General features: G+C 39.7%; 1 protein-coding gene, 1 non-coding gene and 1 pseudogene across 2 annotated transcripts; 1 reads left to right on the plus strand and 2 right to left on the minus strand.

The window, feature by feature from the left end:
- Positions 1-4,920: 4,920 nt before the first annotated feature.
- LOC132651551 (U2 spliceosomal RNA) lies at positions 4,921-5,113 on the minus strand. Its single transcript, XR_009589161.1, has one exon. It is a non-coding gene; the product is annotated as a U2 spliceosomal RNA (small nuclear RNA).
- A 17,229-nt stretch (positions 5,114-22,342) lies between these two features.
- On the minus strand, positions 22,343-23,576 carry LOC110566576 (kinetochore protein Spc25-like; annotated as a pseudogene).
- A 27,077-nt stretch (positions 23,577-50,653) lies between these two features.
- LOC110566574 (olfactory receptor 8B12-like) lies at positions 50,654-51,592 on the plus strand. The gene has a single exon (XM_021664429.1). The coding sequence runs from the start codon at positions 50,657-50,659 to the stop codon at positions 51,590-51,592; it is 936 nt and encodes a 311-aa protein (XP_021520104.1). The 5' UTR covers positions 50,654-50,656.
- The last annotated feature ends 20,497 nt before the right edge of the window (positions 51,593-72,089 follow it).

The raw sequence follows: 72,089 nt of genomic DNA on the forward strand, positions 1-72,089 counted from the left end.
ATAAATAGAAGGAAAAGAGCCCAAGAAAAGGCATCAGGTATAGACAGGTATAAACAGGTATAGACGTAGAGACACACTCATTCACATACTTTGAAATCCCATAAAAACAGTAAACTGTAAGCCATAATATATATATGTATATATATATATGAACTGAAGGGTAAAAAGAGAGAAAAATATGTAAATGAAATAAAATAAAAATAAAAAATTGAAAAATAAGATATAATTATAAAAAAAAAAGCCCTGACATGACATTATGAGATAAAGACCTCCAACGATGCTGTTGAGTTCCTTCTGTTGGCCATTTACTACTGGGCATGGGGCCTATCCTTAAGAGTAGTTTGTCTTCCCAGTGAGACTTCTTTGGAGAAAATGAAATTTTCATTTGTAAGTGGTTATCAATTGGAGGTAGCTTCTGGGTTCAGGACGGGGCTTCAGGACCCCCTCTGGTGCAGACCTGTGCAGGCGCTACGCCTGTTGCCCCAGTCTCTCTGAGTTCATGTGCGCACCAATCTTGTTAGTTTAGATGGCTTTGCTTTCTTGGTGTCCTCTATCCCCTCTGGATTTTATACTCTTTCTGCCTCCTCTTCTTTAGGTTCCCTGATCTCTGAAGGGAGGGATTTTATGGAGACAACCCACTTAAGGCTGAGTGTTCCAAGGTCTCTCACTGTCTTTCTGTATTTGGTTCCATCGGCAGACGGAAACCTTTCTGATGATGGCTGATCAAGGCACTGATCTAGAAAGCATTAGAATGTCGTCAGGAGTCATTTTATTGTAACCCTTTTCATTTTTGACCAGTAGCATTTGTTTTTCTCCTGGGTTTCTTGGTTATCTAGTCCCAGGTTCTTGCTCACCCCAAGCAGTGCTGGGTATGGGTTCCATCTCACGGAGCGGGCCTTAAGTTAAAACAGATTTTGGTTGTTTTCTCCCATAAGCTTTATGCTGCTATTGCTGTAGTATATATTGCAGGCTGGACACCATTGCAGATCAAAGCATTTGGGACTGGGTTAGTGTTTATGTTTCCACTTTGGTAGGGTGTAGAATACCTTTCTGTAGTAAATATACTAGAATGTAGGGGTAAAGGCTCTAGGAAGCCTGTACTTCTTTTTATGAAAGGCATAACCTTAGAGTGTTTAGTGGTTGGTTCCCAACTCTACTTGCAGTCCGTGGTCTTCCAGAAGCCTAAGAGCATGTATGCAAAACATGTTATATAATCCAATGTTGAAATAACATGTAGTTTAAGCTAAAACAAATAAAAGAAGGAAGTCAGTTTCCTTAGCCTCAAGCTCTGGAAGCTGGCAATATCGCAGAAAAGGAGAACATGTCAACCTAGTTGATTTTTGCTTGCTGCTTGTACTGGAGCAAGTCATTAGGTAACATGGCTTTAGAGAAGCCTGTCTGAAATTCTTTTGGAAATGAAGTTGTCATGGCAACTGTCTCTGAAGCAACAGACAAAATCCCCTCAGAGCTTCCAGAGAACCTCCAACGTCTTCTCTGCACTTGGATCGGAGGAGCCTGCCTTATGCGCTTATTTTAATTTTGTTTTAATGAATTACCTTTATCTTTCTTTTTTGGAGTGGGATTGGAATCTTTCATATTCACTCTGGGATGGGGGCAATTCTGATGAAGGATTGCCATTGTCACTATGAGCCAAGAGTGAGCAGGTTCTCACTGATATACACATATGGTCTCAAAACATACACAGACCAGTGTGCCGTGATTTTAGGAGAAGATGGACTTCTGTTTTTCTAAAGGTTTGTCAACTTCTCCAAGACCACTTCTGTCATTATTTTGGAACAAAACCATGCTTAATCTTGTTGCTGAAACTTACCTAAATTCAGAGATTTATTTCATGCCTATGTGATCAGTCATCTTTAAATATAATACAGTCTGAACAGCAGCAATGAGCCAACTCCCCACAGAAAGCTTTACTAGTCCCTATGTTTATATTATTTATGAAGTCACTTCTTGAAAACAGTTTGACAATATGTGCATCACCTGCTGGTGAGAGGCAAAGCTGGCTGTTGTCAATAATGTACCTTGAGTTTAAGGAGCTCAGTGGGATTAACTGAGGATTCTGTAGTGTATTATCTGGGTGCTCTGGCATTTTAAGCAGAGAGGGATAGGTCTTCCTTATGAAGGTGCTGCGAACAATAAGGATGACAGAATTATTGGTGCATTGCTGTTGGACACTTTGTCTCCACATGAGGTACCTGGTCCAGATGTGGTGTTTTGCGTATAGTAAGCACTTCAGGAAGGAATAGCAAAACCACATTTTCCCATAGTCCTTTGTTTTTAATTGTGCATATAAAGAGGCAACTTGAATGAACAAACATTATTAGAAGCCACATAATGTATTATCAAGGCTGTATGTGTATATGTGGAGGAGGGCAGACTTTTGACAGCGGATCTGTGAGCCCTCTGCAACTAGCTCCCTGAGATCTCTAATCCAGAGCCAAAGTCCTCAGACCCCTGCTCACAATGCCAGGAAAGTATGCTATTGTTTTGTGTAGAAGTCTCAGGGAAAAGGAAGGATCAGAGAGCATGTTCTGCAGTTCAGCCAGGGAAGCGAGAAAAGCTAGAGGTTTTGATCCTAAAAGCAAGGAGGTAGAACAGATGGGTAGGAACTCCACCTTATTCTTCTCTCAGAGTTATTTGTGTCCAGAAGCTGTAGAAAGAAGCCATTTGGCTATACACTGAAAGGGGAAGTGGATGCCTGACCCACAGTGTCTTGAAGAGACTAGTTAGAATGTGAAAGAAGGGCTCTGAAGGTCAGAGTTCACCCACTGCTCTATCTCACTAGCTTTGAGGCTTTTACAAGTTGCTTAGGCCCAGAGTCCTCACTGGTAAAATGAGCAGCATTGTAATGCCACAGAGCATTAGACACATTCAGTAGCTATTTCTCTTCTTTTATCTTAGCTTTTAATGAATAGTTTCACACATTTATGCAACTGCTATTATCATCTAATAATTACGGTACAGGACAAGACTTTGGGTTACACAACTTCATCCTCATGCTCTGCTTACTATGATCCCCAACATGGATGGAAGGCCTGGACAGGGTCAAATGGCTTCCATTTCTGTAGACTCACTCTAGAGAGGGGTCTCAGATTTTAACCAGTTTCATCATGTCTGCAGAGGGAAGGGATTGCATAAGAGGGGATTCTAATAAAAGTTTGTGTGTCTAAATTGTCTCTCCTCTCTCAGTTGCTACTCTGTCTAAATTGTGAGGACCCTCTCTGTTGTATCAACCTTTACTCTTCAAAACAAATTTCACTGAAACAGTTCCCAGGATAAAAGCATTTGGGAACCATGGAAACAGAAAGACAAGAACAGGGAAGGGCCATATTGTCGAAGCTCTGCAATCTCTGGATGCTGTTTTCAAGAATGAAGAGATTGGAGTTTTCTCTCTCCTTGTTTCTCTCCTTGAACCTTCTTGGGGAGAAGGCTATCCAGGAATGCCTCCTTCATGAAAGTTTCCTGCCCAGGTTTCACTGACCTACTGGTCAGTGATCTCATTGTCTCATTTCCTTTTAACATTGTCTTTCGGAGAATTTTAGGTTTTAATATTATTCCCTGAAAGCTAATGAATCTGCTTCAGATGATTTCCTTTGCAGGGTGTATGGTGTATGACTAAGCTTTTCTTTTATTGTCTGAGTCCTTCACACTGTCAGTAAGTAACTATCTGTAAAGTCCTGGTGTACTTGGGCTTCATCGCTTTTCAGATCTGTTTATGTCACTAGTTTCTTGGGTATATTGACAATGACCAGTTTTGGAGCTATGGCATGCATAGGAAACAGTGTTTTCTGACCCTTTTTCAGGTAGTCTCATCAGTCACTAAATGTGACATAATTTTTCTCTTTGAGCTGCCCTGTACTAGTTCTTTTTTTTTTTTTCCCCTTCAGATTACCTCACACTGTTTTAATTGGGAAGGGGGAACCATGTTCACTCCTTAATCATGGACTTCATGTATTTCTCATATGCTTCTTCACTCACTAATTCATCGAGAGCTGAAGGATCACAAAGGGTCATTTTGATCAGCTAATCATCTTCATAAGAGGATTTGTTGACAAGCCCAGGTGTTCAGACCCCACGCCAAACCAGGAAGGAAGGTGTACCATTCCTGGGCGTAATGCAATTTCAGGTCAATTCTTGAAGTGGATGGTGTAGGCTTAGATTTTTCAAAAACCTACTTTATTTAGGGTTCTTAAATGACTCTACCTCCCTTCAAACTCACTGACCAAATGTAGAGGAGAAAGAAGGTTATTAGGAAAAGGGGGTTGTGGATCTTTTCTCATAGTTCCTTGGGGAGTTCAGCTCTTCCTTGCCTAGATACCAGCAGTCCAGTCAAATAACAAACACCCAACAGTAACAGGAATGAATAACAGAGGCATGATTCAGCAGAAACAGTAAGACTCTTTTTTTTTCTTTTAAATTTAAATTTACTTTTTATAACTTACTCACTTTGCATCCCAACTGTAGCCCCCTCCCTCATCTCCTCCCGGTTGGTTCCACACCCTTTCTCTTCCCCTTTCTTCTGCTCCCCTATTTCTCAGAAAGAGGCCTGCTGAATCACCACAAGTCAGTGAAAGTGCCAAGGCTCAGCCAGAGTGCCATGAGAAGTTCTCTGGAGCCTTTCTCTCTGAGAAGCGAAGTGTAGAAAAATGAAGACTGGCGACTGGATATGAACTATTGTACAGCACAGCGATGCGAAAGCGACTCTGTCTGTGGGCTTCGGTGCATATTCTCTGAGTCCTCACAAGGCTGTTTGTTCCAGCTGGGGAAAAACAGTGCCCCTCGCAGGAGAGGGTCCAGCAAAATACCGTGCACCCTCTCACATGCCTGTTTTCAGTTGACCAAGATCATGTGGCCAGTTTGTTTTCAACTGAGGATGAACTGAAACATTTACACATCCCACATTTGGAACCAAACCAAACCAAAACACATAAAATATACCAAAACTGTCACTATAGGATGCAGCAAGCCCCTTACTCCAACATTCCAACTCCAACAATGTATTTAATATAGTGTTCTTGGATAGAGGATATAATAGATGTTCAGCTGATGAGAGCAGATACCACATTTGCTTTTAGCCGAAAGGCCAAGAAGCAAGCTGCAATAGCTCTTACACCAAGAACAGATTTTTTTAAATTTTTTTTTTCATTCTGCAGCCACCGGCATTGAGGTTTTTATTGCTGCCTGCTTGATTTCTTTCTTTCCCTGTTCTGTCCTCTCCTGTTTCCACCATCCCCCAATCCTTGTTCTTTTCTTTTCTTCTCTCCCTTTGCAGCCCCCACTTCATTTTTTCTAAAGACTGTCTGTGTAACTTCAGGTAGCCTGGAGCTTGCTATGCAGAACAGGCTTACTTCAAACTTGTGATGACCCTTCTGCCTCTGCCTCCTGTTCCAGGGTTGTAGGACTATGCCACCACAAATGGTTTTGTGGGTTTTTTTTTTTTTTATTTCTTATATTCTGCTCCTCTCCCAAATTATTTCACATCAGCTCCCCAAAGAGTCAGTTTAAAAATATAGTCTAGTCAGTCCCAGATAATTAGTTTTCCCTCTTCTTTGGGTGAGGAAGTTTTATGTACCTCAAACTTCATTAAACACCTGGGATGGGGGAAATTGTTTTCTCTATTCTTCACCACTGCTGTGTCCACATTTAACTTATTAATCTGAGGAATAAAAGTGTCAAAGTCCCTGAACTCCCTTTAACAGAGTATCTACTCTTAAAAAGGGGTTATTTTATTGAGAGAGAGAGACAGAGACGGAGACAGAGACAGAGACAGAGACACACAGAGAGAGAATGTGTGTGTGTTTGTGTGTGTGTAGTTCAGCAATCTGCTGAGGCCAGAAACCCCCTGAAACTGGCCTTTACAGATGGTTGTAAATCACCTGATGTGGATATGGGAACTGAATTGTAGTCTTTTGGATGAGTTGCACTTGCTTTTAATGGCTGAGCTATCTTTCCAGCTAGAATATACATTATTATGGCCTTTTTTTTTTTGGTTTGTTTTTGAAACCAACTAAGGGATCTAAAAAGAATTTTTTCCATTACTGTGGATTTTATTATAGTCATAATTTTTTTCAACAAGTAATCAAGCTCCAGTGCCTTTTATCTTATATGCAGAGAGAATTTTTAAACTTTTTCTGTTAATGGATTTATTCCTTTTTATCTTTATATTTTTTTTCTTATTTTTAAGATACAATTTTTATAATTACAGAATAATTGATGTTAAATGTGTTTAGGAATCATTTTAATTCACCTCTTTATGTGACAGGGTAGACATACTTTGGAGATTAAGATTTTTGCCTGTTAACTAAAAATACCTGGTGCTGGCATTGGAAGTCTGAGTTGAATCCCAATTTATTATGGTTTTTATTACAAAGTTTTTTTTTTTTTTTTGCTTTCTTTTTTCCTTGGAAGATTTCATCTCACATTCCAGTTGACCTAACACATTTAAGTAATTTCATGTTATTTTTCACAGGATAATTTTAATATATCACACTTTGCAGGAGCGTAGGAGGTGAAATATTTTGTTGAGTTGGCCTTGGTAAAGTGACAAGATTGATATTGGATGAATTTGTAATGTGTGTGAGGGAGGAATGTTTGGTTTTATATAGGAGTAAACATGGTGTCCTTTGACTTGGTGGGTGGAGTTCTAGTGAGACAGTTTAGTAGAATACACCTTCTAAAAGAGAGGCATATGATAAGGAATGTGTATTAAAATATATGAAGAGATCAATATATAAAGAGGTCCTTCGAACAAAATAGGGTATTGTTACTGCTCTTGCCCATCATAACTTGATGGTAAGACCCTATTGCTGAAGACATCACACAGTTGGGACACAGGACATGCCAAAAGCAAACTGGTTCTGACTGAGAAGCTTTCTTCCTGCTGCTTTCATAGAAGGTGCTATTCAGACTGCTGGGGCAGAAGAATCATCAATAGTCTTACCCAACTCTAAATCCCGGGAGCTGTAGTAATGACAACTGGGCAAGATACAACCACGAGTGTGATCATGAAATGAATGTTATGGAGCAACAAACCACTCTTTGATGGCTTACTCCATAGGAGAAAATGGATGCTTGGTACCGTATTTGGCCAAGAACCTATGGCTGGAACGTTCATAGACTCCCAGGGTGAACCTGTTACAGGTATTCTGGCAAATGGACATAGCATTGAACCAAACTTTAAATACACAGCCGCATATGTAGATTATTGTAGCTCATCAGAGAAACTTTCTGTGAAATAGACAGTAATTAATGCAGAAACTCACAACTTGTCCAATATATGTGATGACTGTGGAATTCTCAGCTCCAAATGACACATCTATATCACACACTTCCCTCTAAGGCTCGGGAAACATTGTAGAAGAGGGGGCAGAATATCTGGGAGGACCTGCATAAAACAGTGTCTTCTGGGACAGGACTGTTGCAGTCATGAATTTACAGCATCTGTTGTTGTCTGCACAAGACCTTCACAACATCAAGCCAGTCAACATTTCATCATGGAAGGGAGAGAGGCTGATGAGCCCTTATGCCTACCTGAGGAACTATTGACAGTTAATGGCTGTAAAGTCAATTTTCTTTAAGGCTGTGGCCAATTGTAGATTAATCACCAGTCAATGGAGGGTCCTATACCCATACACATATAGACAGCACAACCTGAACTCAATGAGTTATTAAAAAAAGAAGTGAATGAAGCTTTGGTGGGGGAAGTGGAAGGTAGAATTGGGAAGAGTTAAGGAGAGGAGTAAATATGATCAAAATAATACTAGTAGGGTAATATATGATCAAACACATTGTATTCATAAATGAAATTCCTAAAGAATTAATAAAACATGTTAAACAATAAAGAATTACTAAAACACATTAAACACATAAAGAAAACTTATATCTTGAAAGAAATAAAAATATACAGTTAAGTCCTCCATAATGGTTTGAGTAGTTTTTCTTTATCATGGTAGTATCTTTGACAGAAAGCAATTAATGGAATAAGAAGGTTTAGTTTGTGTGGTGGACGAGAGAGCAAGGTAGAGGAAGGAATATGGGGAGGGATAACTAAAACTAAAGACATTTTCTTTTTTTTGTCATTTTATTTTTTTTACGTTCTTTTTTTATTAATTACACTTTATTCACTTTGTATTCCCCCCTAAGTCCCTCCCTCCTGCCCTCCCAGTCCCACCTTCCCTCCCTCTTCTTCACGAATGTTCCTCCCCAAGTCCACTGATAGGGGATGTCCTCCTCTCCTTCCTTCTGATCTTAGTCTATCAGATCTCATCAGGAGTGGCTGCATTGTCATCTTCTGTGGCCTGGTAAGGCTGCTCCCCCCTCAGGGCGAGGTGATCAAAGAAAAGGCCAATCAGTTCAGAGGCAGTCCCTCTTCCCATTACTATGGAAACCACTTGGACACTGAACTGCCATGAGCTACATCTGTGCAGGAGTTCTAGGTTATCTCTATGCCTGGAACTTGGTTGGAGTATGAGACTCTGGAAAGAACCCTGTGTTCAAATTTTCTGGTTCTGTTGCTCTCCTTGTGGAGTTCCTGTCCTCTCCAGATCTTACTATTTCCCACTTCTTTCATAAGATTTCCATGCACTCTGCCCAACAGTTGGCCATAAGTCTCAGCATCTGCATTGATAGTCTGCAGGGCAGAGCCTTTCAGAGACCTTTGTGGCAGGTTCCTAACTTGTTTCCTGTTTTCTTCTTCTGATATCCATCCTCTTTGCCTTTAGGGATGGGGATTTAGCATTTTAGTCAGGGTCCTCCCTCCTGATTAGTTTCTTTAGATGTACAGATTTTAGTGGGTTTATCCTATATTACATGTCTATATGAGTGAGTATATACTGTGTGTGTCTTTCTGCTTCTAGGACAGCTCACTCAGGATGATCCTTTCCATGTCAGACCATTTACCTGCAAATTTCATGATTTCCTTATTTTTTATTGCTGAGTAATATTCCATTGTGTAGATGTACCACAACTTCTGCATCCATTCTTCACTTGAGGAGCATCTGGGCTGTTTCTGGCTTCTGGCTATTACAAATAAGGCTGCTACAAACATGGTTGAGCAAATGTCCTTTTTGTGTACTTGATCCTTTTTTGGATATATGCCTAGGAGTGGTATGGCTGGATCTTGAGGAAGTGCTATTCCTAGTTGTCTGAGAAAGTGGCAGATTGATTTCCAGAGTGGTTGTACCAGTTTACTTTCCCACCAGTAGTGGAGAAGGGTTCCCCTTTCTCCACAACCTCTCCAGCATGTGTTGTCACTTGAGTTTTTCATCTTGGCCATTCTTATGGGTGTAAGGTGAAATCTTAGGGTTGTTTTGATTTGCATTTCCCTAATGGTTAATGACGTTGAACATTTCTTTAAGTGTTTCTCTGCCATTTGATATTCCTCTATAGAGAATTCTCTGTTTAGCTCTGTTCCCCATTTTTTAATTGGATTCCTTGGTTTGCTGCTTTTCAGCTTCTTTAGTTCTTTATATATACTGGATATTAGTCCTCTGTCACATAAAGGGTTGGTGAAGATTCTTTCCCAATCTGTAGGCAGTCATTTTGTTTTGATGATGGTGTCCTTTGCTTTGCAGAAGCTTTTCAGTTTCATGAAGTCCCATTTATTGATTGTTGCTCTTAGAGCCTGTGCTGTTGGTGTTCTGTTCAGGAATAAAGACATTTTCACAATGAGCAAAACTGACATCAAGATAGACGAATAGAAGCAAAAGTATAGATAGAGATGAACACACATAAGTTGGGATATTTATTTTTTTTATTAATTTTTGAAGAATTTTGTTTTAATGTTATTCAGCTCCTCCCTCACTCCTCTCAGCAGTATTTTTTCCCTTGCTCACCCAACTTTGTGTGCTTCCCCCTGCCAATTAAGTGCTGCTCATATAGTCTTCAGTGTGTGGTCTTCTACAGGAACATGGTTGATCTAATAGGGAAAATGCTCTTGAAGAACACTAACTCTTTTTCCTGGCAACTATCGGTTGCCAACAGCTCCTTGGATAGGGGTTGGGCTTTGTGCCTACCTCCTTTTCCATGATAGGATTTGGTCTGGTTTGAACTTGCAGAAGGCTGTGCATGCTGTCATATTGCTGTGAGTTCACATGTGCAGCAGCCCTACCGGGTACAGGGGACAACCTTTTTTTAAATTAAATTTTTATTTTTTTATATTACAGTTTATTTACTTTGTATCCCAGTTATAGCCCTCTCCCAATCCCATCCTCCTCCCTTATCTCCTCCCTGTCCCTCTCTAAGTCCACTGAGAGGGGAGGTATGCCTCTCCTATCATCTGACTACAGGGGACAGTATTTTTTCTTTTTAAATTTTTTTTAAATTAATTAATTCAATTTATATATCACTCATAGGCTGCTCCCTCCTCTCTGCCCAGTCCCACCTCCCTCCTGCATCCCCTCTCTCCTATTCCTCAGAACAAGGAGCCTCCCTACCCAGACAACCCAGTTCATCTATTCACATGAGCACTGAGTTCCTCTTCCTCTCCTGTGGCCTGGTAGGAAAGTCCCATCAGAGGGAAGTGATCAAAAAACTGGCAACATAGTCCGTGTCAGAGATATTCCCCAATCCCCTAACTAGTGGGCTGACATGAAGCTTAAGATGCCCACCGGGCTTATGTTCTTGGGGTCTGTGCATTATAGTTGTCTATCCTGTAGCCTCGTAAGGAAGTCCCATCAGGGGAAGTGATCAAAAAGCAGACAACAAAGTCTGTATCAGAGATATTCCCACTCCCATAACTAGAACATTGTAGTATGTCTATCCTGTATTATATGACTAACATCTGCTTATAAACAAGTATATACCATCTGTGTCTTTCTGGGTCTGTGTTACCTCACTCAGGTTGCTCTTTTCCAGTTTCATCCATTTGCCTGCAAAATTCATGATTTCCTTGTTTTTAATGGCTGAGAAGTATTGTATGCATTCACCAGATCTGCTGGGAAGGTGGGGTATGATATAATGTCCCATTTAGGACCGAGCATGCTACAGTCTCTTATTCTCTGCACCTTGCAGTTGTGGTTCTGGGTGTTAATCACTGCCTATTGTCATTGAAGTTTCTCTGATGAGGGCTGAAGCGTTTACTTAATCTATTGACATAACAATGAGTCATTAGAAGTCAGTTTAGTACTGTGTCCATCTAGCATCATAATCACAGTAAGTTCACTCCTAGGGCCTGTGATCTGTTTAGCCACATGTTCTTGGACCAACAGTCATCCAAGCCATGTGAGTTCATGTCAGAGGCAGTCTCTGTTCCCCTTACTAGAGAACCCACTTGGATACTGAGCTGCCATGGGCTACATCTGTGCAGGGGTTCTAGGTTATCTCCATGCATGGTCCTTGGGTGGAGTATCAGTCTCAGAAAAGACCCCTGAGCCCAGATTTCCTGGTTTTGTTGCTCTCAGGTATGAGTTGCATCTTTTGGAGCAAACCTTAAATCCAAACAGAAAGTGGATGGTTACGCTCATGATAATTATGCCATTATTGCATCTGTGGGCATATCTTGCCCAGCCAATCCGCTAAATGTAAAACCCTCCACCTTTATTCCCCTTTATCAAGTTGTTTTGGTTATGTTACATTAGATCCTTAACATTTTAATAATTTTTAGTTAGCCCATAAATTTCTAAACCTCCCCTGCTCATATTTTGACAAAAACTGCCTTAAATATATGAAGAGTAGGCATTTTATAATCTCCTTATAAATAAATGGGAGTGACTACTTTAATTTGTTTAATGTAGCAACTCTTAAGATATTTCAAGTTTCCAAATGACAACCAAAGAACAAATTTTTGTGCTCTTTTGTTTTACATTTCTCTTACTATGAGAAAGATAGAGATTTTTTTGAGTGTTCATGGCTACTGAATTCTTACATGTATTTTTTTTTTAATCATTTGCTCTTTTACTTCTTAGATTTCTATTCTTTTGTCTTCATTTATACGTTAGGGATGTTAACTTTTAACTTGAGGTATAAGTTACATGTATTTTCTTTTATTTTGTGGTTGGCTTTTGACTTGTCTTTTATTGCTTAAAAACTTGATTTTGATTAAATTTATTAATATTTTATAATTCTGATATTTTAACCACAGTTAGAAATGCCTTATAGCTTCTTAGCTTATGAAGAGATTGATTCACTTAGATTTCTATTCTGTTTGTATCATTTCGTGTTTTTAACAGAGAGATGTCTGATTTATTTATAAGTTTTACTGATGTGCAGTATGACTGGATCCAGCTTTATCTTTTTCATATGTTATTCACTTACTCCATTGCCATTTACAAAAATGTCCATCTTTTTCTAATTTTGAACTCCTACTTTTATCACATAGTAATGTCAAGGAAATTGGGCTGTTTCTGAGTTTTCCATCCTGATTCATTGTTCCATCAGTCTACCAGTAAGCCAATCTCACCACACTGCTTTGACTGTAGAAACTTCATTAGGTTCTCATATTGTTAGGGTAACTTCCCACATTTTCTTCTTTGGGGGGTTTGCTGAGTGTTCCTGTGTACCTGTAACTTCTGTAATTAATTTAATTTAACTCCAACAAAATGTCTGATAGATTCATTAAAGATCTTTTCTTAAGTTGATGAGTATACTAGGGGTAGGGCTTCCACACCTCTGTATTTTGAAGCTTCTCTGTATTTTGAAGTGTGATACAGCTTCCTATTTTTTTCACACTTGTACCAGAATCATTGACAATGTTTAATAATTCACTTTATTTCTCTTTTGCATACGTTTTATTGGCGTTATGTTCTGGAATGCTATTATCGTGACTGTAATGAGCGTCTTAGTTTTCATTAGGTTTTCTGTTTGTTATTTGGTTATATGAACTATACTAATAGATATATTTTAGTTTTATACTTTGTAATATAATTTGTCATTTATGGGGATTTTTATTTTTAATTTTTTGGTTGACATAATAACTGTGTTTATGAAGTTCAATGTGATGTATCAATTCATGTGTTCATTGTATAATGATCAAATCAGGGTAATTAGCTTAATTGTCACCTTAAACGTCCTTATGTCTTTATGGTAAGTACATTTAAAACATGGTAGACCAGGCTGGCCTCAGACTTACAGAGATCCACCTGCCTCTGCTTCCCGAGTACTAGGAATAAAGGAATGCACCATGGTGTTCAGCTTTTATTTTTGTCTTCTAATTAGGAATGAATTTCAAATTAAGTTGCAACTTTTTGATCTAAGATTTCTTTTTTGGTTAGTTTGGATCAGAAATGTCCCCTACAGACACATATGCTAAGGTCTTGGTTCCCAAAGCATGAAGCTTCTGGGATGCAATGGAATACTTAGGATGTGGGGCCTAGTTGGAGAGAGTTTGGGCCATAAATGTGTGGCCTTGAAAGGGATGTCAGGACCCTAGCTCCTCTTCCTTTTAATTTGATTCCTCGTTGCTGGGAGGTACATAGGCTACCTCTGTGCTTCTTCCATGGTGTTCTCAGCAGCTCATCCCTTTATCCCCCCTGCCAAAAAACAAAACAAAACAAAACAAAAACCAAACAAACAAAAAATAAAAAAACAACAAAAAACCAACCAATCAACCAACCACAATCACATATTCCCAGTGACCATGGACTTAAACTTCTGAAACCATGAATAAAAATTAATCTTCCCTCTTTCAGCCATGGGGTGGAAGTAATCACACTGTTTGAATTCAATTAATCATTTAATTACTTGTTAGTGAGTCTTCCACTTTTGTATAACTGCAAGATCCCAGCTGGCTGTAAGAAGCAAAGTTCCCATGCACCCTCCACTCCCTTTCTCCCACTGGTATGGTTTAGCAACACTTCAGTACAATATAACAACCAAAATATTGCTGTTGGTACAGCCAACATACATAACAATTCATTGCCGCAGGATCCCTTGTTTCCATTGCCTTTTTATATCACACCTTCCTCCTCCAAGAAGGAGCACATTATTCATGCACATGGCAACTTGGGTGAATTTCAATAGAAGTATGCCGTGTGGAAAAAAAAAGCCAATCTCACAGATTAAATACTGTATGATCCCATTATATAACTTGGTTGAGAAGAGGAGAAGATAGAAATGAGAAGCATGTTAGTGGTTGTCTGAACTGAAATTATACCTACTCTGCCCACTCACCTTTTAAACACTGCTTTCCTTCTAATTTTTATGGGAAAAATATGTAGCATTATTTAAGAAAGTAAATCTATATAAACAGCATCATCGTTTAGTTAATACCATGTTTTGGAGGAAAACATTTTTAGCAATTGAGTATAATTTGATATTTATGTGCACTTAAAATGCAAAAATTATGGAAATATGAAATAATTACTGAATAGAAGTATGAATCATTCATATAGTGAACTTATGCCTTAGCCAAAATAATGGAGAACATGTACTGAATCTTGCCTTCCAAAGTGAGGTATATTTAGAAAAATGTCACTGTGGTTACGTGTGATCCTTTCCTGCTGTCTCTGTGCAGAACATCACTGCTTACATAGAGCCAATGGTAAGATGACATTTACTCCTCTCTCTTTTCATGCAATGGTTTTGAGTCTTCTTTTGGGGTAAATTTCCATTGTTATTTGATAACATAGAATCTGGAAGCTTTAAAGGTTGTAGTCATTTTTACTGAAAAAGCCATCACTATGAAGCATTTTGCTCTGGAGAGGGTATAGATACTTTAACTGAGTGATTGCCATGTACCTAGACTGTGGCAGGGAGCCTAAATAGGGATTCCAGCTTCAACTCAGCCTTGCTCTCTAGGCTGGGTCTAAAGAGGTTTGTGCTTCATCTTGGGATGTGCAGTCTTTTTGGGAAATAAAATTCCACACAGAAGTAAAAACATGCTATTACAGAGATGTTTAGGTGAGTGTTTGAAGGAGATGTATCTGGGTTTACTTTCAGGGTTCTGATATATACAAATATAAAAGAAACCCTCCTTTATTTATCACTCTGTGGCCCAGGCATCATAGATGGATGGTACTTTCTTCAGTTGTAGATGATTTTCCAGGCTCAGACTTGTCTTGAGATCATGGTCCCCATCAAATTCTGTTGTCCAAATACCTGTTTGATAAGCTGGTGTTCTTTTATGGTCCTGTGCTTATGACTGACCATCTTTATCTCAGACAAACTATTTTTTTTTATCTGTTCTGGTACCTAAATGCAAAGTTTATCTTTTTATTTAAATTAGGTAAATGCACTTATCCCATTTCACTTCTTGGGTTCCAGCACTATATCAGCAATTTTCAAATTTTAGTGCACATAGTAGCCACCTCCTTATCCATGGGGATGCATTTCAAAGCTTATCCTATGTACAAATATCTTTTATAAAGTTCAGTTTATAGATTAAGCACATTGAAAGATTGACAACAATGACAAAATATTGAACAATGAAAACAATATACAATTGCTTCTTGGAATCCATGAAGAGTAGTTCCACAACCTGTCATGGTTATCAGAACCCAGCCTTGCCTTGAGCTCTGGAGTTAAGTCTCTTGTACAAATGGTACAGCATTTTGGATATAATACATGCAAAACTATGTGCAAAATATCCTGTTTAATTTAAACCATCTCTAAATCATTTATGATACTACACAGCATATAAATGATATATTAAGTGTAGATGTTCAAGGTCCTTTTAAGGATATTTTTTTTATTTCATGGACGACTGACTTTACATACATAATCCACATAAGAAGTAGGAGACTGAGTGCACAACAATAAAACTTACTTTAAATTTATAAGTTGATTAGTCATGGACCTTCATAGCTGGTATTTTTGAACAATTGTTGACCACTGGTAACTGAACCTATGAATACAGGTGTACTTCTGTAATGGGATATCTGGCAGAACATCTGAAATGCAGATTATGGATTCCCCCTCCGGAACTCCCCCCTCCAGTTTGGTAGGATTTGAGCGGTACTTTGGAACAAGGTAAAAAATTATCATTTTGTGTGTAATTATGTACATGTGTAGGTGCGCATTCTGTGGCACACATACAGAGGCCAGAGGACAAGTGTTCCTTCTCGATGTGGGTTCGAGGTATTGAACCTAAGCTGCCAGGTTTGCATGGCAAACATCTTTACCAGCTGAGCCATTTTGCTGGTGTGGACGTAAGAATCTTTATTCCTAGAAAGTTCCTGGGTAACGCTTCTGCTCTGGAAGCAGGGTCAGAACCCAGTTACCAGTCTCCTTCAGTCACATGGCAGCCATTCCCCGTTACCCACTCACCTGCTACTTTCTATAACAATTCCTGTGGGTTAGAGGTATACTGACTAAACAGTGTTTTTGTGTTTAAAGAAATTATGGTATGTTCTGAATTTTAAGCATTTTCCTACTGAAAAGTGTTTAAAATATTCTGAGTGGTTTCATCTTTCCTGTGACCCTGGGGGCAATCTGCTCTTAGCCCTTTCTATTTGATTTCCTTCCTCTTGTCTGTAAGGATCATAGACAGGGTTTATGAGTCACGGTGAAGATTCGTGTCACAGGGATTTCTTTGGGAGCTGTGATGGCTAATTCTGGTTGTCAGTTTCACTACATCTGGAATCATAAAAACCCAAGCTGCTGGCCGATGATTTAGGAGATTTTATTATTTGGGTTGTTTGAGGTGTGAAGACCCACCCTAAATCTGGTCTGTATCTTCTAATGGCAGCCCATGTAACAGAACATAGAAGAAGGAGGCTTTTTGCTTTTTGCCTACTTATGTTCAATCTCACTTGAAAGTTCACCCTATTGCTGCAACTGGTACAAATCTGACGTCTTCAGGATTCCAATGTAGAACGAAACCAGCAGCTCTTCAGGCATCCTCCAGGACTCCAGGAGCAGGCTAGGACTGCAGAGACAGCCAGTCTCAAGGATTTAGCAACTACTGGATTCTCTGCCTTTCCTTTGTGAGACATCCATGTTGGACTACCAGGACTATATCCTGTAAGTTAGTCTAATAAATTTCCCTTTAGTATCAGGTCTGTCTATTTTATTCCCTTAGAGAACTTTGACTAATACAGGAGCATTACAGACCAATCCTCTAGAAGAATGCAGAATTGATACAGGTTGAAGAATACTAAGAAAGCCACAATAACAAGAAAAATTCTTGGATCAGTTGACTGTGGTTCTCACCTGCATGGGGTCTTTGAAGACTGACATATATCAGAATTGTCCTGAGCGAGGTTCAGGCATCTGTAGTATTTATGGCTTGCACATGTCAATCATGTTCATGGTCAATACATCAGAAAATACAGAGTTTCAAGCTCTCTGCTCTCTTCTGACCAGAAATTAGAACTTAGGCACCTTGAGTGGAACTCTCTGGGAAAGGAACATGGTGGAATGTTACCGCGAACTGGCGTGCATCAAAAGGAGAATGGTATCTGGGAGTGGGTGGTTGGGACACTGTCCAGGGATTGGCACGTTTCTTACCTGGCACTAAGCAGAGGAGCATTACATCCGAATTGGTCATTTATCATTCTTGCAATAAGCTTCTCTCCATTCTGGATGTATTTTTTGCTCTTTATGCATCATCATGAACAAAATTCATAAGAGCATATGTTTCTTTATCCTGATGCTTCATCTGTTGAGGAAGATTTTGGTTTTGATATTGCCTGTGGAAAGAAAGACGACAGAGCAGTTTGCTCTTGGTGGTAATTTGCCTTCCTCTGCCTATGCGCAGATACTTTGAGCTGGAATCACTAACTGTGGGGACTTAGGTTGGCCCACTTACATTTCTGACCAGACTTGGTAATTTTCAACAGATTCAACTCTCCTGAGGGTCTTGGATGTATTTTTTCTTCTCATGGCCCTTTTGTCTGTCATCTGTGATATTTGATATTTGCCTGTGACTCACCTCTTTCTCATTTTACTTCGGTTATCCAGTTTGGTTGCAGGGTTGTGTTTGTGGTTGAGTGTTTTCAGCTCATCTCATGTGAGTGTTTGTGTGTGCTGACTCCACCCATATAGGAGTATTCTTGTTAGTTTTCTGTTTGTTCTTGTTAGCATGCACACAGTAATGATGTCTCCTTTCTTGACCTGGGATCCTTTATGATTTTTGTATCTTACACATAGTTCTGCCATAGTTTAAATTATTTCCATCTAACCAGACCACATGAGTTGTTTATTTTCTAGGAGTCTCTTACAAAAGAGGGTCCAATTCATCAACAGTGGTTATTGTCAACAGTGCACCCATAAAAATGCATGTGCAACACAGAATGGGTCTTTCAATCTTCTCTGAGCATCCCACATCTCATTACACAAATAGTCCTCTTTTGAGGATGTAAAATTTGGGAGGCAGACTCTCAGTCTTTTGCAACCTCAACAACCTCTTTCCTCTTCCACACACTCAGCAATTCACCTTGGACTTAAGTATGAGTATGAGCTTTTGTTTTCTTTTTTAAAAATTTTGGTTCCTCTGCTGCAATGCCATCCTCTGTCCACTGTGTTGGACCCACTTACTGGTCATGACTTATAGCAATATGTTCCTAGTATGTCATAAACCTCATACAATATCAGAATATATGACAATAGCTATAATATAGTTTTATTAATAACAATATAATACCAATATACAATTGTATATAATTTCTGGGTGGAAATTAAAATAAAACAAATGAAATACACGATTCACCAGAGCTCTGGCCCGATTGGTGAGTTTTGCCTGCGCCTTGCTGAACCTTCAGATTTGGGCTGGGAGGCACATCCTGTTTACCAGCCAAGCTTGCTCTTTTCACATCACACTCAGAGTCCATAAGTAAGTCCACATTTCCAGTTCTCAATGGAAAAACACAAACAACATGAAAGGTCAAGAAACGATCTGGTTTCCCTAAAATCCACCAATCTTATAAAAAATGTTTTCCAATGAGAATTACCTAGGTGGACCATGGACACAGACCTTAAAATAAGAAACATACATTTCAACAAAGAATGCGAGGATTTTTTTTTTAAACGATATGAACTTTATTTAAAGTTGAAAAATGCAATGCATTTAAATCTATTGGACATTTACATTTTAGGTAATCTTATATCTAAATTGGAAAAGCATTAGTAAATTAATAAGTCTATCAGAATATTTGAAAAATTCTAATTATCTGTTTCGTTAGTAAGGTGGAACTACAATACGTTTTTCCTAAATTGTCCTGTAACTAAATCAGCAATAAAACAAAAGGTGTTATAACTCAGACTAAGTATTTAAGTAGATGGAAAGACTGTTTTGCCAGTACTTAAGAATTGCCATTGTTGAATAGATTGTTACGTACATCATCCATACTGAACATATCACTTCCTTTTCTTTCTTTTTTTTTCACATTTTTTAAAATTTTTCTTTATTAATTACATTTTACTCACTTTGTATCTCCCCTAGTGGTTCCCGCCATCCTCCCGTCCCAATCCCTCCCTTCCTCCACCCTCTGCCTGCATGCCCTTCCCCAAGTCCACTGATAGGGGAGGACTTCTTTTCCTTCCTTCTGATCCTAGTCAATTGGGTCTCATCAGGAGTGGCTGCCTTGTCTTCTTCTGTGGCCTGGTAGAATGCGAGGATTTTAAGGAAGACACAAAGAAATGGGTTAATAAACTTAAAGGGAATAAATGCCTGAGTGATGCCCAATAAAACAAACAAAATGGCTGAATGAAATGAAATGGGGGAGAGCCAACCCCTGTCACTGTTAATGAATGATCCTCTGCTATGATTGCAGACAGGATTGTAACTGTCTTCTGAGAGGCTTCATCCAGCAGCTGATGGAAACAGACGAAGAGACCCACAGTCAAACAATAGGCAGAGCTCAGGGAGTCTTGGGGAAGAGTGGGAGGAAGGATTGAGGGAGCCGGAGGGGTCAAGGACACCACAAGAAAACCTACAGAATAAATTATCCCGGGCTCACAGAGACTGAACCACCAACCAGAGAGCATGTACCAGCTGGATCTAGACCCCCTATGCATATGTAGCAGACTTGCAGCCTGGTCATTATGTGGGTCACCTAAAAATGGGAGTTGGGACTGTTTCTGACATGAACTCTGTTGCCTGTCTTTAGATCCCTTTCCCTTAGTTGGGCTGTCTTATCAGGCCTCAGTTGGAGAGGATATGTTTGATCTTACTTTGACTTGAGATGCCAGGGTAAGTTGGTATCCATGGGGGGCATCCCCTTCCCTGGGAAAAAGGAGATAGGGGCCAAAGCGGGAAGGGAGTAAAACTGAGAGGAGAGAGAAGAGGGGGCTGGGATCAGGCTGTAAAGTGAATAAATAAATAAACAAAGAAAAAATAAGCACATACAGCGACAGCTATAATTCTTGTCTGTGCTTGCCGGCAAGCGAAGGTCGTTGAGCTTAGTGAAATGATAAACCACAGACCAATTATTCATAGAATGTTTTACTAATGTGTGCAAATCACATTTCTTAAATATTAGAGAACTTCTAGATGTTAAAGTTGTCTGTGGTAATAGGTATTTAGTAAAAGGTTTTTTTTTTTTTAATAAAAAACAGTAGGGAATGGTGGTCCAGGTCTGTAACCCCCAATGCTGGGAGATAGAGACAAGCAGAACCCCAAAGTTTTCTGCCTAGGTAGTCTTGCTGAACTGGTGAGCCTTAGGATCGGTGTGAGACTCTGTCTCAAAAATGAGTTGGAACACAATTGAACAAGACATTTGTTGTTGACCACTGGCACCCAGATGCATCTGCACACATACCAGCATATACACATGAATTTGCAGAAACACACACACCCCTCCTCAAATAACGTGTACACCAAGAAACAAAACAACACCAAATATAGTACAATTTGTGAGAATAAATAAGGAGAGTGAACTCTGTCCTGGAGATAGACCACATGCTTGAGTTGTAACTCTGGCCAAGCCAAATCTTCAATCTCAACTCAGACGCCAAAATGAAAGCTTTAGAGCATTTAAGCAAATTTAAAGTAAATTGAGCATAAGTGAAATGGGTGGCCTGGGCTCATATACCCAGTCTCTCCTCTGTACCTCATTAATGAGAGGGCAAGATAAAGCCACTGGGATCCACCTTGTTCACGAGAGCCTTCTGACACCACCACCAGCTGAAGCCCAAGCCTTCCCCTGTAATTACCTTGTCTTGGCCCAAAGCCTGGCAACTCAGGGTTCTGTTCTTAGCATTGACAGCTCCAGGACTGAAACTATAGCTGTCAGGCTCTTGTTCTGCCTGTCCTGGGATTCCATCCAAATGGCCCTGCTTGCAGCAATATTGTGATTCTTGTACATACTGTCAGGTGCCATCCTGCCTTGCCATACAGGCTTGTCCTCAAAATGGCTGAGCCTGGAGTGGCTCTGGCATCACATGCTCTAATTCTCTTTGCCACTGAGACACAAAGTTCTACTCCAGGCATTTGCTGGCATTGCATAGATGACCAAGACTTCAGCACCCCACATAACTACCCCCTACACTCTGACATCTAGCCATCAAGGAGGAGGCTTTCCAGCTCTGTCCCAGCTACATGACCTTTAAGAAAAATATCTGGTGTTTTCAGCAGTAGGGTCTTACAACCCAGTTCTAGTGTGCAATCATTAACAGTGTCGACAGCCTGATTGGTGGGCCTCAAAGGCCACCCTGACCAACAGCTCATTGAGTACTTCTGTTAAAACTTAATTTATTATTATATTTAAGAAATTAGGTTACCAAGTATTATTAGGTTTTCTTATTTCTTTTGACATGTCCTTAGTTTAAACTTACCTTGTCTATTTCTGTCAGCTAAAATTTCCTGATATGATAGGACCCTGAATGTGCTTTGACCACACACATAGACAACTTCATGATTGTAGGGTTTGGAGAGATTGTTGTTGGTGAAGTGCTTGCCCCACAAGCATTAAATTTATGTACTTCAGTCACATCATTACAAGTCTTCTCTCTCTTTTTTCTTTTGTTTGTTTCATAAGAGAAAACCAGGCAAGTTTATTAACACATTCAGTGCAAACTGTACAGGAGATCCCCAACAGAAAAGAACTCGAAATAGCAGCTTAAAACTCAGTTTTACTTTTAAAAACTCAGAAACAAGACAGACAGCATGTTTGCCTTTCACAAATGGGAATTATGGAAATCAACTAATAAGCAAGGCTTGTCAGTTACTCTGGAGCCATGTCTGAAGTAGTTAGAGATCTCTTTAGTGATTAACTTCTTTCTATATTTCTTTGCAGGTGTGGGACGAGACAGCTTTATAATTTTAGTTTGGGGTTTAGGCAAATTGGGGAAGGCTCAGTTTTTCTAACTCTGCTTCTGCTTAACTGTTTTCAGCTCAAAAATGTTATGTCATAGAGGAATGTTTTGGTATGATGTATTCTAGTTTCCATCATATCATACAAAAACAATGAAGAATTACAGGCAAGAGAAAAGAATTCCTACTCTTTCTACATCAAGTATAAACCGCATCTATAAAAGCCTTCTGAACATTGGCAAGAAATGGGAAAATGTTGACTTTCTCCTGAAATTCTGCTAGGCACTCAAGAGCAGGTGACTTCATATTCCCTCGCTTCCTTTAGGCTCAGGGAAAACACATACGGGCTTTCAGGGTTCTTAGGGAATATATTTTTATATTCTTAGTGAATGCAATTTATGAACTGCAATTTACCAGTACGAATCTTTCTAATTTCTAGTTCAAGGTAATCTCTATACAAGTCCGCTGATTTCTGCAGCTGTTTCAATCTCTCTTTATTAGCTTTGTCAGCAGTGGAAATATTCCAGGATATTTGCTGTCAGCACTTCCAATTCTTGATTTTTGCCTTTTACTTCTGCAAACATCTTTAACAGGTTATCTTTCTTTTCTTGAATGAGCTTATTCTGGTTACTGAGCTGATTTTGATATTCCAGAAACATCTCAACCATTCTTTCTTCTTCCTTTAATTTCACAGAGAGCTTTTCTGAAAGGGTTCTAAGTGAGTCCTGGAAGGCACCTCTGACACCTGACTCTGATGATCACTGAACTTATCCCCAAATTCGTTTATGCTTTGATTGAAGAGTGCCAGTTCATCTTCAACTACCGTGTAAGACACTTGGTGGCCAGGAACGCTGCCATCTTCATCAGACCAGATGTGTCCACAGAAACTGGCCCCACCAGTCCTCAGTCTGCTGCTCCTCAGCCACGCTGACTTTCTATCTGCAAGTCTTCTTGATGGCCCCAAATGCTCTAGAAAGAATATTCATAAGTCACAGAAACAGAATGATGAACTATAAAATTGGGAGGAAGGAGATCTCTATAAGAGACATTAATGTGCTAATGTTTGCTAGGTAGATATGAATATAATTATGAGTTTCCTGATATTATTATTTGGAAAATGGGAAAAAAATGAAACATCTTTGAGGCTTTTTGACTCTAATTGTTTAACTATTTGACTCTAATTATTAAATTATTGCTCAGGAAGGAGGTGAAGATCTCTTTGTAAGCTACCAGAGAAGCATTCAGATTCCAAGACTTTTTCCTTTATTAATGGCTAATGGTGATGGTGAATCATTTTTCATCTTTTGTTTCATAGGGAAGCCAGAACTAGCCAGTCAGTTCTTTTGTTTCTAGAATTATTATTTTCAGAAGTAAGAATCACTGTACCTTCAACAATATTTGCCTCTACAGAGACATAATTCCTGGTTGTCATCTTCACTGAACATGCTGTAGAGTGCCAGATACTGTCCTCATCCAGCTTATCAGCCTGTCTTACAGCCTCTTCACCCAACTGAGAATGGTTCAATCTCTCTAGTCATTGTTTTACTGTTTTTCATTGGGCCACAGTTGATACGATTGCTTTGGTCCAGGTGCTCTGAGAGGTGGGTGCCAAGAAAAGAGAGGTTATTTCATCTGTCAGAGGAAATAAGGGAACTAAAAGAAGCTTGGGGAACCATCTGACTGGCAAGGCTAATGATACAGCTGTCAGAGGATCCTTAAATAGCTTAAGTCTCACATCTGGCTTTAGTACCCTGTCTACTTTACTGTCAGTCTGTCTTAAGGAGAAGCTACATTGTTTGGAAATGTGACTGATACCCAAAACCCTTTAAATAAGGAACTGGGTAACCTCATCCATACTTCCTAAAGTAGCCTGAGTGGTACAGTTTTATGATTACTCTAAAGAACTTAAATACAAAAGATGCTCCACCATACAACAAGGACACTTGTTCATAGCGGCTTTATTTGTAATAGTTAGAAACTAGAAACAACACGTATGTCCCTTAACTGGGGAATGGATAAAGAAACTGTGCTACATCTACACAATGGAATACTATTCAGCTATCAAAAACAAGGACATCATGAAATTTTCAGGGAAATGAATGTATCTGGAAAAGATCATCCTGAGTCAGGCAATCCAGATCCAGAAAGACAAGCATGGTATATACTCACTTATAAGCAGATTTTAGCCATACAATACAGGATAACGATACTACAATCCCCAGACCTAAAGCAGCTAAGTAACAAGGAGCACCCTAGGAGGATGCATAATTCTCTCTTAGAAGCAAATAAAATAGACACTAGAAACAGTTGAAGAGAGGGAACAGGATGGGAGCCCATCATAGATGTCCTCTGAAAGACCACACTGAGCAGGGGACTGAAGCAGATGCTGAGACCCACAGCCAAACTTTGGATAGGGCACAGGGAGTCTTATGAAAAAAGCAGGGATAGAAGGACCTGGAGGTAACAGATGCTCCAGAAAGAGACCAACAAAGCCAACAAATCTGGGCCCAGGGGGCCTGTGGAGACTGAGGTATGACCCACAGAGCATACATGGAGAGGACCTAGGCTCCCTGTACAGCTGTAGCTGATTGGCAGCTCAGTCTCCATGTGGGATCCCTAGTAAGGGCAACAGGGGCTGTCTCTGACATGGACTCTATTGTCTGCTCTTTAATCACTTCCCTCTGGTGGAATGTTCTTACCAGGCCACAGAGGAAGAGGATGAAGTTATTCCTGATGAGACTTAATAGGCTGGGGTCAGTTGGTAGGGAAGGAGGGCTCCCTCTTTCTGAGGACTAAGGGAGGAGGATGAGAGGGAGGGAGGATAAGACTGGGGGGAGATGAGGGAGGGGGCTACAATGAGGATGTAAAGTGAATAAATAACAATAAATAAATAAATTTAAGGGGTAGCAGCCTTACCAGGCCACAGAGGAAAACAATGCTTTCAGTCCTGATGAGATTTGATAGGCTATGGTCAGAGGGAAGGGGAGGAGGACCTCCCCTATCAGTGGACTTGGGGAGGAGCATGAAAGAAGATGAGGGAGGGGGCTACAGAGGGGATACAAAGTGAATAAACTGTAATTTATAAAAATATAAATCAAATTTAAAAAGTGAAAAAATAAATACATTTAAGTAAAAAAAATCAAAGAACTAAAACTTAAAATACTAACTTATGTAGATTTCATTTAGAACATTCTTTACTTTTTTTCTGTTTTAGGAGAGATGGATAGAGAGAAAGCACATCTCAATATGGCTTGACCTGCTCTGTGTCTCTCACAGGCTTTATTTATGCATATAATCTTTTCCTCAGAGACTTAAGCACTGATTACATAGCCTTTTAGGATACATTTTTCCCTAAAACCTTCCTTGATTAGATTATATAAGCACATTAAAGTAAAAGAAACAAAGTGAGCAAACAGCAAATCTCATGAGAACTAAAAATTAACCTTATGATAAAATGCGTTTTTTACTTTTTAAAGTTTTTTTAATAAATGTATTCATTTATTCACTTTACATCTTGATCATAATTCCCTCCCCCCTCTCTTCCAGGTCCTACCCTCCCTCCTTCTTTCTCCATTTCCCCCCTCTCCTCCTCAGAAAAGGGGAGCCCACCCCTTCAAAGACTCACCTCTGCCCATCAAGTCACATCAGGACTTAGTACAATCTATTCTATTGAGGTCAGACAAGGCAGCCCAGCTAGGGGAAAGTAATCCAAAAGCAGGCAATCCAGTCCATCTCAGGTACTATGCCCACTCTCCTTGTTGCTAGGGGACCCACATGAAGACCAAGCTGCCCATCAGTTACATATATGTTGTGGGCCTAGTCTATGTATGCTCTTTGGTTGGTGCTCTGTAAGCCCTTATGGGCTTAGGTTAGTTGACACTGTTGGTCTTCTTGAGGGGTTCTTGTTCCCTCTGGGCCCTTCTATCCTTCACCACAATCCTCTACCTACTCTAGTTCTACCTAACATTTGGCTGTGGTCTCAGCATCTGTTTCATTCTGCTGCTAGGTGGAGCCTCTCAGGACAGTTATGCTAGGCTCTTGTCTGCAAGCTTAGCAGGGTATCATTAATAGTGTCAAGAGTTGGCTTTCTCCTATGGGGTGGGTCTCAGGTGGGGCCAGACATTAGTTGGCCATTTTTCCTTTCTCTGTTCCACATTTAAAATTTTCTCAAAGAGAAAACTCAGTCCAAAGCAAAATTTAGAGCCACTCATCAATGTTTATAATGTGATGGAGTAAAATTCTTAAGAATAATTGCACAAAAGATAGAAGAGGAAATTGAAGTAACATCACATTAATGCATAATTGGTGCAATACAATTTCAAAATAAAGCTGGTTAAAATATAATTGTATGTTTCTAAAACTATTAGCAACAACTAATAAGATGAGATTATAAATGAAAGTATATAAGAAAGACTAAAAAACATCTAAAAGAAGGGAGAAAAGATCAGACCAGATGGGATGAAAATAGAAAATAAATAGCAAGACTGTAGGCCTCACTCAATTATTACATTAAATATAAATAATTTAAACATGCCAATTAAGAAACAGGAACATCAACCTAGGTGATGAAAAAAATCAACTATATGTTCTTTTTTTTTTTTATCTTTTTTTTTTTTTTTCAATGCAGTTTATTCAGGAACATTGAACAATCCTCGGACCCCGGGGAAGGCCAGCCCACAGCTTAAATAGCCTCTGGGTAGCCAACCCAGGCGTGCCACGGGGGCAATGCAGATAGGTCCACATACATGGAAGCAAGCCAGATCCTCGGCCTTAGCCAAATGTGGAGTTGTTCGTGACAGAGAGCACTCACCATCAGGAAGGTGGAAGGCGGAAACCAGCTCCATCTTTAAGGCATAGCATTCCGCAGCTCTCTACAGTTCCCCCTTTTTGTTTTAGACGCATCAGGCAAGAGTAGAGGTCTGATCTCTGATATTAGAAATAAATTGGGACTTTGTACAGATGTTCATTTAGGTGTCATCCACCCAAAGAGCATCAGACCCGTCTGATACCTTTTTCTCAGAGGCGGGACCTGGGGCATCAACCCGCATGCAATCAGACATGCTCTTCTCTGGGTCCAAAGCGGCTGACCCTGAGTGCAGTGCTTAGCCTCGCATCCTGAGTGTATCATTTTAGCTTTTTATGGTATCCAACCATGCTTGGGGAGAATGTCCTGCTTCAATGGCTGTAAAGGCCTGAATGATCAAGGCTGCATCACACTGTTGTGAGACTCTAATCTTGCATATATACCACAGGCAAACCAAGGAGACCAACACCAGAAGGCCTGCTAACACTCCCATGCCCGCCCATTCCTTCAGATGATTCATGGCTGCAGCAATCCATGTTGATAATCCTGTGGCTAGTCCTGCGTCCACTCCGGTAGAATTTACTGTGACAATGGCCACTCTCAGCTGCTCCATCGTAGTATCGAATTCTCCAGTCCAATTACCTAAAATATAGCTCGACAATTGTTTAGACAGATTTGCAGCGCAGGAAAAATTCTCATGTTGTATGCTAGTGACACAAAGTCCAGCATACTTTCATTGACAGCCAGGTTGAGCGATTTGCCATAGGGTATCAATTTGCTCCTGCAAGAGGGCAATCCTCTGATCGAACACCATCAAGCTTCCTTTTAGTTGAGCATTAATTCCTTTATGTACAACTAAGGCATGAGCTACATTGGCTAAATGATTATTCAGGGTCTGAGCAGTCTGCCCAGTATGACTCATGGCTAATGCCCTGGTGGTAGCTCCAACAGCCGTCAATGAGATGGTAGTAACAATGGTGGCTGTAGTTCCAAGATTCCTTTTCTGTCTGAAGAGAGTCATAGCGTGAGGGGCATCAATGGGCACAGGCACCCAGTGAGGCATGCGAGTAACCAGGGCATACCTAAATTTACTAGCATTCCAGCATTGGGCAAAAAAGCAAGTATCATTACCACAATTACTTGGCTCTATCTGGCTAATAATGAATAAAAATGGGGGATATAGACAAACCGGTGTGGGCTTATAGGAAATATTATGAGAAGCCTTAACCCCTCGTTGGAACATCCTGCGTCAGTTCTAGAACTAGCAGTGGTGGTGTCCGAGGTCTGAGTAGGTTCAGGAGACCATTGCCCCCAGGGGCGAGACGTGCTCCATGCCAATTGACTAACTCCATGTTTTCCTCCAATTTTGAAAGTCATTTAAGGTTCTTAAATTATTTTTTTCCCTTTTTTTCTTAAATTTTTCATCAATTACACTTTATTCATTCTGCATCTCCCTGTAAGCCCCTCCCTCCTCTCCTCCCAATCCCACCCTCCCTCCTCCCTCTGCTTGCATGCCACTCCCCAAGTCCACTAATAGGGGAGGTTCTCCTCTCCTTTCTGATCTTAGTCTGTCAGTTCACATCAAAAGTGGCTGTATTGTCCTCTACTGTGGCCTGGTAAGGCTGCTCCCCCCCCCCAGAGGGAGGTGATCAAAGAGCAGGCCAATCAGATTATGTCAGAGGCAGTCCCTCTTCACATTACTATGTAACCCAATTGGACTCTGAACTGCCCTGGGCTACATCTGTGCAGGGGTTCTAGGTTATCTCCATGAATAGTCCTTGGTTGGAGTATGAGTCTCTGGGAAGTTCCCTATGTTCAAATTTTCTTGTTCTGTTGCTCTCCTTGTGGAGACCCTGTCCTCTCCAGCTCTTACTATTTCCCAGTTCTTACCTAAAATTCCGTTCTCCTGCGCAACAGTTGCCCATCAGGCTCAGCATCTGCTTTGATAGTCTGAAGGGCAGAGGCTTTCAGAGGCCCTCTGTGGTAGGTTCCTAGGTTGTTTCCTGTTTTCTTCTTCTTCTGATGTCCATCCTCTTTGCCTTTCTGGATGGGGATTGGATGTTTTAGTTAGGGTCCTCTCTCTTGCTTAGTTTCTTTAGATGCACAGGTTTTAGTGGGTTTGTCCTATGTTGTATGTCTATATGAGTGAGTACATACCATGTATGTCTTTTTGCTTCTGGGACAACTCACTCAGGATGATCCTTTCCAGATCCCACCATTTACCTGCAAATTTCATGATTTCCTTATTTTTCATTGCTGAGTAATATTCCATTGTGTAGATGTACCACAATTTCTGCATCCATTCTTCAGTTGAGGGGCATCTGGGTTGTTTCCAGCTTCTGGCTATTACAAATAAAGCTGCTACAAACATGGTTGAGCAAATGTCCTTTTTGTGTACTTGAGCCTCTTTTGGATATATGCCCAGTAGTGGTATGGCTGGATCTTGAGGAAGCGCTATTCCTAGTTGTCTGAGAAAGCGCCAGATTGATTTCCAGAGTGGTTGTACAAGTTTACATTCCCACCAGCAGTGGAGAAGGGTTCCCCTTTCTCCACAACCTCTCCAGCATGTGTTGTCACTTGAGTTTTTGATCTTGGCCATTCTCATGGGTGTAAGGTGAAATCTCAGGGTTGTTTTGATTTGCATTTCCCTAATGGCTAGTGAGGTTGAGCATTTCTTTAAGTGCTTCTCTGCCATTCGGTATTCCTCTACAGAGAATTCTCTGTTTAGCTCTGTTCCCATTTTTTAAGTGGATTACTTGGTTTGCTGCTTTTCAGCTTCTTTAGTTCTTTATATATACTGGATATGAGTCCTCTGTCAGATAAAGGGTTGGTGAAGATTCTTTCCCAATCTGTAGGTGGTCGCTTTGTTTTGATGACGGTGTCCTTTGCTTTACAGAAACTTTTCAGTTTCATGAGGTCCCATTTATTGGTTGTTGCTCTTAGAGCCTGTGCTGTTGGTGTTCTGTTCAGGAAGTTTCCCCCTGTACCAATGAGTTCTAGGGTATTTCCCACTTTTTTTTCAAGCCGATTTAATGTGTCTGGTTTTATGTTGAGGTCTTTGATCCACTTGGACTTCAGTTTTGTGCAGGGTGACAAGTATGGATCTATTTTCATTTTTCTACATGTAGACATCCAGTTAGACCAGCACCATTTGTTGAAGATGCTATCTTTTTTCCATTGTATGGTTTTGGCGTCTTTGTCAAAGATCAGGTGTCCATAAGTGTGTGGGTTTATTTCTGGGTCCTCTGTTCAGTTCCATTGATCCACCATTCTGTTTCTATGCCAGTACCATGCAGTTTTTAAAACTGTTGCTCTATAGTACAACTTAAGATCAGGGATGGAGATACCTCCAGAAGATCTTTTATTGTAGAGGATTGTTTTAGCAATTCTGGGTTTCTTGTTATTCCATATGAAGTTGAGAATTTTCCTTTCCAGGTCTGTAAAGAATTGTGTTGGTAATTTGATGGGCATTGCATTGAATCTGTAGATTGCTTTTGGTAAGATGGCCATTTTTACTATGTTAATCCTACCAAGCCATGAGCATGGGAGATCTTTCCATCTTCTCATATCTTCTTCTAATTCTTTCTTCAGAGATTTGAAATTTTTTTCATACAAGTCTTTGACTTCCTTGGTTAGGGTTACTCCAAGGTACCTTATGTCATTTGTGGCTATTGTGAAGGGTGTTGTTTCCTTAATTTCTTTCTCAGCCCTTTTGTCTTTTGTATACAGGAGGGCTACTGATTTTTTTGAGTTAATTTTGTATCCTGCCACTTTGCTGAAGGTGTTTATCAGCTGTAGGAGTTCCCTGGTAGAGTTTTTGGGGTCACTCACGTATACTATCATATCATCTGCAAATAGTGATAATTTGACTTCTTCCTTTCCAATTTGTATCCCCTTGATCTCCTTCAACTGTCTTATTGCTCTAGCAAGGACTTCCAACACTATGTTGAAGAGATATGGAGAGAGTGGGCAGCCTTGTCTTGTCACTGATTTCAGTGGGATTGCTTTAAGTTTCTCTCCATTCAGTTTGATGTTGACTATAGGCTTGCTGTATATTGCCTTTACTATGTTTAGACATGTGCCTTGTATCCCTGATCTTTCCAATACTTTGAACATGAATGGATGTTGGATTTTGTCAAAGGCCTTTTCAGCATCTAGGGAGATTATCATGTGGTTTTTTTCTTTCAGTTTGTTAATATGGTGGATCACATTGATGGATTTCTGTATATTGAACCACCCCTGCATACCTGGGATGAAGCCTACTTGGTCATAGTGGATAATATCTTTGATGTGTTCTTGGATTCGGTTTGCAAGTATTTTATTAAGTAATTTTGCATCAATGTTCATAAGGGAGATTGGCCGGAAATTCTCTTTCTTTGTTGTGTCTTTGTGAGGTTTAGGTACCAAGGTGACTGTGGCTTCATAGAATGAATTTGGTAATATTCCTTCTGTTTCTATTTTGTGGAATAGTTTGAAGAGAATTGGTGTTAGCTCTTCTTTGAAGGTCTGGTAGAATTCTGCGCTGAAGCCATCTGGTCCTGGGTTTTTTTTGGATGGGAGATTTTTGATGACCGCTTCTATTTCTTTGGGGGATATAGGTTTATTTAGTTGATTTACCTGGTCCTGGTTCAGCTTTGGTAAGTCAAATCGATCAAGAAAATTGTCCATTTCATTTAGATTTTCAAATTTTGTGGCATATAGACTTTTGAAGTAAGTCCTAATGATTGTTTGGATTTCCTCAGTGTCTGTAGTTATTTCCCCCTTTTCATTTCTGATTTTGTTGATTTGGGTGGTGTCTCTCTGCCTTTTAGTTAGCCTGGCTAAGGGTTTGTCGATCTTGTTGATTTTCTCAAAGAACCAGCTCTTGGTTTCATTGATTCTTTGAATTGTTTTATTTGTTTCCAATTGATTGATTTCAGCCCTGAGTTTGATTATTTCCAGCTGTCTACTCCTTCTTGGTGTGTCTGCTTCTTCTTTTTCTAGGGTTTTTAAGTGAGCCATTAGGGTGCTTGAATGAGCTGTCTCGAATTTCTTCTTGAAGGCACTTAGTGCTATGAACTTTCCTCTTAGCACTGCTTTCATTGTGTCCCACAAGTTCGGGTATGTTGTGTCTTCATTTTCATTGATTTCTAGAAAGACTTTAATTTCTTTCTTTATTTCTTCCCTGACCCAGCTGTCATTTAGTAACAAGTTGTTCAGTTTCCATGTGTGTGTAGGCTTTTTGTTATTTCTGTTATTGTTGAGGTCCAGCTTTATTCCATGGTGATCAGACAAGATACATGGGATTATTTCAATCTTCTTGTATCTGTTGAGGCTCGCTTTGTGACCCACTATGTGGTCTATTTTGGAGAAGGTTCCATGAGGTGCTGAGAAGAAGGTAAATTCTTTTGTGTTTGGGTGTAAAGTTCTGTAAATGTCTGTTAGGTCCATTTGATTCATGACCTCTGTCAGAGACATTGTTTCTTTGTTTAATTTCTGTTTGGTTGACCTGTCCTTTGTTGAGAGTGGGGTGTTGAAGTCTCCCACCTTTAATGTGTGTGGATCTATATGTGCTTTAAATTTTATCAATGTTTCTTTCACAAATGTGGGTGCCCTTGTATTTGGGGCATAGATGTTCAGGATTGTGATGTCTTCCTGGTGGAATTTTCCCTTGATGAGTATGAAGTGTCCTTCCCCATCTCTTTTGATTAATTTTGGTTGAAAGTCTATTTTATCAGATATTAGAATGGCTACTCCTGCTTGCTTCTTGGGTCCGTTTGCTTGGAAAGTCGTCTTCCAACCCTTTACCCTCAGGTAATGTCTATCTTTGTGTCTTAGGTGTGTTTCTTGTATGCAACAGATTGCTGGGTTTTGTTTACGTATCCATTCTGTTAATCTGTGTCTTTTTATTGGAGAGTTGAGTCCATTGATGTTGAGAGAGATTAATGACCAGTGGCTGTTAGATCTCTTGATTTTGATGTTGGCTGTGGTCATCAGGTTGTGTGCTTGGTTGCTTTTTGTTTTACTGAAGTGAGGTTATTTATTTCCTGTGTTTTCTTGAATGTAGCTAGCTTTCTTGGGTTGTATTTTCCCTTCCAGTGTCTTCTGTAATGCTGGATTTGTTTGTAGGTATTGTTGAAATTTGTTTTTGTCATTGAATATCTTGTTTTCTCCATCTATGAGGACTGAGAGTTTTGCTGGGTATAGTAGCCTGGGCTGACATCTGTGTTCTCTTAGGGTCTGCATGATATCCGTCCAGGCCCTTCTGGCTTTCATAGTCTCTGTTGAAAAGTCAGGTGTGATTCTAATGGGTTTGCCATTATATGTTACTTGGCCTTTTTCCCTTGCAGCTTTTAGTATTTTTTCTTTGTTCTGTATACTTACTGTTTTGATTATTATGTGGCGGGAGGATTTTCTTTTCTGGTCAAATTTGTTGGGTGTTCTGTAGGCCTCATGTATTCTAATTGGCCTCTCCTTTAGCTTGGGGAAATTTTCTTCAATGATTTTGTTGAAAATATTTTCTGGGCCTTGGAGAAGGGAGTCTTCTTTTTCCTCTATACCTATTATTCTTAGGTTTTGTCTTTTCATATTGTCTTGCATTTCTTGGACGGTCTGTGTCAGGAATTTTTCGGATTTAACATTTTCTTTGACAGATACATCGATTTCTTCCATTGTATCTTCTACACCTGAGATTCTTTCTTCCATCTCTTTTAGTCTGTTGGTTATGCTTACCTCTGTAGTTCCTGTTTTCTTCCCTAGATTCTTCCTTTCCATTATTTCTTCCATTTGTGTTTTCTTTAATTTTTCCAATTCTATCTTCAGGTCTTGAGTTGTTTTGTTTACTTCCTTCACCTGTCTGATTGTACTTTCCTGTTTTTCTTTTAGTTCCTTCAACTCTGTTTCTATCATTTCATTCAGTGTTTTAAGCATTTCCTTTCTAAAGGCCATAAACTGTTTGGCTGCAGCTTCCTCTATTTCTTTACGGATGGCAATATTCTGTTTGAGTTTATCTTCCTCTATGTCTTTACATATCTTATTTGTTTCCTCTGTTATCATCTTCATGAGCATACTTGTTAGGTCATCTTCTTGGATTTCAGTTATGGTGGGGTGTCCAGGGCTACTTGCCCCTGGGTAACTGGGTTCTGGAGATGCCATATTGCTCTGTCTTTTGTTGCTTGAGCTTTTACGCTGGCCTCTACCCATGGTGTTATCTTAGGAGTTTGGGGTTATTTTCTGGTGGTTCCTGGGGATCCTGTGGTGGAGAGAATCCCCTTTGCAGAAAGCTGGGTTTTCCTGAAGGATGTTTTCTCAGCTTTTTGGGTATAGTCCCTGGATGGCTGGTGTTTTTTCAGGAGTTGCTCACCTCAGGGATATAGACCTGAGTGGTAACTGTGGTCTTTGTTAGTCGAGAGGGTTCTCCTCTCACCCAGGGAAGTCCTGAGGGCAGCTGCCCTGTTTCTGTGTTTCTTGTTGCAAATTTAATGATCAGCTGCTGTGACCCAGTTGGACATCAGGCGCGCCTCAACTGTTTGTGCTTGTGTCTGGAGCACAGCTGAGTGCTGGCGCCTCGGCCCCACTAGACTGCTAGACTTTTTCTAGGGAAGGATTGGGTGATTTAGGTCAGTAGTTTCCTTCCTTCCCCGTGGATTCTCTGGAGACACGGACTCCTAGTGTCTTTTTTTGCCCTGGTGCACACTGCTCAGTGTCCGCCAGCTGGCTGGCCACAGAAATTTGCCTGTGCCTGGAGCACAGCTGTGTGATGGCGGCTCAGTCTCTGCCAGCTGTCTGGTGCGCAGAAACTGCCTGTGTCTGCCTTTGTGGCTTTTGGGAGCCCGAGTGGCTCCCTAAGCTGGGTAATTTTCCGGGGACCTTTTCAGGTTGGGGGTGAGCTGAGTGCTCTCAGATCAGACCCGCCGTTTCTATCTCCGGCAGCGAATCAGGCGCGCAGGCAGGCAGGGCTCTGTGCCGGAACCTGGGTCCCCGGCTCTGGCTCCGGGCTGGCTCCTGGGGTGCCCGTGGAACCTGCCCGAGTCTTTTCCAGGGGATGTCTGGGTGACCTAAGGCCGGTCCCAATCGTTTCCTGTACACTGGGGTTATCTCTCGACTGAAAATTCCAGTCTCTGATAGTGTGGTGCCCAAGGTTCAGTCTGGGACCGTGACCAGAGACACTGGCTTGTGGCTCTGGGCTGGGGCTGGGGCTGGGGCTGGCGGCCGGCAGCCAAGCGTCTGGCGGAACCGGGATCTCTTCCGCGGTTTAGCCAGGTGAGTTAAAAGCTGATTGAATCCCCCACCGTGGGGTATCCTCTCACCTGGGAAACACAATGACTGTGTTTTATGGCCGAGAGTTCTGATTGCTGTTCACTGTGCTGATCCTGCTGTGCTGCTGCTCAGAATGAGAGTCCTCCCGGTGCCGCCATCTTGCCCCTCCAACTATATATTCTTAAAAATGAATCGTAACATTAAATACAAAGTGACTTTTTTTTCTTCAAATATTATAGGAACAGAATGGAGATTCCTTTAAAAACTAAAAATATAGGGTTGGTGAAGACCCTTTCCCAATCTGTAGGCTGTCGTTTTGTTCTGATGACAGTGTCCTTTGCTTTACAGACTTTTCAGTTTCATGAGGTCCCATTTATTGATTGTTGCTCTTAGAGGCGGTGCTGTTGGTGTTCTCTTCTGTTCACTCCTGTGCCAATGAGTTCAAGCCTCTTCCCCACTTTTTCTTCTAAGAGGTTTAGTGTGTCTTATTTTATGTTGAGGTCTTTGATTCACTTGGGCTTTAGTTTTGTGCAGGGTGATAAGTATGGATCTATTTGCATTTTTCTACATGTAGACATCCAGTTAGACCAGCACCATTTGTTGAAGATGCTATCTTTTTTCCATTGAATGGTTTTGGCATCTTTGTAAAAAATCAGGTGTCTATAAGTGTGTGGATTTATGTCAGGGTCTTCTATTCGATTCCATTGACCCACCAGTTTATTTCTATGCCAGTACCATGCAGTTTTTAGTATTGTTGCTCTATAGTACAGCTTGAGATCAGGGATGGAGATACCTTCTGAAGATCTTTCACTATAGAGAATTGTTCTAGCAATTCTGGGTTTCTTGTTCCATATGAACGTGAGAATTTTTCTTTCAAGGTCTGTAAAGAATTGTGTTGGTAATTTGATGGGAATTGCATTGAATCTGTAGATTGCTTTTGGTAAGATGGCCATTTTTACTATATTAATCCTGCCAAGCCATGAGCATGGGAGATTTTTCCATCTTCTGATATCTTCTTCCAATTCTTTCTTCAGAGACTGGAAATTTTTTTTCATACAAGGAAAGGATCTTCACCAACCCTATATCTGACAGAGGACTAATACCCACTATATAAAAAGAACTCAAGAAGTTAAACAGCAACAAATCAAGTAATCCAATTAAAAAATGGAGTACAGAGCTAAACAAAGAATTCTCAGTAGAGAAATATCGAATGGCAGAGAAACACTTAAAGAAATGCTCAACCTCATTAGCCATCAGGAAATGCAAATGAAAACAACCCTAAGATTTGACCTTACACCCGTCAGAATGGCTAAGATTAAAAACTCAATAGACAACACATGCTGGAGAGGTTGTGGAGAAAGGGGAACCCTCCTCCACTGCTTGTGGGAATGTAAACTTGCACAACCACTCTGGAAAGCAATCTGGCACTTTCTCAGACAACTCGGAATAGTGCTTCCCCAAGATCCAGCTATACCACTCCTAGGCAGATATCCAAAAGAGGCTCAAACACACAGTAAGGACATTTGCTCAACCATGTTTATATAGCAGCCTTATTTGTAATAGCCAGAAGCTGGAAACAGCCCAGATGCCCTTCAGTGGAGGAATGGATGCACAAATTATGGTATATCTACACAATGGAATATTACTCAGCAATAGAAAACAAAGAAATAATGAAATTTGCAGGTAAATGGTGGGATCTGGAAAAGATCATCCTGAGTGAGCTATCCCAAAAGCAGAAAGATGCACACGGTATGAACTCACTCATATAGACATATAATGTAGGATAAACCTACTAATATCTGTACCTAAAGAAACTAATCAAGCGGGAGGACTCTTTCTAAAATGCTCAATTCCTATCCAAAAAGGCAAAGAGGATGGACATCAGAAGGAGAAAAGAGGGAACAAGTCAGGAGCCTGACACAGAGGACCTCTGAAAAGCTCTGCCCTGCAGACTATCAATGCAGATGCTGAGACTTATGGGCAACCTTTTGGCAGAATGCAGGGAATCTTAGGAAAGAAGTGGGAAACAGTAAGATCTGGAGAGGACAGAAACTCCACAAGGAGAGCAACAGAACCAAAAAATCTGAGCACAGGAATCTTTCCTGAGACTGATACTCCAACCAAGGACCATGCATGTAGATAACCTAAGACCTCTGCACAGATATAGCCCATGGCAGTTCAGTATCCAAGTGGGTTCCATTGTAATAGGAACAGGGACTGTCCCTGACATGAACTGATTGGCCTGCTTTTTAATTACCTCCCCCTGAGGGGGAAGCAGCATTACCAGGCCACAGAAGAAGTTAATGCAGCCACCCCTGATGAGACCTAATTGACTAGGATCAGAAGGAAGAAAAAGAAGACCTCCCCTATCAGTGGACTTGGGGAGGGGCATGCCTGCAGAGGGTGGAGGAAGGGAGGGATTGGGACAGGAGGAGGAAGGGAACCACAGGGGGGATACAAAGTGAATAAAGTGTAATTAATAAAGAATAAAAAAAGGAACTAAAAATAAAGCCACCATACCATTCAGCAATCCTACTAGTGGGTTAATATCCCAAATAGTAAAATTGTTACACCAAAGAGACATCTGTGTCCTTATCTTTACCTTAACACCATTCACAATGATCACAGAATAACCAAGATCTCCATCATTGCATGTACAAATAAGGAATGGTGAAAATGGAATTCAGTTCAGTCACATAATAACCAAATCCTATAGTTAGGGCAATATGGGTGGTTATTGTGTTAAATAAAATAATACAGGCAGAGGAAGACAAATTCTACTGTTATTATTCATTGAAATTGAAAATGAAAAATTGATATTATAAAAGAATAGAGTGGTGCTCACCGAGACTGGTAGGTGCAGAAGAGAGGAGGGGTGGAAAGATGTTGTGTAAGGACCAAAACACACGGGTAGGAGGATTTGTGCTGGTTCACTAGAGCTTAGTAGTGTAACTATTAGTTAGGGTAACAATGTGAGATAGATTTCACAATAAGTAGGAATGTTAAAGTTCCCCAAATACAGAAAATACAGGAATACTGGTAAGCACCTTGATCTGGTTACTGCACTTTGCATGAATGTATCATATTATTATAATGTTCATCATAACATATCCAAGTATGTATTATATATAAAAAATGCAAAAATAGAAAAAAACGAGTCAAAAAGTACACAATGTAAAACCCAATCATAGAAAGTTTGGAGCAGCTCTGTTAAGTTTTGACACAATGTCCTGACACAAAGTTTTGACAGGAAATATACAACCAAATATTATTTTTTCTTTTTTATTATCACTTATTCACTTTGTATCCCAGCTGTAGCCCTCTCCCTCCCAATTCCACCCTCCCTACCTCTTCTCCCCCTATGTTCCTCCCCTAGTCCACTGATAGGGGAGGTCCTCCTCCCCTTCTATTTGACCCTAGCCTATCAGATCTCATCAGGGCTGGCTTCATTGTCTTCCTCTGTGGCCTGGCAAGGCTGCATCCTCCAGGGGAGGTGATCAGAGAGCCTGCCACTGAGTTCATGCCAGAGACAGCCCCTGCTCTCCTTATTAGGAACCCCACTTGGATACTAAGTCTATAGGCTACATATGAGACTGGGTTTTAGGTCCCCTCCATGCATTGTCCTTGGTTGGGGTATCAGTCTCTGCAAGGCCCCCAGGGCTCTGTGTGTGTGTGTGTGTGTGTGTGTGTGTGTGTATGTGCGCGCGCACGCGCGCGCGTGTGCACGTGCATGGCTCTGTTGGCCTCCTTTTGGAGCTCCTGTCTATCCAGGTCTTTCTATCTCCCCCTTCTTTCCTAAGATTCTCTGCACTCTGCCCAAAGTTTGGCTATGAGTCTCAGCCTCTGCTTCTTTACCTCCATCAGTAGAATGTTTCAGAGGCCATCTGTGGTAGGCTTCTGTCTTGTTCCCTGTCTTCTCCTACTTCCAATATCTATCACATTTGTCCTTCTGAATGAGGATTGAACATCTTCCCTAAGGTCTTCTTTGTTGCTTAGCTTCTTTAGGAGTATAGATTTTTGTATGTTTATCCTATATTTTATGTCTAATATCCACTTATGAGTGAGTGTTTCATTGTGTAAATTTACCACAATTTCTATTTTCATTCCTCAATTGAGGGATATCTGGGTTGTTTCCAGCTTCTGGCTATTACGAATAAAGCTGCTATAAACATGGTTGAGCAAATATCTTTGATGTATACCTGAGCATCTTTTGGATATATGCCTAGGAGTGGTATAGCTGGATCTTGAGGTAGCACTATTCTTAATTTTGTGAGAAAGCACCAGATTGATTTCCAAAGTGGTTGTATAAGTTTACATTCCCACAAACAATGGAGGAGGGTTCCCTTTTCTCCACATCTTCTCCAGCATGTGTTGTCACTTGAGTTATTCATCTTAGTCATTCTGATGGGTGTAAGGTGAAATCTCAGGGTTGTTTTGATTTGCATTTTCCTGATGAGTAAGGACATTGAGCATTTCTTTAAGTGTCTCTCGGCCATTTGATATTCCTTTATTGAGAATTCTCTGTTTAGCTCTGTACCCCATTTTTAAATTGGATTACTTGATTTGATGCTGTTTAACTTCCTGAGTTCTTTATATATTCTGGATATTAGTCCTCTGTCAGATGTAGGGTAGGTTAAGATCCTTTCCTAATCTGTAGGCTGTCGTTTTGTTCTGATGACAGTGTCCTTTGCTTTAAAGAAGCCTTTTAATTTCATGAGGTCCCACAACCAAATATTATCAGAGATATTTTATAATAACTTTTGTCAGATGCACAGTGCTTGCCTCACATGTGCAAGATCTGGGGACAGTCCTGAGACCAGGAGGTGGGGAGTGAGAGAGTAATAAAAGGATAGAGTAAGAGGAAGAGGGGAGAGAGGGAGAGTGAATAACTGAAGCCAACTTAGAACTTCAAATACATTTAACAAACATTGAGAGGACTGAAAACAAAGATATAGAAAAATTTAAATTCCACTTTGGAGATGTCAGCAATAACTGACAAGACATGTGGACACAAAAGAAAAAAATCTTTGTAGGCACAGAAGACCTGAATAGTGCTATCAACTTACATAAAGAGGGTGACATTCATGTAACATATTACTAAACAATAACAAAATACACACTTTTCCAAGTGTACATGGAAAAAATCATGAAGACAGACCATATGCCAAGACATTAAACAAGTTTCAATAAATTTAAGAGTACCAAAAACATACAAAATATGTTCTCTTCCTACTGTGGAATTAAATTAGAAACCAAGAACAGATCTCTGCAAAATCTCTTCACATATGGAAATTAAACCAACTACACACATCCAAATAACATAATTTATGAAAAACAAAACCCACAAGGGACATTAGGAAACATTTTTTGAGCTAAATACAAATGAATAAAGTTAAATATTGTATGATTTAACTAAAGTTTTTATAATTTTAAATACCTGTATTATAGAAAAAGAATTTAAAATTAGGAGTCAATAATTCACATCCCCCAAACATATAAATAGAGAAAATAACTTAATGTAATTAGAGGAAAATAATTAAGGTGAAGCATAAATTAACAGAATGTCAGGAAGTAATACAGAAAAATCAATGAATATAGAATGTAGATGTTTTAAGAAATCAAGTAAAATTCTTACTAGATTGATAAAAATGATATAAAATAGGAACTAATAATATTAACAAAGAGGGTCAATCATTACAAATATTAGACATTAAAATTAATTACATGTTGTGAATAAACATTCTAACAAATTAACAACGTAAAGATACTAGAAAATTATGTAAAAGACACAAATCAGCAAAAATCAGAAGAGTAGAGAATCTCAAATTATTCTTCTACATATTAAATAAATTAAATTTGTTTTTTAAATCTTTCCAGTGCCTTAAAATGGCTTTGTTGTTGAATTATTGGAAACATTTTGCACTAGAATATAGGTAAAAAGTAATGTGGAAGAAATTGGAGTCTGAGGCTACAAATTATTATTCCTCTTTGAAATTGCCTTTTTTGGGGAAAGAATTATGTCCAGTGTTATGGGCCTAACAAATATGTATGAAAGTCAGACTTCATACTTCACACACATCTGCAAATGTGGTGTCATTCTTCCTCAATGTATCTAGGCTCATCATATCTCAGTGATATTAGCACAATTTCTCCATTTTCTTGTAACTGAAGAATTATTAAGTTGAAATTTGGTTTCAGGCTAGTTTGCTACCAAATCTTTATGTTGACTGCTGTTTTCAATTTTTTTAGTTTTTGAAAACCTAAATTTCTCTTTTTTAATTTTATTTTTTTCTTCACAATCTATTCATTACATATCCTTATTGATCCCCTCCCAGTTCCCCTGTCCCACCCTCTTCCCCTTCCCCTAGTCCACTGAAAGGGGCGTTCTCCACTATTGCCATCTGCCCATAGCTTGTTAAGTCTCATCAGGACTGCCTGGATCCTCTTCCTCCATGGCCTGGCCAGGCTGCATCATCAGGGTGGAGTGATCAGAGAGCAGTCAACTGAGTTCATGATAGAGGCAACCCCTGCTCCCCTCACTCAGAGATCCACATGGAGACTGAGCTGCCAATTGGCCACATCTGAGCAGGGGTCTAGGTCCTCTCCATGCATGGTTCTCCATTGGTGCATCAGTCTCTTCAGGACACCCTGGGCTCAGATCATTTAGTTTTGTTGGTCTCCTGTCCCCTCCATGTTCCTCTAATCCCACCCCACTCTTCCTTCATAACACTCCCTACGTAAAGTTTGGCCTTGAGTCTCAGCATCTGTTTTTAAATAAAAAAATTTGTTTGACAAAATTTCCTTTCCCCATTTTGTGATTGCTTTTGAAAGTTTTCATCCTTAGTCTTCAATCTTCTGTTTAAGTATTTCTACTCCAAGCAGTTTCTCATTTTTCAGCCATCTCTGTTGAGCTGTTTCTCCAGTTTGTATTTTGACCTCTTTTTCTTCAAGCTTTGTTGTTCCAAGCCTGAATATTTTACTTTTTTATTTCCATTTGTAGGTTTAGGCCTGCATTTTATCATTTATCCTTAAGTGGAGTTCTTTGCCCTTTCTACAGTTTATTTATGCTTGCTACCTGTTCATGGCTCTCTGGGATTGATATTTTATTCATATCTTATTTGTGCTTCTTTCCTTTCTGTTCTTCCAATCATAAAGGAGCTGTCATGTCATGTCATTTCATGCTGTCATCTTTTAACACATTTTGCTTTGATATTTGTTCTGCTGGTGAAACCTTATGAGTCTCCTTTCCTCAGACTCTCTCCATTTATGCGATACTACACATCATTTTAGCATAAATATCAGTTTAACTTATAGGTATAGATTCTAGTAATAAAATTGCCAATGTAAATTTTCAAACTATTTTCTGATTTACAAACTGTAAACCTACTTGTAAATCCATCGTTGGGGAGCTGTAAGGCTCCAGGGGAGATTTGTTACTATTATTTTGCTGAATGGATAGAGTATCAAACTGTCGTCCACCTTAAAAAGTGTTCATACACATAGATTAGTGCAGCTTTCACACTTCATCAAGAAGATTTGTCCATTGGGCGGTTGCTAATTTAGAAACTCACGACTGTTCAGAATACAGAGAATAAGTGTCAATGAAATGCTTAGCCACAGACGGGACCTCCTACTCTAACCAGGGTGACACCTCCTCAGAGTGTCCTTCCTATGAGGTAATGAGGGCTATTGCAAACCACCACAACTGCCCCATCATTTGCAAGTAAAGATAGTTTGACTTCTTCCTTTCCAATTTTATGTCCTTGATCTCCTTCAGTTGTCTTATTGCTCTAGCAAAGACTTCAGGTACTATATTAAAGAGATACTGGGGACTGGATAACCTTGTCTTGTTCCTGATTTTAGTGGAGCTGCTTTGGGATTCTTGTCGTTTCAGCTGATGTTGGTTATGTGCTTGCTGTAAACTGTTTCTTTTAGATTCTTGTACCCTAATTTCTCCAGGACTTTTTATCAGGAAGGGGTGTTGGGTTTTGTCAAAAGCTTTTTCTGTATCTAATGAAATGATCGTGTGGTTTTTCTCTTTCAGTGTTTTTTTTTTTCATATTTTATTTTATTAATTACACATTATTCACTTTGTATTCCTCCATAAGCCCGTCCCTTCTCCCCTTCCGGTCCCACCCTCCCTCCCCCTTCTTCACGCATGCCCCTCCCAAGTCCACTGATAGGGGAGGTCCTCCTCCCCTTCCTTCTGATCTTAGTCTATCAGATCACATCAGGAGTGGCTACATTGTCATCTTCTGTGGCCTGGTAAGGCTGCTTCCCCCTCAGGGGGAGATGATCAAAGAACAGGCCAACCAGATTATGTCAGAGGCAGTCCCTCTTCCCATTACTATGGAACCCACTTGGACACTAACCTGCCATGGGCTACATCTGTGCAGAGGTTCTAGATTATCTCCATGCCTGGAACTTGGTTGGAGTATGAGTCTCTGGGAAGACCCCTGTGTTCAAATTTTCTGGTTCTGTTGCTCTCCTTCTGGAGTTCGATGGACATCAGAAGAAGAAGAAAACAGGAAACAACCTAGAAACCTGCTACAGAGGGCCTCTGAAAGGCTCTGCCCTGCAGATTATCAAAGCAGACGCTGAGACTTATGGCCAACTGTTGGGCAGAGTGCATGGAATCTTATGTAAGAAGTGGGAAATAGTAAGATCTTTCAGTGTTTTTTAATGAGGTGGTGGATTACATGTATTGATTTATGTATGTTGAATCATGTCCACATCTCTAAGATGAAGTCTACTTGATTATGGTGGATGATCTCTTTGATGAGTCTTGGATTTGGTTTGCAAGTCTTTCATTGAGTATTTTGGCATCTATGTTAACAAGAAAAAAATGGTCTGCAATTCTCTTTCTTTGCTGGATATTTTTGTGGTTTGGCTATCAGGTTAGCTGTAGCCTTGTAAAATGAATTGAGCAATGTTCTTCTGTTTCTATTTTCTGGAATAATTTGAAGAGTGTTGGCATTAACTCTTCTTTCAAAGGCTGGTAGAATTCTGTGCTAAAACCATCTGGCCCTGAATTTTTTCTTTCACTCTTCATGTTTTTTTTTTTTTTTTTTTTTTTTTTTAGATTTTTCAGTTTTGTGGAGTATAGATTTTTAAAGAATGTCCTTATTGTTCTCAGACATGGTGTCTTGTTATGTTCTACTTTTCATTTTTAAAAATTTTCCAATTGAATATTTTCTCTCTGCCTTTTAGTTAACTCATATAAGATTTGTCCATCTTGCTGATTTTCTCGAAGAACCAAAACTCTTCTTTCCATTGATTCTTTGTATTTTTTGTTGTTTCATATTTTATAGATTTTAGCCTTGCATTTAACTATTTCTTGCCATTACCTCTTTTAGCTGTGAATTATTGATTTTATTCTAGAGCTTTTAGCTGTTCTGTTAGGTTACTAGTATGAGATATCTCTATATTTTTTTAAATGTAAGTTCTTAGTTATATGAACATCACTCCTAGAACCATATTCATTGTGTTCCATAAGTTTGGGTATGTTGTGTATTCATTTTCATTTAATTCTAGCAAGTCTTATTTCTTCCGTCTGTATCTATTTTTTTTCATTCAGTAGTGAGTTGTTTATTTTCCATGAGTTTGTAAGATTTCTGTTCTTTCTGTTGTTGATGTATATCCAGCTTTAATCCATGGTGGTCAGATACCATGAAGGGTATTATTTCAGTTTTTGTCTATCTGTTTAGGCTTGCTTTGTGACTAAGTATCTGGTCAATTTTGAAGAAAGTTCCATGGGGTGCATACATGAATATATAGTATTTTGTGTCTGGGTGAAAACGTCCAATATCCGTTAGGTCCATTTGGTTTATAATGACAGTTAGCTCCACCTCATCTCTTTTTATTCCTTTGTCTGGTGAGAGTCTGGTACTGAAGTTTCCCACTATCAGTGTGTTGAGGGTCAGTATGTGTTTTAGGCTATAGTATTGTTTCTTTTATAAAAGCAAGTGCCCTTGTATTTGCTGCATAGATGTTAAGAATTATAATGTCCTCTTAGTGGATTTTTTTCTTTGATGAGTATGTAGTGTCCTATCCTATCTCTTCTCATTAGTTTTGGTTTGAAATCTATTTTGTCAGATATTAAAATGGCTTCACAGCTTGCTTCTTAGGTCTATTTGGTTGCAATATCTTTTTCTATACTTTCCCCATGAGGTGATATCTATCCTTGATGTTAAAGTGTGTCTTTTAGGTGCAACAGTATAATGGATCCTGTTTTTACATATAATGTTAGTCTGTATCTTCTTATTGGGAAATTGAGATAAATTATATTGAGAGATATCAATGAGTGGCATTTATTGATTTTCTCTAATTTTGTTGTTGCGGTGTGTGTGTGTGTTCTCCCTGTTTTGATTTGTTATTCTGGGTTTATTTACTTCTTGTATTTTCATGAATGAGGTTAACCTTTCCAGGTGGTCACTAGGGTTCCCAGGTGTGGTAGTTTGAATAGGTTTGTTGCCTTCCCCCCACCTGCCACTCATGTGTTTGAATGCTTGGTCCCTAGGGAGTGGCACTGTTAGGAGGTGTGCCCTTGTTCAGAGGAACTGTGTCATTGCAGGGTTGGACTTTGAGGTCTCCATATGCTTAAGTTATGCCGGTGTGGCACACAGTTTCCTACTGTTTCCTGAGGAATAAGATGTAGAATTCTCAACTCCTTCTCCAGCACCATATCTGCCTGCATATTATATGCTTCTTGCTCTGATGATAACAGACTAAACCCCTAAAACTGTAAATCAGCCCCAATTAAATGTTTTCCTCTATAAGAGTTGCATGGCTATGGTGTCTCTTAAAACCCTAAAGAAGACACCAGGTAAAATGTATGTCTAGGTATTGGGAACTGATACTTTGGAAGGAGATAGGCCAGGAAGTTGGTAGTGGGTGTTTCTACAGGAGGGAAGAAAATAGGGTCTGCTTATCCTCCTGAGAATGTAGGCAGAAAGTGAGGATTCCCAAGGAATGCCTGTTGAAGTTGAGGGCTGGGATAAACAATGGGGTCAGGGAAGGAAGTTTGGAGGGGTAGAACTTTCTAATCTATTGGTGGGAGAAATGGGAGGCTGCAAGAGAAGGTCTGATACAAAGCTGGGAATGAGACAGGAGGATTGAATTTGGAGGAGCAGAGGGAGAGGTGAGAACCTGTAGTTATCTTACCTGTTTTCCCAGAGTTGCCTGTGGGTTCCCAGGGAGTGCGTGCTGAGGTTCCGTCCTGTAATAAAACAATGAGCTGGGGAAGGGAGGAGAGCTGGGGAAGGCCTGTGTGATTCTCTGGAGGTGGGGGCGGCACTGAGAGGTCTTAGCAGGTGGTGTGCTGTTAAGTTGGGGATGACCCTCGGGTCGGGTGGGAATTCAGAGAAGAGGAGGGGTAGGTAAAGATCTGTAGTTTGTCTATCGGCTTCCCTTGCTGGAGTGGCAGAGAATATTTTTAAAGTCATAGGATGAGACTGTTAAATGTGTAGAGAAGAAAAGTCACAGATCATTGAGACTGGAAGCCTGGAAGTTTTGGAACACAAAAGGTGAATAAAAGGAGGAGGAAACAGATGGGCGATGCTCTATCAGATTATAAACCTTTAGAAAACAAGCCATTTTTTTTGATTTTTTTACTTAGCATTTGACATGATAAATGTACACATTTTAATTAATGTTAGTAAGCATAAGACTTTTTGGAGATGACATTAATCTATGCACATACTAAGTGTCCAGTTGAACTCACTTTGGATAAGGACATTTCAACTGTCATTCTTTCTCTGGACAGGCTGTTTGGTGTGTTGAAATTTTAGCTTGGATTTCTCTTGTGTAAGAGTTGCCTTTTGTACAACCACATGCTATCTGATGGCCTGCCAGACTCTAGGAGGCTAATGCATACTCCATAAGTATAAAAGCTCTCTATTGCACATATGTTTGCCCTGATGAGCTTGTTATAATCCATGTCTCACATGGAATTTTCCATTTATAATAAATTAATCAAAGAAGCTATTCTACAGAGTTTCAAGTTTTTGGAAGAGAGAGAGTTTTGTAGCAGATAATTTAATCAAGGACATTATTTCCTTGCTTCACTCTCATTATATTGCAGCAAGGTATCAGCAAAAAGATGAGAGGAGCCCTGGTTCACTTGAAATAAGACTTTGATGCATTGAAATGAAGTTCCCATGGAAACCATTTGTGAACTATTAAAAACCTCAAAAGAACTTTCCTTGGTTGTTACATCATGCATATAGAACTCTCCAAAGCTCCCAGAAACAAGAAAACATTTAATGAATCCCAAAGGTCTTTTTCCCCCACCCCAGCAGTCTCCAAGAATGCTTGTCTTGTGGGAGATCAGAATTTTTATAATTGTTTGATATTCCATATTCCTTATGTGTGTGTAGTGGGATTGAGAGCAGAAGAGATCAGTCATTAGTGTCAATCTGAAATGTGGACAGTTATGTTATCTGTCCAATGAGACACCATTATGGCTGAGACTGAGCGAGAGTTAGTAAATCCTCATTGATGTATGTACACTCACCACAGAACACATACATGCTATTTATATGTATGATGTATGATGTAAGGCTTGGCTGGAGGGAGATGGACTTTTGTGTTAAAATTGTAAGACAATTTCAAGAAGTCTCTAACCTTAACTCTGGCTAAAATTGTATATTTGATAACCCAAGCTTCAGTTTCCTCAAATAGAAGTTATTTCTTGACTATGATATCCATTATCCTTACTTTCTGGTAAGGGATGTAGAATATAAGTTTCTACATACAGCCTGAGCAGAACTTGTTTTAGTCTTGGTCAGTGACCTATATAGACTTGACTCCTGATTGTCCTAAATACCCAGCAAGGTCTCCTACTCTCAGTCCAGTTACTGCTATTGGCTGTTTAGGCTGACTCACGAGGCCTTTCCCTACTGTGGACTCCCTTTGTAAGCTTTGCATAGTTTGTAAACCCTTAGGGAGGAAAGTGGCCAGGTTCCTGCATAAGGAGTTGCAGCAGCCAGGTCCCTTCCTTAGACCTCTCTAAGTGTCATAATAGCATTTCCAGCCTCTGTAACTGTCACCAGGCCATCTCCAGCCCCTTAATACGACCCTTCCAAGATTATGTCAGTTTTAGGTAAAAAGACTGAACAAAACCCTATCAATTACTGAATATGAAAATCCACCAATCCATGAATAGGAAAACCCAACAATCCCTAAGCTCCCCCAAGCTCAGGACTTAAAATCCTACCAATCCCTACTCTGGAAATCTTTGCCCTAGAAAGCTCTGCCCCCTAAGAAATCTTACATAAAGGCTGTGTCTGCTCAGTTTCCTGCTGTCCTTTCTCAGGAGCAGGGAAAGCCAGCCATGGATTTGTCCCTCCATACCCTGGACCCTCCCAATAAGTTTATTTTATGAGATTTGCTGCCTGGTGTAACTTTTATTAGAAGAAGCCACAAAGCAATGAAGAAAAGAAGGGGAAAAGTAAAGTGGAGCTGAGGCTCCTGAGTTCTTCAGCTCAACTGGAGGATACCCTCCCCTTGGAGCCACAAACACCTCTGCTGAGGTTTCCAAGTCCCTGGAAACCCTTCCATCTAAGCAGGAAGGCCAACAACTACATCAAAAAATTTCTTCCTTAGATCCACTGTTCCGAGTTAGCTTATTGCATTTAAGTTTCATGGCAAAATTTGATGCCTTGGAGACAGTCTTGTATCAAGCAGGATGTTGGTGTGGTAACTGAGTAATTGCTTGTCCCAAATACTTCTCAAATCTTGTGTTCAGATGGCAGTTAAAACTGGCACGTTTCTCCCCTTTCTACATCTCTGAGTGGTTCACACTTTTCTTCTTCATGTTTCTCCCCAACATTTCATATGTACGCATATATGACCTTCAAAATGCCCTATGATACACACTTTATTTTTCTTCCTGTAAATTGGCTTAGAAGAATTTCTGGGACACAGCAGATGTGCAATGCCATTCTTGGTCAAAGTCATCAGTTCCCTATTGCTAGACTTAGGAACAATGCCTGGCTTTCGGACATTAACAATAAGTATATGGCAGCCACTTTTTTTCAATTACCTAAGTTAATCTGCCTGAGCAGATAATAGGATGATATAAAAAGCTTCTTTACATTTTAGCTTGGTCAAGGGATTTTTGTCACATGAGTAAAATGGTACTCTTCTCGACTAATGTCTGATTGCCTTTGATTTGACTATTTCTGCCTAGCACTTTTCACAGTCCTTTAAAATGGCTGTCTTAAAAATATGTATCTGGAGCCTCTAGATCCTTGTAATTAAAGAAAGTGCTTTAAAGAACTGTGACCACCTACAGGGAGACAGTGTAGGCAATAATTAAGACTGTGGATTTTGAAGCTGGAGAGATCAGAGTGGACTCCAAATTCTGAAGTGAGCCTTCTCATTTATAAATCAATAGATTTCTGAATCACTGGATGTCATAGTACATATTTAATATGTACACGTGATGCTTTGGAGTATATAATCATTGTGTGATCACCACAGCTACCTAACAAGTGTATTAACATGTGTTAGGTCTATATAAGTAATAAATGAGGCAGAATTTTAGGGGTGAGTGTGGTGGAGTAACTAAAATCTATGAAGGACAAATTGAGGAGGAAAAAGTACATGGGAATAAGTAATAAATAAGGCAGAATTTTGCTGTTGTACATTGCACATTGTACAATGCTTGGTAAATAGTAGGTTCTCTATACTAGTAAGAATCATTTCCCCCCTAATGCTCTGTCTTTAATCATGTTAAAAAAAAGATGTAGTTTAAGGAAGACCTTCATTAAAAGCCACATGAAGTATTATCAGGGGTGTAATGAACATTTCCTCAGAAAGGCAGACCCTGGGGCAATGTTCCTGTGGGAGCCTCCGAGATGAGCTCACTGAGATTTCCAACAAAAGCCGCTGTTTCCTGTTGTTCACAGTGCTGAGGAAAGAGGCCAAGACTTCGTTGGTAACTGTCCAGGAGTCTTACAGCAAACGCACAATCAGAGAGCCACCTCTACATCCAGTTCTGCATGAGAACCAAGATCAACTAGACATTTTGATCCTAAATGTGGAGAAGCAGAAGTAGAGCAGTCTGTCCTGCATGTTGTCAGTTTCCTTTCTTCTAGATCATTCACCTCACCAAGGAGGTGGATGGGAGGCAGGAGAGTGAGTATCCAAACTGAACCTGTGAGTGGCTCCCTACCATTAGAAGCGCCGTGCTCAGGATCCAGCTGGTCGTAATTCCCCGGGCTTTAGCGACTCTGTAGCATTTTGATTTCATGCTAGTTTTGTAAGGTCCTCACTTGTAAAATTGGGATAACTGAAGCCCCAGCGAACATATAGAAAGTGTCTGTTCCACAGTTAGTATCAGTAACTGTTTTCGTTCTTTTGCTTTTCCCCCTCCTTTGGGTTCCATTTTCTTCTGTAGTGTGTAACTACTCCCCCTTTCTCTAAATAACTCTTTTTTTTACCCTCACAGACATTTCAAGGAGAGAATGGCTGCAGAGAACACCTCCTCGGTGACAGAGTTCATCCTCGTGGGGTTAACAGACCAGCCTGCGCTGCAGATCCCCCTCTTCACCCTATTTCTAGGTTTCTACATGGTCACCATGGTGGGGAACCTGGGCTTGATCACTCTGATAGGGATGAACTCTCACCTGCACATTCCCATGTACTTTTTCCTCCTCAACTTGTCCTTCATAGATTTTAGTTACTCCACCACACTCACCCCTAAAATGCTGGTGGGGTTTGTTTTGAGGGAGAACATCATTTCCTACGCAGGGTGCATGACTCAATTTTTCTTTTTCTGTTTTTTTGTCTTTTCTGAGTCCTACATCCTGTCAGCAATGGCGTACGACCGCTATGTTGCCATCTGTAAACCGTTGTTGTATAGGGTCACCATGTCTCCCCAAGTATGTTCGTACCTTCTGTCGGGTGTCTATGGGATGGGAGTTTTTGGGGCTGTGGCCCACATGGGAAACATACAGTTTATAACCTTCTGTGCTGACAACATCATTAACCACTATATGTGTGACATCATTCCCCTCCTTGAGCTGTCCTGTAATAGCTCTTACATCAATTTGTTGGTGGTTTTTATTGTTGTAACCATTGGCATTGGAGTGCCCATTGTCACCATTTTTATATCTTACGGTTTTATCATCTCTAGCATTCTCCACATCAGTTCCAAGGAAGGCAGGTCGAAAGCTTTTAGTACCTGCACTTCCCATATTATTGTAGTGTCTCTCTTTTTTGGGTCAGGGGCTTTTATGTACCTCAAACCACCTTCCAGTTTGCCTCTGGATCAGGGAAAAGTGTCCTCTGTTTTCTACACTGCTGTGGTACCCATGTTCAATCCACTCATCTACAGCCTAAGGAATAAGGATGTCAAAATTGCTCTGAAGAGAACCTTGAGCAGAAAAAATTTCTCTTAAAAGTGCTTTAGAAATAACACTCAAAGCTTTATTGTGATGTTTTTCTTAATCTATTATTTTTCAGTAAAGGAAATAAAAGTCAGTGCTTCCGACATTATGCTAACAGGAAAACTTAAAATCTTGTTCTTAAGGATATTTAAATTTGCCCAGCCAGCTGTCTTGATTATTTTTTACTTTGTACAAATTGTTTTCATAATGATAAAACATGCATAAGAAGTAACCTAATGTTACCTATTCATATAAGGTGCTGTGCACTGGGAATTTCTGAAGGCTTTACAGGGTATTTACAGATACAGCTCCTCATTCAGAGCTGGCACTGAACTGTAGGCCTTTAAATTCCAATAACATTTATTCTGTTTTCTTTTAGCCCCGTTTTCTTGCTCTACCCTTTCCATGGCAAGTTTCACCTCTTTAAGCTTGCCGCCGATGTTTCCCCTTAAACAAATCTGATTGCATTTTCAGTGATGATTTATTTTTAGAAAACCTTTTTTGCAAGCCCAGTAGGGGTAAAAAAATTAGGTCAAGAAAAAAAGTTTTTATGACACGTAAGGTATGAGAATGAATGGGAGCAATGGAACCTGGAGCCAGGCACCTGTGCCCCCTCAAGTGGCATACAGGGCCTTAGAGACCAGATTTTCTATATCCATCCATCTGTTGATAGGTGTGAAAGATGATTCTATAACTTGGCTGTTGTGAATGGTAAAAGACATGTATGTGTAGTCTCTGTTGTATGAAGACTTTGATTCCTTTATGTCTGTACCTTGCAGTGGTATACGTGGATCATATAGTAATTCTAATTTTAGTTTTCAAGGAACTTGTATGTTATTTTCATGGTATCTAGACCAATTTACCTTCCCACCAAGAAGGGAATACAGGCTCCTTTACCTCAAATCTTTGTTGTCATTGTTTTTTTCTTTCAATGATCTCCCAATTGGGGTCCATTCCCTTTGAAATGGAAGTGTGACCTTATACAGCGGAGTAGATGAATAACAAGTGTTTAATGGATTTCCCCCTCAGTATATAAAGCTGCACAGCGTCGCTTACACCTAGAGCAGACATTGTCATCATTTCAGAATGTTCTGCTCTGCTCTTTCCCTGTAAATTCATTCTTTTCCTGAAAGTGCCTGCTCTTCTCACTCTGACCCTGGCAGGCTCATTTTGCTTAGCCTGGAGCTACAGATTAAGTGTGAAACAGCATATTTTATGTTTTCAGGGCTGGAGCCAAAGGTCATGCACATACTAGCATTGAGAAGCATCCATAGCCTACCACATTATTTTTTTGAGTGCTGGCTACTTTCACTGTGAATGCCATTGTAATATTTTTCTTGGGTATTGCTCTTTAGTACATACTCTATTGTCTGAATACACAATTTTACTCACTTATTATCTCAGTGCATATTTGTTTCTATAATCTACATGTTATTAATAAAGTTTCTATGAAAATTAGCAAGAAAGTATTTTGTCTGCAGTGTGCTCATTTCTCTTGGGAATGCACATATGTGGGGTTTCTGGGTCATAGGACTTCTAAATACCACCAAATGATCTTACGAAGTATTTAAACTAATTTTGCTTTCACTAACAGCTTTTAGAAAAGGATCTCTCTTTTCTATATGAACATTTGTTATTTTCGGTATTTCTCACTTTAGCACTCTGCTAGCTGGGCAGTGAAAGAGCACTATAAGCATTTTCATAAAGTTTCCTGGAGAAACAGTGGTGGTGGAGAGTTCTTACATTTTTTTCAGCTGTTTGGATATTGTCCTCTGTGAAGTGTCTATTCAGTTATTTTTCCTTCTTAAACCAGTGTTAGTATTTGTGTGTGTGTGTGTGTGTGTGTGTGTGTGTGTGTGCTCATGCATGGCGGTCCCTGTGTGTGTAGATGTAAATGCATATGGAGGCCAGAGATCTACATCAGGTGTCATTATCCAGGCATTGTCCACCTTGTTTGCTGAGTTGGAGTCTCTTTCTTGGCCTGGAATTCACTGCTAGGTTAGACCGGCTGGCCTGGAGGCCTCAGGAGCTGCCTGTCTCTGCTTCTTTCGAACTGGGATGTGAGCCATCTTTGGGCATTGGAATCAGGTTCTTGTGGTTTTACGGCAATTTGTTTAACTGAGTTTTCTGTAACTCAGTGTTAGTCTTAAGAAAATTGATTTATGTTTCAAAACATTAATTTGGATGCATGTTTTTCCAGAAATATATACTGCAGTTATTGTTCAAGTCTGTGGCTTGTCCATTAATGATTCTTTTGTCTTTTGGTGATAGATATTTTAGTTTTAATAGTCAATGTATCAATTCTTTTTTTTTTAACTATGAGTGCTTTGTTATGTTTAATTCTACCTACTAGCAAGTCTCAAAGATACTTTCATGTTTTCACTTGGAAGCATTATGGTTATTTCCTTATAATCAGATCTTTGATCAATTTCAAATCAATTATTATATGTAGAATAAGGTAGTTGTATTAATATATAGAATGAGATATAGTTATATTTTTGAAGACATTAAGTTGTTTTAATATCATTTATGAAAGAACTACTTTTCTCTCAGTTGTCTTTGATATCTTTATGTAGGCATATTTGAAGATCAAGTGACAACAATTTTATGGGGCTAGTTGGAAAGGAGGCTTCAAATCAAAGTACTATATTCTGTGGTAAAATGTTCAATGTAAGTGGTAAAAACAGATATTATTGTCTTGTTTTGAAATGAAATTATGCTTTTAGTCTAAGCATTTCATACCTTTTATTCTATTTTAATATTTACAATTTAAATTTTAATAATTTTTCACTAGCATGTTGAAATATAATTGTTCTTCATATATTGATTTAAATGTATAGATTTTGATAATTTCAATTACTGACTCTAGAAATTACTAAAATGTACAAAACTAAACAGAATTTTATTTTTTATATTTCTATATGTACACTCATATAACATTGCAAAAAAGACAGGATGATTGTTCTTAAATAGTCTAATGTTTTTCTCTGTAATATTAATATTTCCAGTGTTGTGGTGGATGGAAATGAAAAATAATGACTGTTTCTGCAATATATTATGACTTTAAAGTAAAAGAGCATACTGTTTTTACCATGGAGCATAATGTCTACTTTCTCTATATTATTGTAGAAAGTGATGTTCAGGTTATAAGTTAATGACTAAGCACTTCCTTTTAAAAAGGTTTTTCTCCCTTAACAGGGAATTCTAAAAACATGTGGATAAACAGTTAAAACAAAATAATTTCATATAAATAAACTATCGGAGAGGGATGTGTAAACCAAGCCAATTAATAAACATTGTGATATAATGGATACAGTGCTAGAGGAAGCTCCCTGCTCAGCTGAGGCCTGGTCTCTGAGGAGACTGACAATGACAGCTTTCTGATAATCACAGTCACATAACCTCTGCTATGTCGTGAATAAAGAACTTAATTTGGAATTTTGTTCCACTGTCACTATATAATGATATGTGATAGTGGTTGGTAATGGTTCCGAGACCATCTAAATCCTGGAAGAAAAAAAAATTATGCAACAAAGTTAGAGGCAAATTGTTTCCTTATTAAAAGTATTTGAGTTCTTAAGGTTTTTTTAAATAGAAGTTTTTAGTTCTCCATACTTATGTTCTTCCTCCTACGTGTAACCATTACCAGATATATTATAGATATATATTGCTAGATAATGGGCCTGTCACCTTCAGATACTAGTCACTAGAGACCAGATATCATAGCCTAAGAAATCAGCCTTCCCTTACTTACTTCCCTCTCTTAGGATGAGAACTGAAGCTGTTTTGCACTTGCTTATAGCTCCTTGACCTCTCTGTCTCTCTCAATCCTTCCTCCCCCTCTTCCACAAAACTCCCTGAGCTCCTCCTTTTGTTTGGCTTTGAGTCTCTGCATCTGTTTCCATCAGCTGCTGGATGAAGCCTCTTAGTTATGCTGGATTCTATGTGTGTCTTTCTGGGTCTGGGTTACCTGATTCGGGGTGCTCTTTTCTAGTTTCATCAATTTGCCTGCAAATTGTATGATTTTTTAAAATAAAAAAAGTAATTAATAATTAATTTATTACACTTTATTTACTTTGTATCCCAGCTGTAGCCCCATCCCCTCCCAATCCCACCCTCTCTTCTTCTTCTCCTTCCATGCCCCTCCCCCAGTCCACTGATGGGGGAGGTCATCCTCCTCTTCCATCTGACCCTAGCCTATCAAGTCTCATCAGGACTGGTTACATTGTCTTCCTCTGTGGCCTGGTAAGGCTGGTCCCTCCTCAGAGGGAGGTGATCAAGAGCCAGCCACTGAGTTCATGTCAGATATAGCCCCTGTTCCTTTTACTGGGGACCACACTTGGAGACTGAGCTGCCATGGACTACATCTGTGCAGGGGTTCTAGGTTATCTCCATGCATGGTCCTTGGTTGGAGTATCAGTCTCAGAAAAGACCCCTGTGCCCAGATTTTTTGGTTCTGTTGCTCTCCTGTGGAGCTCCTGTCCCCTCCAGGTCTTTCATCTCTCCCTTCTTTCATAAGATTCCCTGCGCACTGTCCAAAGTCTGGCTATGAGCCCCAGCATCTGCTTTGATATGCTGCTGGGTAGTCTTTCAGATGCTCTCTGTGATGGGCTCCTGTCCTGTTCCCTGTTTTCTCCCTCTTCTGATATCTATCCTATTTGCCTGTCTAAATGAGGATTGATCATCTTACTCAGGGTTCTTTCTCCTTCTTGCTTATCTTCTTTAGGTGTACAGATTTTAATAGGTTTATCCTATATTATATGTGTAATATCCACATATAAGTGAGTATATATCATAGGAGACAACATCCTGAACAGAACACCAACAGCAAAGGCTCTACGATCAACAATCAATAAATGGGGCCTCATGAAACTGAAAAGCTTCTGCAAAGCAAGGACACTCTCATCAGAACAAAACAACTGCCTACAGACTGGGAAAGGATCTTCACCAACCCTATATCTGACAGAGGGCTAATATCCAGAATATATAAAGAACTCAAGAAGTTAAACAGCAACAAATCAAGTAATCCAATTTAAAAAATGCGGTACAGAGCTAAACAGAGAATTCTCTGTAGAGGAATATAGAATGGCAGAGAAACACTTAAAGAAATGCTCAATGTCCTTAGTCATCAGGGAAATGCAAATCAAAATGACCCTGAGATTTCACCTTACACCCCTCAGAATGGCTAAGATCAAAAACTCAAGTGACAACATATGCTGGAGAGGATGCGGAGAAAGGGAACACTCCTCCATTGCTGGTGAGAATGTAAACTTTTACAATCACTTTGGAAATCAATCTGGCACTTTCTCAAAAAATTAGGAATGGTGCTACCTCAAGATCCAGCTATAGCACTTCTAGGCATATATCCAAAAATATGCTCAAGTATACAATAAGGAAATTTACTTAACCATGTTCCTAGCAGCTTTATTTGTAATTGCCAATTGCCAGAATCTGGAAACAACTCAAATGTCCCTCAACAGAGGAATGGGTACATAAATTGCGGTACATTTACACAATGCAATACTACTCAGCAATTAAAAACAAGGAGATCATGAAATTTGCAGCCAAATGATGGGAACTAGAAAAGATCATCCTGAGTGAGGTGACCCAGACCCAGAAAGACACACATGGTATATATTCACTTTTAAACCGATTTTAGTCATATAGTGCAAGATAGAAATACTACAATGTACAGACCCAAAGAAGACAAGTTTGATGGTCATCTTAGGCTTCATGTGAGCTCACTCATTAAGGGAGTGGGAAATAGCTCTGACAGGGACTATGTTGCCTGCTTTTTGATTGTGTCCCCCTAATGGGACTTCCCTACCAGGCCAGAAGGAAGGAAGATGAGCTCAATCCTCATGGGAATAGATGACCTGGGGCGTCTAGGTGGGGGTCTCCACTAATCTGAGGAATAGGAGAAAGGGGATGCCGGAGGGAGGGTGGTACCGGGAGGAGAAGAAAGAAGGGCCTATGACTGAGATGTACATTGAATTAATTAATACAACAAAGAGAAAAACTGATAAACAGATATGGACAGAACACTGATGGTATGTGGTGCAGCTCTTAGCTGACAGAAATGTTTTCATGTCACTACTTTGCTATTAGTGACAAACACACAAACAAAGAAAACCAAAAAAGCCCATTGCATCTGACTTGCCAATTTGTTTCTTGAGCTTTTCCTCTTTTTGGTGTGCTTACTATATTTTTAGATTCTATCTGTTGAGGGATTCTTTTTTTCTTTTCTGCTGGTTGTGAGTCAGTTACTTACCCTCAGAACAGAAGGTGACAGCTTGTTTGCTGTTAGTGATATCTTGGCTTTCTCTGCCTTTGTTCTTTTCAGATTGTTAAGAGCTGCAACCACGAGCCCTGTCCCACTTCCCTTGCTTCTATTCTACTTTTGACAAGAGCTTGCTGGTGAGAACATACCCCAGCCTCCTGCAGGACTCCGTGTCTCAGTGTCTTTCCCTTTTTTGGTCCTCATGTCTCTTATCCATGGGGTATCTGGTTAGTTTTTATCTTCTCACTCCCCTCCCACCGTCCTCTTGGGTCTCTGGAGTGTTTGTAAGGATGTCTCTGATTATGCTTATTTTGGCTAGTCCTCCAGTCTACCCTCTGACTTACCCTCTTGGATTTCCTGAAGCCTGGTTGATACGGGTTGAAGTAGCTGACTTTTTCCTTCTGTCTTAGCAAACATTTGAGGGTGAGAAGAAAGATGGGGGTGTATTTAGCGCTCTGGTCTGTTCTTGGGTTAGTGCTGTTGGCTGAGTCCACCCACCAGGAACCATGCTCAAGCCAAGAAGCCCTCTGTACTCTCTTCTTTCTTGTCTACATCAGTCTACATGTAACAGTGTGACTTAAAAAATTAATCCTTCACTATCCCTTTCATTTTCCATCATCCTACCTATAGCACCACAAACCATGAGTCTTACCCTCTTGTGGTTCCTGAGCAAGAGGGCTCAGCTGGTGAACCAGAAAGTCCATCTTTCAAGTGCTCATCTGACCAGCTTAGGTAACTATATACACTCAAGCAACAAAGAAGGCTAAGCAGGTTGTATTTAGGTATTTGTGCGTACATCTACATACACATATGTTTGTAACAACAGTAAAATGTATGTAACAATAATAATGAAAAAGGTGAGGCAAGTGGGTGGAAATAGAGGGAGAGTATTTAGAAGGGGTCGGAGAGAAAAAACAGAAAGGGGAAGTCTCAGTTTGAAACAAATTCTCACTATGTAGCTTTGGCTGGCCTTGAACTCACAGGGATCTACCTGCCTCTACTTTCCCATGCTGGGATTAAATCTGTGCACCACAACATTCTGCTTAGTTCTTCCTGATATGGGGTCTCAGTTAATCCTCCCGGAGTCAAACTTGCCATCTATTGTGCAATGACTTCGAACTTCTAATCCTCTTGCCTTCATCTCCCAAGGGCAAGGGTTATATCATGTATAGTTTTAAGTGATACAGATTGAACCTAGAGCTGCAATCTTTTCACCTCCTTCTGTGCAGCTCCTGTGTCTTATTTCTCCATTAGTTTTCCCCTTAAACTGTTGCAGAAGACTGATGATTTATTCCCTTAACCTCCCTGTTCCCAACAATGCTCTTTTAAACTTTTGTAGTGATTTATCCACTAATGATCCCCACCCCAAAAGGAAGTAGGTATTTTTGGGAAATTCGGTCTTATTTTTTATAGTTGATTCCTCTGCTTGGAATGATGTGCCTTCTTTCCCATAGGTCAGCTTATAATTATCATTCAGGACTCAACAGCAATTAGTTTCCAGCATAACTCAATTTGAGCAGACGTTTCTATGGTAACTGTGCTATAGTGGTAGATGATATCTTAGTGAAAATGTGGGCTTAGAAAGTGTATAACCAATCATTTGGCATAGAAGCACATATAATAAGGAATAATTATTTTGTAATTGAAAAATTTAAGGTGGACAATAAGCTACTTTATAAAATTAATTAACGAGAAACTCAATGAGGATTATTTATAAAGCACCATTCACGAAAGAGATGTTTGTCATAACACTGGCCACTTAAGATCTCATGCCTACTATACTCATGATAATTAATCATTAAATGAATTGTCCTATGAGATCTAATGAGTCTCATCAAAATTCTGGTAATTAATTGATGGGTAATTATTTTCTAAAACTGAACTGAAAATCTTAGTTTGGCATACATGGTCAACATATATATATATATATGAAGTGGCTGAAACTTCAAATCTGGCTTGTTCTATTTTTAAAATACATGATTATTAATACACAAGATTAATGGGTTTAAAAAAATGGTGCGTTTAAAGGAATTTGTTTGTTTTTATTTTCTGTGAGTATCTTGGCTGTGTGTATGTCTGTGTACCGCCAGGCCCTGTTGTATGTTTTGTTTTGTTTTTTCCTTCCTGAATCCTGCCTGTTTCCCACAGGTTAAGTGTTTCAGTACCTTTTCTTCAGTTAGTAGAAGTTTGAAGCTTTACAGACAGGCTGAGCTGTTGGAACTTTGAGCTCTGGCTATGGCATAGAAACAGAAAAGAGACATGGCAGGAACTGGAAACTTCTTGGACATTATCAGCAAGCAAAGCAACCTTTTATAAACTCCATCTTCTTCAGGTATTGAATCAGAAGTGTGGAGTCTTCCTTCAGATGAAAGTGTCCTACCTATGGGGAAAGACATTAAGGCGGTATCTTAGTGATGAGACACCAAGACCATAAGAACTTTGATAAAGGAAAACATTTAATTGGGACTGGCTTTCAGTTCAGAGGTTTAGTTCATTGTCACCATGGCAGGAAGCATGGTGCCGGAGGAAAGATAACTGAGAGTTCTACATCCCAATGGCAGGAAGCACAAAGAGAATGAAACACGCTTCCTCCAATAAGGCCATCCCTACTCCAACAATGTCACACACCTCCTAACAGTGCCACACCCTATGAGCCTGTGGGGACTCTTTTCTTTCAAACCGCTACAGTGAGAGTGCTAAAGATATACTCTACATATCTTGTTGAAAAATGTACTCTTCTTGGGTCCATGTGCAACCACAGCCTGTGGAGTGCTGTGGGCTATTAGGTACATTTTGAGTTAAAAAAATAAAAAAAAAAAAACAAAAACAAACCAAGGTTCTCAGCACATTAAAAAAAAATACTACAACTTGAACTAAAGGAACGTCACTCAACCCAAATGCTGCACAGCCAGCCGCTTTCTATTCAACATCAGTAGCTATCCTGAGGCAAATGGCCAGTCTCAATTTTGGGTGACACTGAGGTAGCCTGGTAATTCTTAAAGATACTTGGGGGGAAACAAACAAACAAAGAAACAAACAAGAAACACTACTTTGAAGCCTTGGAACAAGGGTGTTCCGTTGAGGCATTGCTGTGCTGGAATAGAGAATGAGAACTTTAACAAAATTGACCAGAATTCTGCTAAGGGGCCACCCTTTCCTATTTCTAAGCATTTGCATTTCATGGGAGCTCTCTCCCTTCTTGGGCCTAGGACTTTGGTTTGGTCTCTCCAAGAGCCCCAGTAACAAAGGGCACAGCTGCATGCTGCTTGCTCATAGCCAGCAAAAAGACTGACACAGGTATTTGGGAAAACATTTTATTTGTATTTTTTTGTTTATTTCAAAAGACTTTGAAAGTAGGTATAGCAGTGGCAGTATAGGTAACATCTTTTAGAGGGATTATTGCCTGGATGCGAAGCTTAGGTCGACAGGAGCAGCAAAGATTTCTGTGGTCATGAAGGAAAGACGCAGGAAAAGCAAGAAAGCCTTTAGCTTTGCTTTTCACATCATCATTTCAGAAAAAAGAGAAGCAAGGAGGATTGATGCTTTTGCCCATTGTGTGAACACGTAGGTGATGTGAAACTGAAGCTACCTCAAGGACTAATTTTATAAGCAAATAATATAGGAAAAACAGGGCCAGGTCTAACTCCCAGCTGTACCCATCTCTTTCTCTTCTTTAAGAACATTAAAAAACTAGTGTTTCAGGTACAGGAGAGAAATGAAAGGAAGAGGATGAATTTCCCCAGTCTCCTTGCCCTCACATATACGTAATCTCTATCACTATCATGTAGCAACTGAGATGTGGTTTATACCAAGGGTCATTTTTCTGAATATTATGTAATCGATGGATTTGGACGAAGTTATAAGGTCATGTATCCACTATTGAAATAACCTACAGAGTAGTTTTGTCACTCTAAAAAAAAAAAAAAATCTGTACTCATCCACATTCTCTTTAATAGAGATTCTTTAGTGGCTGAAAAAATTGAGAGCCCAAATAATATCTATGGGAAGGTTCTGATGGCTCGTTTGAGTCTCTTTTAGCCAAGGTCCTGAGGAGCATTCACAGGAAATGGAACGGAAACGTAATGAAGAAATAGAAATCTCTGTCCTGAACATGTTCCATGGCAGTCAGTACCACGCACTAATACTATCTGATCAAGAGCTTCAGAGGAGGGGAATGGGAGACCTCACAGAAGGGATAGTCATCATGGTCAAGAGCCTTTGAAGCAGTGAGCTCTGAAAAGATGATTGTGTCCTAAACAATGAGACACAAGTCAAAACAGCTCATTTCTGTGCTTTATTAAAAAAATAAGAAATAATTATAATTCATGCTGGAGTTACTCTCTTTTGTCTTTGTCTATTCTTTTATTTTTTTCTCTACACAGTATATGCTACAAAAAAGTTTTTTTTTTTTTTTTAATTCTGGGTTACAGTTTGGAAGTAGATGATGGCAGCAGCTCAGCACAGGAAATTCCCTGGGAAAAAGCCAGTGTCCTTGATAAGGATGTCAGCAGTACGAAGAAACCTGTAGTTACCAACTGAACGATACAAACCAGGGACTGCTCTAGGCTCAGCGCCTTGAGGTGGGAATCCCGAAGTCAGCAGGGTACCCAGGAGCACATGTACTGCCTCTACAGGCAATCAGGACTCTCAGGACAGAGGCAGGAGGACAGGCAGGATGACGGTGAGGAAGCTTCTGATAGCTGCCCTGGAGCAGAGCAGTGTCTACGCTAAAGGCAGAAAATAGTTGGAATAACTTGCCTGGTGGTTGACTGGGACACTTGTAATTACAGGGAGGCTTGTCCTTGCATCGGCTCTTTGTGGTGCAGGATCTAACCTTGGACTTCACCTGGAATTGGTGCCAGGCTGCTTTCCCTAGGCTTTTTATGTGTGTGGATCCCTGTGGTTTTTATTTTTTTTTCTACCCTTTCATTATTCAAGCTTGGGAGGTTGTGGGTAGGGGGAATTTTTGGGTGCCAGGCCACTCCTTTAAGTGATGTGTAATTTGATTTGATTACAAATGCATTTGAAGGCCCTTATTTTGTTGCTAGGGGTCAGGTTAGAGCTATAAGTTCAGCCTTGTGCTGTGATTTATCACCACAAACTGTCCTGCATTTAGTACAAATTTCATTTCTCAGACCCTGATCTTTTTTTCGATGTATTTCAATTGCATTGTTAGCATCTTCTTTATACTTTGCTCTTCTGGAACAGTCTATGGCTATATGGCAAGGTAGAATATGAAAAAGACGGTGAACTTTGGAATTTAGGGCTCCTAATTTGAAAACCTCTGAATGGTTTTATAAAAATTCCAGGGATGTATCTACATCTCAGTTTTATCTTCTGTAAAATCAGAAAATAATACTCTCTTCCAAGGTTTTGAGGATTGAATATAATATAGTATGAAATGGTTTTAAAAATACTGCTTTTGAAAGTGTCAGCTCTTGCTTAAAAATTAGCCACACAGTGTTGGGCTTGTGGGGCTCACACTCAAGCAGGGAGGATTATGGTGCTGGGACAGAAGAAGTATGCAGAACCACACCCTGTGGTCATAAAGATGCTGGGATATATCAGGAGAGGAGTTACAGTGAATGTCTGTGTCTCCCCCAGCCCCCATTAGATGAAAAAAGTGTCTGAAAGAAAGGAGATGCTGGCCCAGCAAAAGGGCATCTGAAGAAGTTTGCTGCAAGAAGTACTGAAATATAAGTCTACATGATTGTGGAAACCATGAAATCAACACATAGAAAGGTTATCAATTCAGAGCAAACAGATTATCACTGTGTAAGATTTGGTTACTGGAGTAAAAAATATATATACATACATATATGCTGTTTTTTTGAATTCTAGAAAATTAACTATCTCCGTAAATTAGACTTTCCTCATTTATAAAATTAAGAACACACTTTATCTCACTAATATTTATTTTATGTGTGGGTATTTTGACTGCAAGAATGTAGTCCCTGTGGAGGCCAGAGAAGTCAAAGGACTACCTGAGCTGGAGTAATAGGTGAGACAGACAGACAGACAGTCAGACACACACACACACAGACACAGACAGATACAGAGACACAAAGGCAGAGAGAGATATAGATAAATAGATACAGAGAGAGAGAGAGAGAGAGAGAGAGAGAGGGAGGGAGGGAGGGAAGAACAGGGGATGGAGAAGAACAAGGAGGAAGAGGAAGGAAAACCTTATAAAAAGTCATGTTTATATTTGTTGGATGACTGTCCTTTTTTCTGCAGTTCTGCATTTGTTAGTGTTTCTTTTCTTTTCAGTGGATCCAGAAGTGTCTTCTTGATTTCAGAATTCAGGCATGAGAGGAAAAGGGCCCCAAGCTAGAGTTTTAACTATCCGTAGCAGTGACTCTCAAGCTTGGTTCCATACTGAATCACTCAAGCTTTAGTACTTACTGTTGCCTGAGCTGCATACAGTTTTTTGTTTAACTGGCTTATAGCTTTGTCTGGGCATCAGGATTTATAAACAGCTTCAGGGGTGTCTACTGTGCACTCACAGCAGAAATATTTTGGCATGTAACTTTTCTAAACGTTTTGAGGTAAGGGAAGTGGATTATCTTATTAGTTGAGATAGCAGATGTTCTTAACTTCAGAAATCTTTCTTATCTAGGGAATCTCCATATATAAACATATATCCATTTGTGTATGTATATACATATATATGAATATATATATATATATGGAACAACTTGTAAAATAAGGCTGCATGGTCCAAACCCAGACACATTTAGATGACCTGCCTCAAAAATCTCAGTTTTGTCAGTGACATTATCAGTAGAATGAAGAAGTTACATAAGTGAGAAAGTGAGATAAAATAATGATGATGGAAACATATGTAAGTATTAATGTCTGTTTAAAGCAGAATGTAATCAGGGCATTTAGGTTTCTCTTTAATCTCTCCATATAACATTTTGGTCTCATATGACAAATTTTTGGGTAAATTTTGGAGAGAAGTTATATAACAACCAAGGCAAGGAGTATGAATGGAGTAAATGTGCTGCCTGTTGACTTCTGAGCCTCATTTTAGGAAGTATCTGACAGTAATAGATTGAGCTTGGCTAAGGACAATTAGGTATCAAGAGGGCCATAGCAATGTTTCCTTGATAAAGATGTATTTATAATATTTGATATGTGCAAGATATTCTCAAAAATAGTCTTTGTGAAAGCTTTTTATTTTATTTTTAAAATTAGTTTTTAAAAATTCCATATATTTTGATTGCATTCTTTCACAGAACTCCTCCCAGATCATCCTCCTTATCCACCAACTTGATACTCTTTCTTTCTCTTAAAAAGCACACACAAAACACGTTTCTATACAACCTAAACTAAAACCAACAACAAAATCTCCCCCCACCCCAAACATGAATTCAGCTACTGAACATGAGGCCTGCTCTGGAATGTGGTTGATATGCCCAGTGTCACTTCACTAAACAAAACTGATTTTCCTTCTCCAAATTTCAAGTAGCTTCTTGGTTAGGGGTGAGATTTTTGTGCCTGTACCCCCTTCCCTATGCTGGGACCTTTTCAGCTTGAATTTGTGTGCACACTGTCGCAGTCTCTGAATTCATATGTGCATTGTCACTGTTGTGTCTGGAAGACACTGTTTCCTTGCAGTTGTCTACCATCTCTGGGTCTTATGATCTTTCTGCCCCATATAGACATCAGAATCTTGAGGGAAAAGTGCGATAAAGACTTTTCATTTAGAGCCAAGTGCTCCCATGTCTCTTGCTCTGTGAGTTGAAGATCTCTGTGTTAAGTACTATGTACTTCAAGAAGAAACTTCTTTAATGAGGGTTGAGTGATGCACTGATCTATGGATATTGCAATATAGGAAATATGGGGAAGGCTAAGTAACAGTAAGGGCTTGCCACATGGAAACTTACCACTATAGAAACACACACACACACACACACACACACACACACACAACCACAAACACACAGGGAATTTAAATGAAGGAGACAATGCCCCAACCAGATATCTCCTAGTATCGGGAATTGGTTTCATCTTTTTGAGTCATTGGCCAAAAGGGTTTCAAAGATCCCTCCCGCCCAAACATTACAGACTTTTGCTAATGCTATTGTTTATCCTTCACAACCTGATGCCAAGACCCTTTGATAAAGACATTACAGACATACTTATGCCATTGGAGGTGGAGAAATCAAGCTGGTGATCAACTAGAAGAGTCACTCTTACTCAATAGTATTCACAGTGCTGGAAGGTGTGGTGTACACTGCAGCAGGAGAAAAGTCATCATAAATCTCATCCTGCTACAATTTTTATGAGCTACAACAGTGAACTGCCTGTAAGACATGTCTATTGGTGCAATAATGGCAGAACTGATGTAGGGATAACCAACCAATTTTTGGTTGGATTTAAGACCTGCTCTGTGAGACTGAACCCAATGCCCCATCACCATTAATAAGGCCAAGAACCTGAGACTGGATAGGTCAGAGGTCCTAGAAGAAAAGATGCTAATGGTATTCTGCTGAATGAACATAGCAATAAAGTGACTCCTAAGGCTATAAGGCTTCATTACCTTGATCATATTCTGCAGGGAGGGATTCCTACCCTGAGGTTATGACAGATACCTGGACGTAGCATCTGTTACTAGACAGATGAGGTGACAGAAATTTATTTTCATATATATGCACAGCCCAGTAGGACACTGTATTTAGCATGGCAACCAAGAGATTGCTTTGGACTGCCAAGAATGTGATGTCCCTTCTTTTCCCATCTTTACTTGGGATGCCATTGATTTGTTTGAATTATTCTGAGAGCATTCAGAAAATGGAAATTCGAGGATACCTAAGGATAAGTGATTGACTTTCCTGCTATTCACCTCAAAGGCAGTTTCTCAGCTAGAGTGCTTTATCAGTATACCAAAGTGGGGAGTAGAGTTTGCAGTCGGGACTCCTGAGTCCTCCTGAAGTACCCAGCAGGTGATAAACCATGTAATGCCTTAATTTTAGGTCTTATATTGCATGCACAGATTCACACACACACACAAAATCACATATGTACTTTCTTTTATGCAAAAATATGCACGCATATGCAGGCACATATATTAAGGATTAAATAAAAAGACGTAAAAAAGAGATGTAGCATTTTGATTATCTCTGCCAAACAAGTAGTTCTGTTTTGGATATAGTAACAAACTTTCTGAGTGAAAAGGTTTTTAAGAAAAGTCAGGGCTGGGAAGTCAAGTTTGGGTTTCATAATCAATGTATATGATTCCAGTCTGGATGGAGAGGCTTTATTAAGAATAAAAATGTTAATTTTGGTTGCCAATTCTGTATTGTGCAAAACAGACATAATCAGCTTGGGCCACAGTTTGCTTCACATGGGGCATAAACTATCATGAAAACTTGACCTCCATTTCTTTCTTTGGTGGCCACATAAGCCCAGGTGATGTTGCTATCAAAAGAGCACTAAGAGCAGAATATGGTGCTTTCAGCAGACTGGATGGCTGGGTGGATGTCCTCGGCGCCTTTCCTTTGTGTTCTCTCTAATGCTGAGGTCTCAGGTTTCCCACCATTGGCTTTTTTGCTCTGCTTGATCTTCCTTAACTGTCCCAGCCACCTTGCTTCACTTGAACATCTCACATACACCTCAAACACAGCCATGGAAAATAATTTACATTACCCCTATTTTTATTCTGTTGGCTCCATGTTTGTTTCATTTTCCTGGTTAAAATGTTTAGAGTCAACGGATGTATAAAGGACTGAATACATGTAACTGTCAGACACATTTTGGGTAGATGAAAGCCCACCTGGGTGGAAGAAAACAATTACAACAAAACAGGAGGTTAAAATGTACACCGTGTTTATATGTGTGTATTTTGTAAGTTAGCATACTAAGTAATGAATTCTTTCTTGACAGGTATATATGGCAGTATAGTTTTTTTCTTATTTCTTATACTTCCCCATAAACTTCCACTGGTTGGTTTCCTCTACTGGTTGGTTTCCTCTCTTCTCCCAATTAGTCCTAGTTTTTTGCTTTCTCATTACATATATTTCTTTATCTCCATTGATATCTTGTCTCTCATGAGCCTCTTTCCAGTTTCATGACATCCTTCTCAACATAAGCACACATGCATACCTATATAATTTTACATCTAGGCTAGAATTTGGACTTGAGATACAATTGTTATTGTCTGTGTAAGTTCTTCTGATAATATTATTTATCTTGTTATTTACATCATAAACAAAGCATATGAAACCACAACTGGAATCTTTCAAAAGAAAGATTGATACAAGTTGACAGAGTCTTTTATTGAATTGTAAACACAGAACTAAGGGTCACAGATTTCAGGCCAAAATGGATCATCGGTTTAGATGGCTGGTAAAGTGGTTCCTCTACTAGATGTTATAACTGTAAAGTAAGGGTAGGTACAGAAGGGTGAGTGTGAGTGGAAAATACGTCTGTTCCTGGAAGATGATGTACAAGAAAGCAATGCAGAATGGTTAAAATTTGGAACCATGGAAGTTATGAGGCATTTGTATATTTAAAAAAAAATCTCAATTTGAATTTTATTTTTAAGCTGGGAATGGCCACACATATTTATAATCCCTGAAATTAAGAAGCTAAGGCAGGAAGATTGTGCCTCTGGGCCACAGAGCAAAAATTGTCCAGAAAAAATAAAAGAAGTTTTTCTTTTAAGTGTAACCTTTTGCCAAAAAGTAATGAAAAAAAAATAGCAAAGATAATTTTGACATCTAAAGTTAGTATGTCTAAAATAAAATTTTAAATAGAAGGTCAGACGAAAACAGCGAGGAAATTTGCAACAAAGAAACAAAGAAAATGTAGGAAGAAATGTAGGAAGAAAAGTTAATTACTTGATCAATAAAATGTTACAAAGTTTATTTGGCTGATTTTAATCTTAACAATAGTAAGTTTGAGGATTAAATGCTGGTGGGCAAATGCTTGAGTGAAATATTTTCTCAAACATGGGGAGCTTTTAATGTAAATGCTGGTAACATACAGTTGAACTGGCATTAGAAACAGTTCTTCTCTAGGTCTTTGTGAGTGGGCCGCCAAGGTGAGATAGGAAAATTTATAATGGTATCCAGATTTGAGGCTTAGAAATGGATGTCTATTAGGCTGAGAACACAGGAGGAGACTGTCGTAGGGATAATGTAAATTATTTTCCATGGCTGTGTTTGAGGTGTATGTGAGATGTTCAAGTGAAGATTTATGTTTGGTGATGTGCTGACAATATAAGGCTGAGCTACCCATGAATTTATGGCCAGTTGTCAATTGCACAGCATGAGGTAATCTTAGACACTGTAGATTTATTGAATGCTCATCTCTGGGGCTTACATTGCACAGCCAGTGCTCAACAGAATAAAGTAGATACATATAGCAAAGATATGAAGTGTGAACATGGATCTATTAGCTATTCCAAGGCTGAGGGCTACCAACACTGCCCAGAAAAAAAAATATTTGGGTTACATAATAATGGAACAACAGATATAATTGTGCCCAGCTTCAACAGAGTCTAGGCATTTTTAAGCTTGGCTGCATAAGAGGACTGTGTATACAAGGGAAGCTCACTCCAAGTTTAATAGATGTGTCTTCTCCCCACTGTGAACTGAGGTCCTGAAAGAAAAGACACACCCTTGTTAACCATTCTTTTTAGAAGGCTGATTGATGGATGATGGAGAGTTAGAATCTTACAGGTTGAAGTCTAGATTATCCTTGGCTCTCTTTGGTTCTCAAACTAGCCATTTATTACTCACCACTGTGTGTGTGTCCTAACCTGCTTATGCCTGTTAGATAAATACTTTTGGAATGTATAATATTCTCCTATTTTCTACCACTCTAAAGACTAAGAATGTCATCAGATAGCATCTGAGGTTGGTAGCAGAGATTTTGTTGTTGTTGTTGTCTTAGTTACTTTTCTTTGCTATGAGCAAATACCCTGCACCAAAAAAAAAAAAAAAAAAGGAAGTGTTTAATTTGGACTTATGGTGTCAGAGGGTTAGAGTCCTTGATGGTAGAGCACAGGCATGGTGGCAGTAACAGCTGAGAGCTTACATTTTGCTTCAAAAGGAGGAGGCAGAGGAGAGAAAGAGAGAGACAGAGATAGAGAGACAGACAGAGACAGAGATACAGAGACACAGTATACAGAGATACAGAGCCAGCCAGAGACAGAGGCAGAGACAGAGACGGAGAGACTGGGAATGAGGCTTAGGAAACCTCAAAGTCTGCCTCAGTGACACACCTTCTCCAATAAGGCCATACCTTCTAATCCCTCCCAGACAGTTTTACTAATTAGAGGCCAAATATGCGGCCCACCCTCATTCAAACTGCCACACCTCCCTATCAACATTTGAAAAGTCCCTTTTATTTATTTACTTTTAAGATTCTGTTTTTTTTTTTTTTCTTTTTACATGTATGTGCTTGCCTGGGTTCACATGCGCCATACACATGCAGGTGCACTTAGAGTCAGGAGAAACATCAGATCCCCCGGAGCTGGAGAACCAGGTGGTTCCGAGCCACCTAATGTGTGTGCTGGGAACTGAACGTGGGTTCTCTGCAAGAGCAGTACATTCTCTGAACCTTGAAGCCATATTTTTTCTGTCTAGATTTATTTTAACTTTCAAATAAGATTAATTTTTATTTATAGTTACGTGTGTTTATTATTTTGTGTGCCTGTGTGAGTGTCTGTCACATGTGTGTGGGTACCTGCAGAGGCCTGAAGATGGTGTCAGATTACCTGGAGCTCACGCTCAGTTGTGAGCCACTTGACCTGGGTTCTGGGAGCCAACCTTGGGTCTTCTGGAAGAGCAGGAAGTGATCTCATCTACTGAGCTGTCTTCACAGGCCCTCACTGGTGGCTCACTTTGCTGCTATAAAAACTTTATGCGAGCTGGGAAGGTGGCTCAGTTGGTAAAGCACTGCTTGTAAGTATGAGGAACTGAGTTTGATCCCCTCCAAACTCATCTGAAAAAGCTAGGCGTGGTGGCACGTTTTTGATAATCCCAGCACTGGAGAAGCAGAGACAGGTGGATCCCTTGGGACTAATGAGGGACCCTTGAAAAAAATAAAAACACATGGTAGAAACTGAGGCACAACACCTGAGGTTGTCCCCTGGCTTGTACATGTATGTGCAAATGAGGAAATGCACACCCACAGAGGTGCACATGCATTTGCATGAATGCACACATGCTCGCACACATTATCTTTCTCTTACACATGTACACACATGCACACACACACACGAACTGACTTCCTGAAATTGTGACCAGTAAACTATCACTTATTCCATTTGAAGTGAGGGTTTGTGTTTGAAAGCAATGCATATGCTGCTGTTGGTTCTAAACTCAGAGACGCTGTGCATTTGTGCAACCCTGTGGTGAGACGTAGAAGAAGATTCTAGGACGCTCTAGACCTTTGCAAGGCATATGCACTGGCTGAAGTGCTACCTTTTTTTTTTTAATTTTTTTTTTATCTGTAATAAAGTTCTTTAAGTGTACGTGGTTAATTCTTTTAGCAAATGAAAACCTGATATAACCACAGCACAGTTAACACATTAAACATGACAAGCTGCAGGCGTGGATGGAATTATTCCAGGCAATCGCATGGATGAAGAGCTAGGAAAGACAGGGCTGGAGAGTTGAAAACCTTTTGATGCAGTAGATAAAGCAGGCTTGCTCATCTTATTTACCGAAGCAGGGAACTCAGGGTAAGAACATTTAGACTTTGCCAGGCCGCACAACTGTGCATGTAGGCCTTTGCCTGGCACCTTGAACTACAGCATATTAATTCTAGAGTAAAAATGGCCTTAAGAAGAACTTCCCCTAGCAGAGTTTAAAAAGTTGGGTAAATTTTTACTGAGAGGTTTTTGTGGCTTTCTGTCCAGCAGAGAGGTTAAAAAATAGCAAAGACCCTCTACCATCCTGCAATTATGGTTTCTGAGACATTTCTGTCCAAGAGAAAATCTGTAGCTTTCCACTGACTGGCAAGTCTTCATGTTGAGGATTTACTAAGTGAACCATTTGACATCTGTCCTAATGCTAAAAATAACCTTCTTCTACAAAATAAATAAATACGTCGTTAAATAAGGCTGTGATATCTCCTTGCATTTCCCACTCTAACACAACTTTGCACACGACATTCCCTTTACACACCTGGAAAGCACATATTTTATACTGCTAGTGCTAGTGTAATTTTCTTTTAAACATAGCACATGTATTTCTGAAATGAATGTCACTT

Source organism: Meriones unguiculatus, chromosome 1, assembly GCF_030254825.1.
Source record: "Meriones unguiculatus strain TT.TT164.6M chromosome 1, Bangor_MerUng_6.1, whole genome shotgun sequence".
Lineage (NCBI taxonomy): Eukaryota > Metazoa > Chordata > Mammalia > Rodentia > Muridae > Meriones > Meriones unguiculatus.

What these genes read in the sequence shown, in the direction of transcription:
- LOC110566574 (XM_021664429.1), top strand. Translation starts at nt 50,657, where the DNA reads ATGGCTGCAGAGAACACCTCCTCGGTGACAGAGTTCATCCTCGTGGGG.